The sequence below is a fragment of the Tamandua tetradactyla genome, chromosome 12, assembly GCF_023851605.1.
Source record: "Tamandua tetradactyla isolate mTamTet1 chromosome 12, mTamTet1.pri, whole genome shotgun sequence".
NCBI classification, from domain to species: Eukaryota; Metazoa; Chordata; class Mammalia; order Pilosa; family Myrmecophagidae; genus Tamandua; species Tamandua tetradactyla.
The window spans coordinates 59,920,587-59,992,675 of record NC_135338.1 but is presented as its reverse complement, the minus strand read 5'-3'; the positions used below and the strand labels follow the sequence as shown (position 1 = coordinate 59,992,675).

General features: G+C 38.0%; 1 long non-coding RNA gene and 1 pseudogene across 1 annotated transcript; both read left to right on the top strand.

Annotated features, from left to right (window-relative positions):
• Positions 1-38,225: 38,225 nt before the first annotated feature.
• Positions 38,226-66,550, top strand: LOC143651539 (uncharacterized). The gene is made up of 4 exons (XR_013160021.1): positions 38,226-38,344; positions 60,646-60,718; positions 65,783-65,934; positions 66,061-66,550. It is a non-coding gene; the product is annotated as an uncharacterized LOC143651539 (long non-coding RNA).
• LOC143652677 (F-actin-capping protein subunit alpha-1 pseudogene) lies at positions 62,868-64,102 on the top strand (annotated as a pseudogene).
• Positions 66,551-72,089: the final 5,539 nt, after the last annotated feature.

Sequence of the window (72,089 nt, the reverse complement as noted above, 5' to 3'; positions counted from 1 at the left end):
GCTATGGCAGAAGAAATCATGCATGTATTCAGTGATCTCTCTATATAGGATTTTTAGAAAATGTCGTTGTTCGCATCATTTCCATTTTATATAGAATAACAATGAGACGAAATGAAGTTGGAATTAGTATTCAAATTCTTATCTATGGTATGACATTGTTCTACTTAAAAAAGCTGCAGTCTCATTAAGCATTCATACATAAACCTTCAACTTATTGGTTCTGCAGGTAATTCCTAAGTATGAGACCCAGTTTTTATTTATGATATATTATTAAATAAGATAAGCCTATTTGCATAGTAATTATTTCAATACATTACCTCATACAATGTTTTAGTATCGCCTGATAGTGACGTTTATTGCTTGTGTAGTATCTGAGGTTATAAAGTCATGTTTAGGACTCTTTTATAATGTAGTATTTTTAAAAAATCAAGATTCCTCAACAAGTGCCCCAAAACACTCATTCTTGCACATCATCAGTCGTCCCATTAAAAAGGCTTTCATAATCCATGCATTTTGGAAATAGAAGACAGAACAAAGTTATGTCAGGGTCTTGATAGTAGGGCTTCTAGCAGCCTATTACATTTAAATGTGTATTTGAAATCTCCAAGAGGGTGCTACATTTGGTGCTTTTCCAAAATTATTTTACCCTATAATCTTTCTAACATGGACCATCTCATAGCACCAATATCTGCAGATCAGTAATATTCTAAATTTATCTCAATTTCTCTCATTGACTCTGAATCTGTGGGATTTATTACAATGTAAAAAACAAATAATGAATATTTCTTTATTTTTCACACCTTATGTTTTCCAAAGCATTTATCTTGCTTGGTTATAAAAAAATCCTGTGAGATAGATATGATTACTCACCATTTTACTCACAAAGTAATGAGAATTTCAGCTCAATCAAGATGGTGCAGAGAAAAACATTATAACCTCACTTCTCTGAACACATGGGAAGGATGGGGAAATGTTTGCAAGGTGTACCAAACACATAGTAGGGCTCTAAAAGTGGAATGGGAAATTCCATATAACAGAAACAAAATATTTGTTGAAAGGAGAGGAGTGTGTGTGTGTTTGTGTAATTGTTAGGAGGGTTTGAATCCTTTGACTCAAGGGGGTACTAGGAAAACAACCCAGCCCAAGCACCAAGGCTGGACTAAAGGTCCCAAGCCCAGGAAAGAACTGGAGGCCAGCTAAAGACTTCATTCAAGCAGCAAATTTGCAGTGAGGGCTGGAAATTTGCTACTTGCTCATTTTTAAAGTCTTCAGTGCTCTGTGTCTGCCCTGTTAGGGGTGTGGCTTAAAAAGAGCCAGTTGCCCTTGTCCTGGAGACACTGCAAGGATAGTGAGATCCATGGAGAACCTGCACTCAGAAACTCTGACCTGCACCCCATGCGTTTCCAAGGGTGCAAGGAAGAGAAATCCCCCAGGGCCAGGGTGGTGATGACCTCACAATCAAGAATTCCAGAACACTGGAGAAAGCCGTAGTCCATAGGAGAAAAACAAAAGTGTAGAGAGTGGAAGAATATACACCCAAACTATGGAAAAGATTGTAAAGATTGAAAAGATATTTAAAATATTTTTAATATGCTGAAAGAAATGAAGGAAGAAAAACAGCCATGGAAGGAGGAAAGAGATTATGAAGGAAAAGGACTATTGCATAATAAAAAAGGATTAGGACAATCAATTATAATTTGTGCATATAAAGATACAATTTAGAAAAAAAATCTTAAAAGATAAATTGAACAACACAAAGAAAGAGCAAGCTAGAAAAGTTAAGAAACATGGAAAATGGGAAGCCCTTGTATGTGTCCTTTGGGGAGTGAGTTGGATGAGAAAATAGAACAGAGCACTGGAGATGGACGAGATTATTTGAAGATTTTATGGACCTTCCATGAACTGAACTATGTCACTAGCCAAGCTCTAACATTACAGACAAAAAGAAAATCTTAAACATTATCAGAGGAAATTTTTTTAAAGTAGAAGAAAAGGATTTCTTGCAAATAAATGAAAATCACATTGACATCAGATTTTTCCTCAGTACTATTGTCTGTTGGAAGAATGACTGAGTAATATATTCAAAGAGAATTCTTTTACTACCCACACAAAATGGTTTTTTTAGAGTGAAGATAATAAAAAATCAAGACATTCTGAGATATATATGAGCCAGGAAATGTGCCACAGAATAAGACATACTAAGGAATGGTCAACAAACTGTGGCCCTTTGGCAAAATCTAGCCTACCATGCATTTTAAATAATCTATGGTCTTAAAAAGGATTACACATTTTGAAGGGTTGAAAAGAAATCAGAAGAAGAATAAAAATGTGTGATACATGAAAATTATATGAAATTCAAATTTCAATGTCAATAAGTAATGTTTTATTGGAACACAGCAATGTTCATCATTTACATGTCTATATCTGCTGTTATACTATAATGGCAATACTAAGTAGTTGCTATAGAGACCATATAGATGCAAAGCCTAAAATATTTACTTTCCAGCCTTTTACAAAAACGTTTGCCAAGCCTAAAGGATGTACTTTAGCTAGAAGAAATATGAACCTAAGAGAAAGGAATTGGAAGCAAGAAATGAAATTAAACTATACAATCAATATTTATTTTGAGGAATTTAAATGTTTTGATTATCAATTTATAGTAAAAATGCAATAATTATTTAATAAAATTAAAATGTAAAATTTTAAGCTAGAACTAAATTTCTGATGATTATGTGGGTGGGTTTATTTGGAAGGAGTAAACGCTCTCTGCAGATTGTGTCGAGTAGGATGGGGATACCAGATATATTTATGTCTTTAGAAAAAAAACAACACTTAAATACATGTCTTAAGACTTTTTGAGAGGCATTTAATAAAAGAAAGTAAGTAGAGTTTCCAAACCAGTAAAAATAATAAACAAAAAAAGCAAAGATCCTTAATTGTACAGCAGATGGAAAAAAGGGGAAAATTAATAAAACCAAAAAGTATAGTACATAGAAAACATAAAATAAGGTAGAAATAAGTCCAATAGTTTAATTCCAAAATAAAACAAATTAAACTTACCTAAAACTGACCTTTTAAAATGTGACAAATGCTGCTTTTACAAGAGACAGAGCTGAACAAATGATTCTAAAGATTGAAAATGGATGGAAAAAAAAATCTAGGCAAAAGTCTAACCTAAAGAAAGTCAGTGGATCAATATTAATATTGAAAGAAGGGAATTAAAAGGGAAGATGCCGGGGGGGGGGCAACGGTGGCTCAGTGGCAGAGTTTTCGCCTGCCATGCCCAGGACCCGGGTTTGATTCCTGGTGTCTGCCCATGTTAAAAAAAAAAAAGGACGATATTAGTTAGTGATAAAAGAACTAATTATAGTTTATGAGTTGGATGTACCCTTTAAGTGTGTCAGAACCATTTTTAGTTTGCAGGCCTTACATAAACAGGTCATGGGCTGGATTAGGTCAACTTCTGCTAAAGGTTACCTTAGGGATACAAGATGGTGGCTTTTTCAGTCGCGGCATCTTCCTTTCTAGACAGGCAGAAAAATGGGCAAGGGCAAAAGAAGTCCTGCCTGGAGGGAGGGTGTGGACCACATCCAGCCCCCTTCTGAGCACTCGTGACTTTTTTCTTTTTTTTGCATGGTCAGGCCCCGGGAATTGAACCCAGGTCTCCGGCATGGCAGGCAAAAATTCTACCACTGTGTCACCGTCACACCACCCACTGGTGACTTTTTGATATTCAATGTGGAGACCACTATTTTAGCTTGGTTCACAGATAACATGCTCCTTCAGCAACATCCCCAGGATCAAGATTCCCCCAACTGATGCTTTTAGATGTAAGTCTTCCTTTGTTGTTTATGGAAACGAGAACAAAATCAAAATACATATCTAGAGGTGGTCTCTCGGCTTGCCAGGCTGCTATGACAAATGCCACACCCTCGTGGACTTGACAACAAAAATTGTTCTGGTTCATGCTTTCAGAGGGTAGAAATCCAAAATCAAGGTGTGGGCAAGGCCTTGCCTTACCCCTAGACTGTAGTAATCTGGCACTGACGGCTGCCACTGCGTGGGATACCTTGACTTTCACCTCTGCCCCTCAGCACGTGGAGATCTCTCTCCTTCTCATTGTCTGCTGCCTTCTGTTTCCGGCTTCAGATGCATTTGAGTTTCCCTCTTTATAATTAGCCTTCAGGTCATGTGGATTAAGGCCTGCCCTCATTCAGTGTGGTGACATCTAAATAGGAGTTTAAAGGCTTCTATTCACAAATGAATCCACGCTTAACTGATAATACATCTTCAAAGGGCCTTGTCTACAAGTGGGTTCACTCCCACCGGATCACAGGTAAAGAGTAAGAACCTGTCTTTTGTGGGGTACATGAGTCAATCTATCACAGGTGGTCAAGGAATGAATTCTTCAACTGAAAGAGGCTGTGTGGGGCAGTGGGTATAGCCCCGGCTCTGGCGTCTCAACGGTGCCCATTCTGACCTTATGCCTATAGGCATGCCACTTTCTCACTCAGAAGCAAGTTTCCTTGCTTCTTGGTTACCTTTTGGTGTCCCATTTTTAATTGTACTGCAATCATGTATTACATGAGGTAGATTTGGGTGTAGGTAGGGGAGTAGACTTAATACATGATCAATTTTTATAACTGTCCCATGAATACTTTGCAAATAATATATATTCTTTGCTTGTTGGCTGTGCACATTTTATATATCCATAAATTTTATATATCTGTAGTGATACCACACACATACGTATTTATATGTGTGCAGTACATCTGCATTCAATGGTGATATTCAGCCCTTCCAAAGCTTTTACTTATGTTACATCTTTCCTATCATTTTTGAGCTAAGTGTCTTAGAGACGCTCATTTAGGATCGGGTGTTGTTCTTTTCTGTTTGTTTGTTTGGCTTCTCTGTCAAGCTTTTTTTTTTTCCCTGTATTTTAGGAGTTTTATTATAAGGTCCTGGGAAAGAAACCACTTTTCTCTTCCCAAGATCCACTCCCTGCTTCTTCCCAACTAACAGTACCTCTGAAGGGAAGGAATGTATCTGACTTAAAAATGATATTTCCAAGTATCTTTACAGATAGGATGGAGACAACAGGACTTGGATGGGGCTTCTGGAAAGCAACGGAAAAGGGAGAACGCAGCAGGCATTATTTAGCCCTTCCCCTCAGTTCTCCTTTTCTTTCCTTGTCCTGTGTGTGTCCTGCAGAGGGGGCTCTGCACGAGGGGCCGTAATACAGGACATCCCTGCTCCTGCCTCCTGGCAGGAAGGACAGATGGAGACTTGACTCAGCCTTGTCTTCTCTCTGTGGGAAACCCTTCATCATGCCCCAAGTTCATGATGTGATTCTACTGGAATCCAGCAGGAACAGCACCACATTGTAGAATTAATTATATCCAGCTTTAAGGCCTGCGATTAATCGATATGCAGCCCGACTGCCATGCCTGGCATGTCGGTCTCCCGGCATTGTGTGTGTGGGGCTGGACTGGCAGCCACTAATTCCGTCGATTCGTCTACCTTCTCCAGACCCTTCACCCCCACCTTCAACCTCCTCATCTCTGAGCCTTTCACAGGTGAGGACTCTGTAGCCCAGGGTAGTGGTGAATGGTCCCTGATAAAACACCTCAGGCCCCATCTGTCAGGCTTTGAATTTCGTTTTTTTCTAGTTCTGCAGCCCTCTTTCAAAGGAAAGCTCTCTTACACTCTTAGCATTCTGTTCCTCTTTTCCAAAGATTGCTCAGGAGTTTGGCTTCGTTAGGTAAAGGTAGGTTAAAGGGCTCACTGCATCTTTTCAGTGAGAACTCATACTCTGCTCAGAAGGTTCCCAGCTGATGGCTGTTGTGGGCTGGAGGGTCTCTGGATACTTTGAAAATCAACATGACTTCCTAATATCTGCCAGTTCTCTCACAGCCATTTCCAGAACCTACTGAGGAGCAGGAATATTTTGTCTGGAAGTTTCTGTGCCCCTCAAACAACATTGATCTTGTCTCTTTTCTTCTTTCTTTTTCTATTGTCCAGATGTGCATTGTCACTTAAAATTCTCTGACAATCTTCATATATCATGAAATAGGCATTTTTTTGAAAAAAATATATTTTGTTCAAAGCATTGTGCTATTTCCTGGAAATCCTGAGATAAAATAAGACAAAGTCTTGCTCTTCTTGCAACTTACATAGTAATAGAAAGTGTGACATACAAACAGACAGTGATCATTATTATTTATTTGAGACTTGTTATTATGTGCATTATATCATCTAGTCCTTTACATGCTATACACTCATTTAATCCTGAAAACAGCCCCGTGAGGAAGGTATTATATCAGTCCCATTTTAGGGATGTGGGAGTCGTGGATGAGAGAGGAGTAGGTAGAGGCAGACTTATTCTCAGCTGTGTGGATGGGAGTGCCCACCCTCTTGGATGGAGTGATAAGGCCACTTGCGTTCCAGAGTGCTCTCTGCCATGTTTCATGGGCAAGGATGATGCAACAGCCACAGAGGAGGTGGCATCAGGTCCACTGGTGATGTTTAGGGAAGGCTGCCTGGAGGAGCGCACAAACTAAACCACATTTTGAACTGGGAATCACTGTGCACCTGGAAGAGAGGGAAGAGGATTGAGGGGGAGAGGAGAAAAGAAGCAAAGACCCAGAACCTCAGAGCCACTTGACATGTTCACATACCTTGAATGCCTGCAAGTAATTTGGCATTACCAACATTTAAAACAAATTTTAAGGGTGAGTCGGGTGCAGGGAACAAAGGACAGGAGATGAGAGTAGAAATGATTGCAGCCAGGCCATGCAAATGATTGCAAGCTACACTAAGGGGCTTGGAGATGTTTTTGTAGGAAATAGGGAGGTGCTGGCGTACTTTAAGCAGTTAGATGTGATGGCTAACACATGCAAAGCTGTTCTGCAATTCCAGGCACATAGTAGGTGCTCAATACATGTCTGTTAAAAATCCTATTTGCTAAGGAGGCATCTCTGAGTTTTCAGTTCAGATTATTCATTAATACAAACAATGAAGCTGTAGTAAAAGCCAACAATGTGCCTATTCCATGCCCATGTCTGTTCTAAACCTTTCACTGAATAATTATTAGGGTGGCTAACAATGGATGATTTATTATAAATATCAGCTTTACTGCTTGTTAATTCAGAACCAAAATATTTGCCCATTTCCATCCCAAAGGGGGAATTCTAGTTAGTTTGTTCCCCATGTTATAACTATGAAATTAAATTAAATGAACTGAATGAATTGCATGGGGGTAAATAAACTCTTTAATTTAATTCACACAACAAAGAATAATACTGAATAAATCTATCGTTGGCTAAATAAACCAATTAACTATTTTCTTTTTAGACAGCATAAGCCAATACTACAGCCACGATAAAAGAAAAATAAAAGAATAACAGAAAAGAAATTCTCTTAATTACATGTAATCCAAATGGGTTTTGGCTACTGTCCCCTGGCTCATGGCTCTGTCACCTCCTTGGATGACCCTTAACATTGGCTTTGGGCTGTGTCTCTTTCTTCTTTTCCATGTTTTTATTACATATCGAGAGAAATATATCCACGTGATTAAAGAAAATGTGCTCTCCGTCCTCCCAGTGCAAATCTGGAAAACAGCGAGTTTATGGACCCTGTGAACACAACCTGATGGTTTTGTGCTGAGATGCAGTAGCACTTGGTTCAGGCCTTGAAGTCAAGTGGATTTAGATTTAAATTCTTGTTCCAATTTCAGAGCTGGGTGACCTCATTCACACACAACCCCCTTCAGCCTCAGTCTCCTCATCTCTAAAATGGGAGCATCAAGGGTGACTATTTCATTTTATGGTGGAGAGGATTAAATGACAGTGAGTGGAAGGGCAGAGTGCAGGTATGCAGCATCATTATTAGTGGTTCCTACTTGCTTGAGGCTCTAAGCTGCCTGGGAAGGTAGGGGATGCCCTGTTTTGACAATCAGGAGAAAAAAATTCTTTCAACTGCTATTTCCTGAGCATCTGTGGAGTGCTTAGCTTTGTATTCAAGGTGAAGGTGGTGGGGATACGAAGATGAGCGGCACCTCCAGGAATGCCCTCCTGCAGGCTACGGTCTAGTGGGCGAGACAAAGCTAGGTCATGCGCTCTAACAGAGGGAGAGTTTGACAAGAACCTGCTGGAAGGAGAGATCAGAGTTTAACCAGATGCTAAACTAGTGTCTTGGTCTTGAGAAGAGTTTGTCTGATAGCAAGAGTCTCTGGAAGCTGTGAACATATTCTCTGACTGCAACTTCAAGGCCAGATAAATAATACGATTCCTATTTCAAGGCCATTTTTATGAACTTGAAGCTGGTTCCCAGGAAGCTGTGGTTTTACTGAGTGCTGCTGCAGGTTGGCTCAGGGGGCGGTATCAGCAGTGGGGAAAGAGAGAGCCAAGTGCTGGGGGCTGGGGACAGTCCAGGCATGGCACGAGTGTTCAGACTGGTTTTGGGGCACTGGGGACAGTTTGAGAGGCACAAGAGCTTCCCCCTCTCTGGGTCTCAGTCTCCACTTATGTGAAGTGGGGTTGGGAAAATTTCCTATAAATTCTGAGTCTCCATATGGAGGGATTCTTGGGCTGTGGTTGTAGCTCTGCTTTGGGAGGAAAGGGAATTATTACATATTCATCGGACTCATCCTCTGTGAGTGTGGACAGTGGTGTGAACTGGAATTGATGCTATGGAGAGAGAGACCTGGTATAAAGAGCTCACCAGCGAGTGGTCCAATCGGTCATTCAGAGAAACATGACAGATAATGTGATAACAGGTGTGGGAGTTTCTGGAGTTTGGTCAGTAGGATGGGGAGCTGGAGCCTAACCCAGCCAGGGAGGTAGATGGTGTGAATGGACCTGGTGGGCGGCCTCAACTGGGGAATGCAAAGTCTTCGGTGTTGCTGGAGTTGAAAGCGTCAAAATCACAGAGAAAGGCACGGTTGCTATCAGGAAGGACATTCTACGTTTTATTAAGGAACAGGGACCAGGTACAAAAGGTGCAGAGAGACCCTAGAAAGGAGGAGGAGCTCGTATCAGGTATGTATAAGGCATATTTAACAGGGAGGGTGAATTTGAAAGAAAAGGACCTCCTGGGAGGTGGTGACCACAGTGCTGTTAGGAGATGATGAGAGAGTGAACAGTTTGTATGAGAATGCAGTAAAGGGAGAGGGTGAAATTTTTAGAATGGGAGAAATTCAGAAGAGGGAGGAGTGGTCTGAAGATTTTCTCCCTTGCATGAAGAGGTGCCTGGGGCCATCTTCAGAGACACGGATCACAGTGGACATACAGAAATGTTGTGCTGCTATTGTGAGGACCTTAGGCAGCCTCTAGCAAAGATGTAAGCTGTAGGGTCCAAGCTCAGAGAGAGGGTTCAGGGTGAGAGGTGTGGATTTGGAGGCCAAGATGGCATTGTGCTCCACTGGACAATGAACAGTGCCCCACTTCCTCTCCTGACCTTCCCCTTCCATCTGGCCATTCACATGTGAACCGTGTCCTCCCTGGCCACAGCAGGACCTTGGAGAGAAAGAGAAGCTTGGGTCTGTTCCCCTCACTCAGTTTAAATCTCCATCTTCAAACAGGGAGGAAAATAAAAAACACGTGATGATGCAGCATTTGACTAAAACCTGATAAATCACCCCTCCCAGCCCCAAATCCCATATGTATATGTTGTTCTTTCCACAAGCTCCCTAATTCCATGTGGTGATTAACAACAGATTGTCAAAGGATCTTCTCCAAAAGAGCCGGCCCTACAAACGTAGAAACACAACTTTGCTCAGTAGATTCCACGAATGGCCCAGAACCCCCCAGCCTGCTTCGTCTGTCTGTAGTTCTAAGGGGGAAGATAAGGAATTTTTTAAGTTTGGGGAAGTGCAAGAAAAGCGATAAATTCCGTTTCAACCAGCTACTCACCTCTGGAGCACCCCTAATACACTGCTTAGAATTTATTTTATTTTATTTTTTGCTTTCAGGCATACCTCATTTCATTGTGCTTCACTCTATTGCCCTTGCAGATAGTACTCTTTTTACAAATCAAAGGTTTGCGACCACTCTGCGTTGTGCAAGTCTATCAGCAACAGCATAGCCTCTCTTTGTGGCTCTGTGTCACATTTAAATTAAGGAATGTATCTATCTACCTGTCTATATATATATATAATATATATATATATATATATTTTGGCATGGGCAGGCTCTGGGAATCGAACCCAGGTCTCCAGCATGGCAGGCAAGAATTCTGCCACTAAGCCACCATCGCACCGCCCAGGAATGTATATATATATATATTATGTATATATATTAGACATAATGCTATTGCACACTTAATAGACCACAGTGCAGTGTAAACATAGCTTTTATATGCACTGGGAAACTAAAAAATTCGAGTGACTCATTTTATTGTAGTACTCACTTTATGAAGAGGGTCTGGAAACAAATCTGCAATAGCTTTAATGTATGGCTCTATTTGGCTCTATTTGCTTTTGTTTCAAATCAGGGTATGGCCAGATCGTGACCGCTTCCTACTCAGAAAAGTTCACGAGCATGCTAAACGATGCCTTCCTATAAGAAACTCTCTTAAATCCAATTTTCAAGACCTAACTTCTCCCAGTTCCCTCTGCCTTTAGTTCTTACCTGTCTTTTCACCCTCCTGCTAAGTGCTGGAAGGAACCTGTTAACTTGGCCCAGCAATCTGGGAAGGCACCCTTTCTTCCTTGTCTCCTTGTACCTCACACAAGGTTTTGCACTGGCAAGAGCTCAACAACTATCAGTTCTTATTTCTCTAGTATGAGGTCTCCTCATTGCTCATACCTGTTTCTCCGTCAAACCCCAGCTCCAGGGTGCCTGACTTTCTCTGGAAGTCTTTCCCAGGCCCTCTATAGTAGCAATCTCTATGTGTTTCTGGGTAGCTGGCTTCTCAGTGTATGCTCATTTCTAAATGAAGATCTACTATACCTGGGACCCAGATTAGAGCCTGTGTGGTTCTTGGGTGCTTCTGGAGACATATCTTGAGGCCTTAGTTTCACTCCCATGCTCCAGGCCTTGCAAATACACAAAGTCTCCTAGAAAACAGTCATTGCAGGGACCCCATTCACTCAAAGGGCCAATAATGGGTTTCTGATAAGAGGTACAGTCCTGTCGTATGACCTCCTTAATACCATCACCTTTCTGCAATCCTGCAGTGTTATATTTTCCTCCATTTATAGCCACTTTGCAGACAGCCTTCTCCCCAATATAGCATCTTGCTTGAAACTGTCAACTTGTTTCCACACTAAGATGAAGATCTCCTCCTTGTCCAAAAAATAAATTTCTTTAATCTAGTCAGGTGCCCCGTGGCATACACTAAGTGCACAATAAGTGCACTTTGGATGGCTTTGCATATCATATCAGTTCACATGTGGCTAGTGGCATAGTTGGTAGAACAGACAGAATTTGAATATTGGATTTATAGCTAATAGCTTAATGCCCTGGTGTATGTGTGGGTGCTGCCTTGAAGGTACAGAACTGGTCGAGACAAAAGGTGATCATTTAGAATTTAGACACTGTTGATAATTCATTTGGTTATCTATCATGCTCTTATGCTATGGTGCTCATATGCTACGGTGCCTATACTTGAGAGCTTGCTATGTTGTGTACCATGGCCTGAGCTAGCTTCTAGAAGCATAAGTATGGGTGACCTTTTCTCCTTGCTGTGGAGGAACTAAGTCTATTGGGAGAAACAATGTTCTAGGCAAGTAAATTACAATCCACTGCACATTGACTCAATGGGTTAACTCACTCTATGTCATAGAAGACAGGGGCAATGATTTTTCTAATCAATCAGTTGAAGTTGCTCCTTTTAACTGATTTCCATAAAAAGAGCATAAGCTGATAGAGGGAGGGGTCATGAAAGGCTCAAGACATTGGGCCTCACTACCTGGTCGACTCTGAATGTTACCCCACCCCTTTGAAACTAGGATTCCCTTCTGTGAGATGGGATCGACTATCCAGGATTATCCGGAGGATTGACGTGCATGTATATGAAGAACCTGGCTCAGGGTGTGCACACAGGAAGCTCACGATGACTGTGAGTCGTGACCCAATTATTCTCGCCCATAACTAAAGGGTCAACTTTTAGAGTGACATTAAGTAGGCATCCCCCACAGGAAATGCTTGCTGCAGCTAGTGTGTTCTGCATGGGACTAGATAAGTGGTTTTGTTTCTACCTTTTTGTATTTATTTCTAATGTGATGGTCACAGAATTCTTCATTATCTCTAAAAACTGCCACTTGGAGTCTCACTAAATTTCCATATTGTGTGTATCATCACATTCAAGAGAACAGAGAGAAAATGTGCTCGATGGAACCGGAAATCCTCTGCCAGTACTAGATGGTAGACCGATTGCTCTTTTAAGAATGTGCCACCATGTGCATTGCCATGTGACTGAAAAGCTAAGGAACCCCAAGGACCACTAGTAGCCAGCCTCAGAATTCCATAGCTTTCATGGAGAAAACATCGTTTGATGACTCCTTAATTTTACATTTCTCCTAACCTCAGAACTGTGGGCCAATACATTCCTGCCATTTAAGCCAACCCATTGTAGGGTCTTTGTTTTAGCAGCTGGAAAACTAAGATACCACTTTTTTCTTTGCTTCCCCTTCCAACATTTAAGGATCTCCTACGAGAGTGGTCTAAGTGGTCTAGGTTTGGCAGCCCTTTAGACATGCACATTGTAGAAACTGGGTATGTCTGAGCAGTGTTCACAAAGATGAGCTAAAAGAACATGTGATGGATAACCTTCCCCTTCTGATTTTCAGATAGTCCATCCAGAAAACAAAAGGATCTGACATAACGATATCAATGTTGCTTCTGAGGTGAAATGCCTCTGAATTGAAGAAGCTTATGAGGGAATGAACGAAGTCACTGGCTTTAGGTTGGCAAGCTAAATGATGACTCAGATGACAGCGATGAGACAGAAATGGAGGCCAATTGCTCAAATTAGCTGATCTTCCCACACACATGGAAAACAAAGATGAAAGCTCATGGTAGCTCTGCCTAATAGTGCTTCAGACATACTTGGAAACATGAGTTCTAATGAAAAGAAAGGGGCATGGCCTTTTTAAGTAGTAGATTTGGCAAGATCTGAAATGTGACTTTAGAATACGATTGAACTTATTACTTGGTGCAATGTAATTTTTATATCAGCTTGAATTTCAAAGGGAATTGCATTGAATAAGAATAGCTGGCAATCAAATCACTACTGGACAAAGGATGGTGACCCTGAAGCCAGGTAACCCACTGGCAGTTTCTTCTCCTTTGGAAAGCAAGGCTGAGTAAGGTCAGTATGAGCTCATATCCTCAACTAACCTTTCAAATGTAACCTTCCACCAGACCCTGGCTTATATCTTAAAGCAAATTTTTAATATACAGGGTTCACAGTAAGGTAAATGTTTATTATATTAATCTAATCGATACCAAAATGATCACATATCATTTATCAGTTATTCTTTAAATAAATTACATATCATGTTTGTTATTTATATAATAACCTGATCATGTTCAGTTCCAAACAATGAAATATGAAGCCTTCTGGAACTGAGATAATAAATTAATCATCTAGATCTACATCTTACTTATACCATCTTTGATACTTTACAGAATAAACTGAGGTACACATAAATCCACATCATAAATTTAATGTTTTCTCTCTCTATCACTATATCAAACAAATATGGCAGGAGGTATTTTGACACATTGGGTTCAGGTTGGTCAGCTATGAAACTTGGGCTGTGTGGCATAGGTAACACTCACTTGGGGACCTGATGGCCATTTCAAGAGAGAGGCGGGCAGCTCCGGAGCAACTGACTTTGAGGTTTGATGACAGCTGGCTTATCAGGCGAGCTAGACCACAGCATAACGAGGCAGTGGACAAAGAAGATGAATAGAGGTTCCCAGAATGAGCTCCTAGTCAGAAATCACAGGGCAAACATCTGAACTTCAGGTCTTACTTTGCAGATATGATGCTTCACATGTGGACAACTCTATACTCTGGAGTAGTATCAGGGATCAATTCATGTAATGATGGTTAATAATTCTTCTGAACACTGCAAGGAGAGAGAGAGAGAGTGAGAGAGAGACACACGATCACACATATGCAACAATATTTGTATATATGAAGCATGTCTGTTGCACCTATAGAGGTCTTTTTTACCTGCTATGTGGAAACAACTATAAATAACAACAATTTCATTGAAGGTGACTTGTTCTTTCAGTGCCATTTTTTTCCAGAAAAAAAAAAGACTAAATTAAAACAACTTTCAGGCATATTTGAACTACTCTTTATTAATGATACAGTAGGTTAAATCATAAGGAGCTAATGATAAAAACTATTAATGTGCCTAGTTCAGTGACTCAAATGAATCATGAAGAAAGTCAGTCACGTAAAGCTTGTCTTAGATGTCCACCAGGATGAGGCGGCCTAGCATCAGACCACTCTGGTTCAAAGTCCAGCTGGCCCATTAAGAGCTGTGTGTCTGTGAGCAAGTCATTGTCCCTTTCTGGTCCTGGATCACCTCCCTCTGAAGTAAGCCTGAAACCCCACACCTCGCAGAGCTGAGCTGAGGGCCACAGGAGATAAGGTGGTGACATCACGGCTGGGAGCTCAGCCTTCTTGAATCGCCACTTCTTTTTGGCCCAGTGATTAGGGATTAGTAATATTGAGTTCTTGGGTCCTCAGTTTCTCCATCTGTAAAATAACAGTGGTAGTAACTACTTTGCTGGGGTCAGTGGGAAACATTTTAAGTTAATTCAGGTAACTCAGTTTAGATAAAAGAGCTGCTTGCTAGCATCATTAGCAAATCCTGCAGAACTGTGAGCTAAAAGTCCTCATCAGATCCTGAGGATGGCAGTGGTCTCACAATCCTTTATCGGGCTTGTAGCAAGAGGGTGGTAGAAGCACAGAAGGGGATGGGGGGTGCAATTGCTTTTTCCTCCAAGGCCCTTCCAAAACTTCCCAAGTTGAACGAGCTCTGTGAAGGCTCTTGCTGTCTTTCTTCGCCGCGCCCCTGTCTTTGTGCCTTGACAGGTGGACATCATTATCTCTATCAGGACAGTTAAATTACCGAAGGAAAAAATTCACCCTGAAGCTATCACTTTTACTTTTGATCCTTCTCTTCACTTGAAGCTTCCTTCCAAATTCACTTATTTTTTTTAAACCTTTAAGTGGAGGTTTTATGCAACAATGTTCCCTATTTGAATTATTTCTTTTGAGCCTAGATAGCATTTCTACTGCCCACCATCCAATAAAACATTAATCAAGGAAATACTGAGCTTTAGAGAGTGTCTTCAGATCTCCAACCTGTCCATATCAAGCACCTGGGGGAATGGATATATTAGAAATCTGGAAAGGAATGCAGCTACAAAGTCCACTGCTTCCAATGTATTTGCTTCTAAGGCAGAGGGGTGAGGAGCTCATTCTCTCTTTGAGCTATGTGCTCCTTAGTGTGGGAAGAAGTCACACAAGGGAAGAAAGGAACTCAGTCCCTGATTTTAATCATGACATGGATCCTCAGGAGCTTTGTAGGTGTGCCCATGAGCTGTTGTCATGGGGCCTTGGATTGAGTCCCGGTTCTTCTCTTTGACACCTGGAGGATGTTGAGCAGATTATTTAACCTCTAAAAGACTCAGCCTTCTCATGTACCATTATGAGGATTGAATGGGCTAAGACTTTTATGGTTTGCACAATTAGTTAACAATTTTGAGAACTCCCTAAATTCTAGATCGTACACTGACTACTTTTACACATAATCTCTGTCAATCCTCATTTCATTCCATGTGGCAAACAATATCATCATTTCCATCTAGCAGCAGACATTGCTTTAACTGAAGACTCCAGGTGTCTGTGCTTATTGTCATAACTATGTACTGCTTCCTTCTCTTTGTATGTCATAGGTACATAGATGGCCAGAGCCTGGCATATCAGGGATGGTCAATAAATGTCACCTCCTTGTCTTCCTCTGCCCATTTGGCCATATCTGTGAGGGCTTTTACCCTTTCCTGACAGAAGGAGCACTTTTAGCCCACATATGTGGGGAGTCAAAAACCTGTAATACTTGATGCCTTTAGGAGCAGCTCTCCATCTGTGATGGTGAGTTGGTAGATCAATTTCCTAGATCCCTTATCTCTGGTTGGAATGATGGGTAATTTGGGGTCATGTTATATATTGCCTCTGAGATCCTCAGTGGGATAGGGACCAGTTGCCCTGCCAGGGTTTCCCCATTGTTCAATTTTTGCTTCAAGGTCTGCTTCTGTTGGAAACCCAAGTCAAATTTGAGATGCCAGAGGTATCTAGTCGTGTCTAGTTAATCTGGGTACCCTGGTAGTTGGCCCAATGCCTCACACAGCAAAGGCTCACAGTGATTGCTGCTTCCAGCAGCAGCACCATGTCTGTAGAGAGTGCATGGGTGCCCTAGAGTTCAAGTCTTGGACCAGACATGTACTAGCTGTGACCCTGGACAAGTTACAAGCCTCTTTTGAACCTCATCTTATTTTCATGGGGATGATAATCCTTATGGAGTTATTTCTGAGCTTGGATAAAAATTGCAGACAGCACCCAACACATAGTGAGCACTCCATCAATGGAGGCTACGGCAACACTAACTGGAGCATAGGCACCCACTTGCTTGCCAATTTGCCATGTCAAAGGCCTGTGATGCAATGGGGTCAACAGCAGTAGAATTAACTATTGACGATATCCCTCAAAAGGGCAATGGGAGCTTTTTGAGGCTTGAGCCAGATGCCTCTGTTGAATCAGGCCACTCTTGTTAGCCATGTCACCGATGGTCATCCTCAGCACAGGGACAAAGGAGGGTACGGGGGACAAAAACAAAACAGAGCAAAAACTCTGAATTCATTCTTAGAGAACAAGAAATGGGTTTCTTTCATCTTAATTTTAAGAATATGCTGTAGAGGTCAGCAGTTTTTTTTTTTTCCTTCAATGTCGGCAGCTTAGACAAAAGGCATTCGATTAGAAGAATAAACTGATGTAAATACTCCAGCTACAGGCCTGGCTCCCCTCCAAGGACAAAGGAGCACCCATCAAAGGTTGGACTTATTGGGCAAATGCCTCCCCTGTCCTCCACAATCTTTGTTTAACACCTCTCTCCACTGCCTCAACTAAATGTGTTACATTTGTAAAGGCAATTTCTGAAGCAGGGTCCAATCCAGGGAGAAGGGTGGGCTTCTCCAGAGGTGAGGGGCCTCATCCCTGGGCCACTGTGACTGTGTCTGGCTTGCCCTAAACTTTTATTCTGAGAGGTAGCAGTGAGAAGAGGCAACTTGCATTAATTTAACTTGATGAAAATTACTCAGAGAGCCATAGTGAGGTGAGTAGCCAGGCTTATTTATTTATTTTCTTTTAACTTTTTTTATTGTATAGTATAATATATATACAAAGCAAAGAAATAAAAAAGCAATAATTTTCAAAGCACTCTTCAGCAAGTGGTTATAGGATCCCAGAGTTTGTCATGGGCTATCATACGAATCTCTCAGATTCTTCCTTCTAGCTATTCCAGAATATAGGAAGCGAGAGGGCTTAAATATTTTTTTATCATCACAATTGACTTTTTTCCTTCATTTTTTTTGTGAAAATAACATATATACAAGAAAGCTATAAATTTCAAAGCACAGCACCACAATTGGTTGTAGAAACTATTTCAGAGTTTGACATGGGTTACAATTTTACAATTTTAGGTTTTTACTTTTAGCTGTTCTAAAATACTGGAGACTAAAAGAGATATCAATTTAATGATTCAGCATTCATATTTATTTGTTAAATCCTATCTTCTATGTATAACTCCACCATCACCTTTGATCTTTCCATTCCTCTCTTTAGGGGTGTTTGGGCTATGGCGATTCTAAATTTTTGATATTGGAAGGGTCTGTCACTAATATGGGGTAGAGAGATGCAACCATCTGATGTTCTGGAGCGGCTGGGCTAGGTTTCAGGATTTATCTGGACCACGGACCCATCTGGAAAGTTACCCTAGTGCATAGAACCTTTGTGGAATCATATATTGCCCTAGGTGTTCTTTAAGATTGGCTGGAATGGTCCTGGTTGGGGGTTGGTGGGTTATGATAGGTAACAAAGTCTAACTGAAGCTTGTATAAAAGCAACCTCCAGAGTAGCCTCTCGACTCTATTTGAACTTTCTCTGCCACTGATACTTTATTAGTTACATTTCTTTCCCCCCTTTTGGTCAGGATGGAATTGTTGATCCCACAGTTCCAGGTCAGGATTTATTCCTGGGAGTCATCTCCCACGTTGCCAGGGAGACTTTCACCCCCAGATGTCTTGTCCCACGTAGTGGGTAGGGCAATGATTTCACTTGCAGAGTTGGGCTGAGAGACTGAGGCCACATCTGAGCAACAAAAGAAGTCCCCCAGAAGTAACTCTTAGGCATGCCTGTAGATAGTCTAAGCTTCTCTGCTACCTACATAAGCTTCAAAAGAGTAAGGCTTATTTATTTTTATTGAGTTTGGGCAACATGATCTGCCTTCAGGAAAACTGAGCTACCAGGAGGTTTCATTGTGTCTGATTGAAGGGTATGGACAGAGTTGTTAATTTAAATGGCCCCTATCATGATGCATGTTGGACCCAAAAAAAATATTAATTGCATGCTAAATATTGGGACTTAAGTAGCACAGAGAGGAGAAGACTGCTTCCCAGAAGTAGGATACTATTTTCTCTTGACACTGGTAGCTGTGATTCTGGGAGTAGTGAGTTTGGGCTCCCCCCGTGTGGGCAGTGGTGAAGCACTGAGGTGGTATAGTAGGGAGCTGGGAAGAGCTGGGTCGTGGATTGATGGGTTTTACCTTAAGGTGTTTACATGGAGCTCCCAACAGTGAATGTTTCATTGTAACACCTGCTTGTTCCAATTGACTCCAGAGAGTTCCTCTTGGCTTGAAATATCTTTGGGACATTGTGACATTTATTGACCTCTACACTTGAAATATCCATATAAAGACATATGTAGAAAGTTGAACTTACCTTATTGGAGTTTCAGATGTGTGGAGATAAAGATTTTTCACACCAGGGAGAGTTATTGAATTCAAATATGTTATTATACAGTCTTTAGGAAGGGCTGATGGCAATTGATGTCTGATTTTCTGCCATGTGAGTTTTCAAGGAATGAATGCCCTTAATCACAACCAAGAGCCAAGGCAGGCAGGGACTACTGGTCCAACAAGAGAGCAGGGCATAGAATTTAAGGAGACATGTACTCGGCAGGAAGCCCCTCCTTGGTCTCACTTGCCTCACCTTATCCTGGTCCTGAAGAAGACAGTGGATCTTCACTGAGTTCTTGAAAGAAAAACTTGGCCTAGCAGTCAACACGTTCACCTGTGTGATGTGCCCCCAACCCTGCACAGTGTTTCCATGGTGTTTCCTAAGTAAGGGACGAGGCTTAGACACTCTAAGCAACTTGTCAAACTGCATCATAGAAATGCCACCAATTACAAAGTGCCCCATATTAGACCTTGAGCTTTTATGTCTCAGGATTTAAGCAAATAAATAGTCATTTCATCCATGGGATGCAGACATTCCACCCAGGCCCGGACCCTCTCAATCAGGTAAGTATTTTTTATGCTTTGGTGAGAACAGACAGCAGCCAAATTTGGTTGATGAAGAAGACATGTCGTGTTTTCTGAGCTCCCAATGGAGGACTAAATAATCACCTAGATTCTCACCTGTGTCTTGGTCCTGGTGTGGGGATGGGAGTAGCTATTCCCTGGGCCTTCTGACTTCCCAGACAGGGCAGGCCACCCATCACCCCAGCCCTGCAGACCCCTGAGGCCTCCTGGCCATTCTACAGCCTTCCTTCCATCAGGAGTTTCCCCTTGACACCTCTTTATTTCATGCTTGATTTCAGTTCCTCCCTTTAACAGAAAAAAAGTCTGATTGGGTAATTTATCTACGACAAATCTAACATACTTTTCCTTATACAGAGTTTAAAAATGTGACTTTTTTTTTTTAAAAAAAGAGCCATTTATTACTTTGTTCATTCACTCAATGTTTTCAGTTACTAAGAATTTTCTGGGCACTGACCATTTATGCTAGGTTTGGTCCTGGGTTCTGGGATGACAGAAATAGGTACAACCACAGCTATGCCTTCAAGAATCTCAGAGTCTAGTCAGCAATTCAGACACAGACATAGACAACTTCAGAGCAGTGTGGAAAATGTTGCACTGGAGGTTGTCAAGCCGGGCAGACTGCATGGAGGAAGTGTACTATTTTGGCACTGCAGGAGAGCAAGTCAAGGAAGGCTTCCCTGAGGAGGTGAGCTAGAGCTGAAACTTAATGGATGACTTGGGTTTCTTTGGGCAGGAGGGAGAGCCTGAGTGAGGACAGTAACCTGTATAAAAAGCTGGTTATGAATGGGAGTAAGGATGATGGGGGCAGAGGCAGCAGAGAAGAAGGCTTGGGAGGCAGGTCCGATGAGCAAGACTGGTTCCCATCCTGAATCTGCTGCTCTGTGCTGTGTGGACCCAGTGCAGTCCGGACCTCCCTGAGTCTCAGCCTTCCCAGCTGAACAATGAAGGGTTATGTTCCTGGTCTCCGAAGGCCCCTCCAGTGCAGGATTCGAGGACCGGGATGCTAGGAACAGCTGGGTGCCAGGTGGCCCTGGACCACAGGCCCCCGCGTTCCTGATAAATTCAGAACAGCTGAGCATCCCTGGCCTTTTCCTCCAGCCACGTTGTCCACACAGCCCTCTCTTTGGCAGAAAAATCAACTTAATTCTCTGGAGCTCTGGAGACTTGGAGCAGTTCACAAAGCCTGTCCCTTCCTCCCCTTCCATTCATTTATTATCCTGGTCAGAAACTTGCATTGATCCGATCCTGAGCACAGGTCTAGGGAAGAGACAGACCCATTTAGAGAGCCCAGGATCTGATACCATTGGAGGCCCAGATAAGTCACCGGCCACTGATGGTAGATAATTGGGAATGTGGGTTCTGCGTGTCACAGATGGTTGATAAACAACGCTAAGCATTATTATCTCCTCGACCAACTGAGCTAGTGGCCACCCCCCTGCCAAGATCTCCTCCTCCACCCACAGGAGGGAGGGCAGTTTCTCTGCATTGGGACCAAGAGGGAGCACAGTTAGCTTGATCTGAAAGCCTGTCTTCTCATCTCTTCTCGTCCACACACGGTTCTGATCGCCCCCGCTGTCAAAAGCAGAGTTCCACTGAGTCACACGTGCTTGAGGAGACCCGGAGGAAAGAGAATAGAGACACACAGCATCATCTGTAAAATGGGCGAGCCTGCAGAAACCCTGAAGGGTGATGTCTCAAAGTCATTCCCTCACTCTTTCTCTTTGGGGTCCTTGTGCCCTGAAATTGCCTGGAGACTCCCTTGGAGATCACAGAGAAAATTCTGTCTCTCACCACTTGTAGGGCCCATTCTGCAGGTCCTGAACTAGGAAGGCACCTCTGTTTGGGTTTCCAGCAGTTTAAAATCCTGTCCATGGTGGATTAGAAAAGGCCTGCATGCCACTGCCCATTCTGGCCCAGGAGAGAATTACTGCTGTGGGCCCTTTTAGGTATAGGCCCAGGGAGAATAAAATTGAGGAAAGAATGAGGCATATTTTGGGGCCTCATGAAATTTATGACTGCAGAATTGAGAAGGAAAAGGAGAAGTGAAGAGTGCTATTTTTTTTTCTCTTAGTCTTTCCAGAAATATTCCAGAAGTTGGATGCTAGCAGCTCCAAGGAAAATTAGAAAAGATAGTGATGAAAGTTTAGGTTTTTATTTGCTTGTTTATTTATTTATTTTGTTTATACAGGCCATGCACGAAGTCGTAGTTTTCGCCACCTCACAGGAGCAGAGTTAGGAGTCAAGGTCAATGGGTGTGACCTTTTCTGCCCTTGGCCAAATTGCTATCTCCAGAGGCTGAGGCTTACTGAAAGAGGGCTACCCCCAGAGGAAAGGGCATCCTTTTCTGCTCAGAGAAAACTCAGACACTGCTGCTTGGATGTATCTTGCTTCCTCCATGCCAGCAGCTAAGCTGTGAGCCTCCGGAAGACTTGCCACAACCCAGGAAGCAGTATTATTTTTATGGCCACTTTACAATTGAGGAAACTTGGGCTCAAAGAGGGGCAATCAATCACTCAGGGTCCAGGCATTTGTGAGTACAGCAGCCAGATCCAAAGCCAGAACTGCTGGCCCCATGCAGACACTCTTCCTAGGATCTGAGCCCGTGCTCACAAGCAGTTTGCCTTTTGAAGCCATCGTGCTGGGCATGGCATTCTTCTTCAACGATACCTGGCATCTCTGGAATAAAGTCCACCTCCTCCCATGGTATGCCAGGCCCTCAACCCCCATCTGTGCGTGCAGGTTCAGAGATTCCTCCCCATATGGTCCCCAAACCCTGCCCTCCTTAGGACCTGCTGTGTTTTCTCAGGCCCCACTCCTTTGTATACAGGTCCCCTCAGCCTGGAATCCATTATTGGTACAAAGAAAGAAATCAAGAGATTTTTGTCTCAGGTGAATGTCAAAACCCAAGTTACCTGGCCCAACCCAGGGTCCTTCCCTTTCCGCCACCAAACTGTTATTGGGCCTTCACGCCCCAAGCATTGGTGTCCACTTTAGTGACCCTGAACAGCCCTGCCCACGACCTGGAAATTGAGAAGTACAACTTGGGGGTCCCCATTACCCTTTCAACCAAACACTGTAAAGCAGGGCAGTTCTGTTTCTCACCAGGCTGTTGGCTCACTCATCTCAATGTTTCTGGCTCTTTGTTTCCTTCCTGGCACATGTCCTGCCTCAGTAGGCCCTTGCTGTTGGAACAACATGCAAATAGGGATGCTCAGAGTGTGTTTGCTGAATTATAGAACACCAAATCAATTTTTCATGTCTGCTTCCTCCATTTGTCTCTCATAAATACCCCCAAAGAGGCAGGGAAGTTGAGGACTTATCTCTATTTATCAAATTTAAAAACAGAGGTTCAGAGAAGTCAAGCCTCCTGCCTGAGGTTTAAGAGCTGGGGGCCTGGGGTTGTGGTTGGATTCCCAGGCCCCTGGCTCACACAAAGATATTGCAAAGGCTGTGAGCTTTAGGCTGAAGCTTGCTGCAAACTCAGCCTCTACTCCTGCCCAAGCTTGCCTTTCTTTTCCTCCATGCTGACCACTGTAGAATCTTGAATTTCATGCCAACATGGGGCCAAGCCGATCCCTAGCCTTCCTGGCTCTGCCTTACCCCATCTGTTCCCTCCTCCTCCAAGAGGCCCTCCCTTGGAATGACCATCTAGCCCTGAAACAGCTAGAGGAAAGAGGACTGTGCTCTTTTCTTTTCCTGCTTTTCAGGGAATGCTATGTATTTGGACCAGATGGGAGAGTCTCCTACCACCAGCTCAACTTGTGAGGTCACACGGGTTGTTTCTGGGCAGATGTTGGCCTGGGGCCACAAGGGTCCACCCTGCTGGGCCCCCAGGCATCTGCCCCAGCTGTATAAGAGCTTTATACTAATCCATAAGAATGTCCCTTTCAGCTCTGATTGGCTGCTGGTGACATCATAGGCCTTTGGGGGAAGCGATTTTGTTGCCTACTGTTATATATGTTTTTGATTCATAAACATTGGGCAATCAAATGAATTATGTCATCATAAATGCAGACTGGTCCACAAAATATTTTGAAAACATGGAGTTCGGTTAAGTAAGACCTGATTAGAGAGGTAACCCACTCACTGGGCAAATAAGGAGACTAAAAGCCAACATGAAAGTTTTTTGGTCTAAACTAATGTGAAAACTTAAATTTCCTGGCCCAACCTAGGGTGCTTCCATGGGAAGATTTTTCCAGAAGATGGCAGGTTTTTCTTTGTGTCAGCTTATATAAAGCAGCACATCACATGGGCATGTCTATGATGATTTTTTGTTTTTGGTTTTGTTTTATAGAAGACAAACATAGATTCTTAGCAAGGAAACTTCTAGTAAACTTTAGAACATCATAGAAAGAGCCTTGGTGGGTACACTTTCTAGACCTTTCACCTAGGACAAGTCAGCTTCCCTCATTGACCATGAATATCTTCATCTTCAAAGTGGAATTGATGATAATTATGTGAGGTGGGCATATATGCTTCCATTGGTCCAGCAAAATCATAAGAAGTGGACCAGACAGGGAGTAAGTGGCAATGCCTGGGTGAGCTGAGGTTTCCTGACACCTAACTGCTATTTCTACTTTATCAGCAAACCTCTCCATCTTTAGTATATATTCTCCACATTGAAGTATTTCCTTCCTCAGCATATAAACAAAGATAGCATAAAGGAAAAATTCCCTGAATTCAATACAAGGGAGCTGGACTCTAGAGTCAAATCTGCCTATTCACATGTATGGATTCAGGTTTAATATGCTTTTTATCAATCATTTATGACTCAGTACCTGTTATATGTCAAGAACTTCATTTACCTTATTAACAGGGGAATAGAGAACATGAGGATAGTTTATTCCCTGTCATGGTCAGGTTCATCTGTCAATTTGGCCAGGTGATGGTGCCCAGTTGTCTGTTGGGCAAGTGCTGGCCTGTCTGTTGCTGTGAGGACATGTCATGGACTTAAATCATGACCACACTGGCCACATCCAAAGCCGACTGCATTTGCAATCAGTTAAGAGGGGTGTCTTCTTCAATGAGTAATGCTTAATCTAATCACCAGAAGGCTTTTAGGGAGGTTTCAGAAGAGACAATCACTATTCCTACTTCAGTCAGCCAGCCTCTCCTGAGAGTTCATTGAGGACATTCATGGAGCTGCCAGCTTGTGGCCTGCCCTACAGACCTTGGATTCTTCCACCCCTATGTTTTCCCAGTCAACCTCTGCTGAGAATTCATTGAGGACCTTTTTTGGAGTTGCCAGGTTGCAGCCTGCCCTACAGACTTTGGACTCTACAACCCGGTGGTTACGTGAGACACTTTTATAAAGTTTTCTCCCGTGGATTCTGCTTCTCTAGAGAAACCTAGCTAATACCCCCCATACAAAATCTGTCTATGTCTTGTTTACAAGGTGTACATCTAAAAGTAATGAGGCAGTGTGTTCAAAAGGAAAAAAAAAAGGAAAAAGATATTCTAGACAAATGCTAATAAAGAAATTAGATATTTCAGTTTATAATAAAAAATATATTTCAATTCAACAATTGTTATTCAACATCTAAAAGGTTGATACTTAAAATAAAAGGCAATCTTTATCAGAATATATTATAATCATGTACCTGAATGCAACCAACAAAATAACTACAACATATATAAAGTGGAAGTGTTTACAAAGTTGCAAGAAGAAAATGACAAATCCATAATCAGAATAGAATATTTTAATAGATTTCTTTGTTATAAAAGGAAGACTAAAATTAGTAAAGTATAGGAACTTGACAACATACCTAAATGTTTAAGCTATACATAAAATCCTGAAAATCGCAAAGACCACGCATTCCACAATAATACCCATGTGGTGCTTATTAACATTGCGAAGGTATTAAGCTGTAGCAGAAGTCTCAACCAATACCAACCAATTTATATACAATAAACTATTGTCACTAAACATATTGTAAGAAAATTAGAGATTAATGAAAAAGAGACATATCTTAATCCTATCATGTGTTCAGAAATGCCCAAGAGTAAAAATTTTAAAAAGTCTCAATAATTCATGGAAAAAATAAGAAGGAATAATGTAAATAACAAATTATTTAAAACAATAAAATCAAAACCTATAAAAATCTATTGGATGCAATTAAAGTGCTATTTAGTTGGGGATTTGTGACTTTATAGGCATATATTAGGAATTATTAAAGTTTAAAAATTAATGAAGTAAGCACTCAACTCAGTAAAGTAGATACAGAACAATAGAGTAAGCCCAAAGATAGTAGAAGCTAAGATATAATAAAGGCAGATTACACACACACACACAAAAGAAAGAATCAATGAAACTAAAGCTAGTTCTTTAAAAGACTATTCAGACAAATCTCTGATAAAATTAATTGGGGTAAGAGGAAAAAATCACAAATAAAAATATTATGAAAGAAAAGGTTATGAACAACTTCATCACAGTGCATTGGAAAACATAGATAAAATAGAAATTTAGCTAAAATATCTGAATGAACCAATTATTTTAAAAATAATCTTATTGGAATATAGGTTGTGTATATAATGTAGCTCCTCTAAATAGATACTAGGCTGAGTTTGTCTTATTGATGGACTTTATCAAACAACCAAGGAACCAGTAAGAAGTCCTTTATAAATTGTTTCTGAGTAAAGAAAAAGAATGAAAGCCACCTGACTTATTTTATGATACTAGTATTAGTTTAATTCCAGAACCGGACAATGTCAGAGAAAGAGGAAAAAAATTACAGATCACTTTTACTGAGATAGGGATGAAAACCCTAAATAAAATAATAGTAAGTCAAATTCAGCTGTGTGTTGAAATAATACATGCTGGATTTATCTCAGAAATGAAATGTTTAATACCATAAATTCTATTAACATTCACCATGTTATCAACAAATTAAAGGAGAAAAATATATAATCATCTCCATTGATGCAGAAAAATTATTTCATGACGTTCAATACACCTTTATGATAAGAACTCTTGATAAGCTAATAAGAAAAACTAAGAAGAGAAGGGTCTCTATTAACAGGATAGACCATAAAAAAGGTCTCGATACATATAAAAGGTTTAAATAATACAGTTCTCAAACCATACCAAATTTAAACTAGATATCAATAATAGAAAATATTTAGAAAATTACTAAATATAGGAGGAATTAAGCAATATTCTTATAATGACTGAATCAAGAAAAGAAATTACAGTAAAAACTAAAAACTATCATGGATTGAATGAAAAATAAATCACAGTATATAAAAACTTGTGGGATACAGTTAACGCAATGTTTAGAGGGAAATGTTTAGCATTAAATGGTTATCACCAAAAAGAAAAAGTGTTTTCCATCAATGATCTAATGTTCAAAAAATAAAGAACAATTGTTGGGAGTTCTGGGAAGATGGTGGAATAGGATAGGTCAAGTTCACCCCCGTTCCAAGGAACTGCTAGAGAAGGGACGAGAAGGCAACCCGGATGGCGATTCCAGGGTGTAAGTGACCTGGGAGGATCTTCTACACCCCATAGGGAGGCCCTGGTTGCAAAAAACGAAGAACTGAGACTCAGAGAACTGGAGAAGTCCAGCTGGTGGGAACAGCCTAGTGCCCCATTTCCAAACAGAGGCCCTGAGTCCCCAGGAGTGCACGGATGGGGAGGCAGGGACTAGGAATTAAACCAAGCTGCATTCCTTCAATGCGCTACCCTCACGTGTGCTGTCCCCACCCCGCGACTCCCTCCACACCCCACGCACCTGAACCCCGAATCTGATCCCCCAACGCTGTGCTCCAGGCTCCTCCCACCCTGCACCCCTGCCCCAAGCACATCAAGGCTGTGGGTACTCACCTTCAAATCCAGGCTATACTGACTCCATGCCTATACAGTCGGGCAACCCTGTCTGGCCACCTCCCCCCGGCCCCCCGCCAGCTCTGTGCACGTGTACATCAGTTCACAGCCCTCCCAGATCCATGCATGCACATCTGTGCACCTGCTTCATGCCCCCAGCTGTGGGCAAGCCCTGACCTGCACAGCCGGGTCACACCCACCCCTAGCCCACTCAGGTGCAACCAAGCCAATAGCCCCTGAGCTCTGCACATGTGTACACCAGGGTTCCATTCCCCAGACTGGCACACGAACACATGTACATCCTCCCTGCCACTGGGTGCCCACACATTTGTGCACTGATCTCTTGACCCTGCACCCCATCCTCATGCCCCGCACACGACACAAGCACCCTCCTCTGACACCTGGCACGTGTTCACGTGCATGTCTGTATTACACAACTTCTGCACTGCATATGCGTGCACCCCTGCCCCAACCCCCCTCTCCACCCCACCCCACCTCCACACCTGCACACCCACACCAGGGTCTCACCCACTCAACATTACTCACCCCAGACCCATGTCCTGCAACCATGAACTTGCCCTGCCCCTACACACTCCCACATCTGCAACCAGAAGCCCCCTGGCCCTCTCCTCCTGTGTAAGGACACACCCATGCCCTGTCCTCCCTATGCCCCGACCTCTGTGCCACCTACCCTACACCCTAATACCTGTGACTCCCATGCTCCACATGCCCACCCACATCCTACCTGAGCACCAGCCCAATGCACCCACCCAGCCCCACCCATTCACCTCCCTCTGTACCCTACCTCTGTGTCCCTCATGCCACACCTTGCTCCTGAGCTCTAAGGCCTGCCTGAGCTGCATCCCAACCCTTTGGCCCTCACACCACACCTCCACAACCCCACACCCTGCACTCCATGCTCACAGGCATCAGTGTAGAGTCCCCAGCCTGTGCTTATACCTGCACTGCAACCCATCACCACATGGTTCTGCCCCACCCCATGTCCCGCATCCTGCTCCACATCCAACCAGCAAATACAAAGCTTTAGTCTACTGAAGGAAATCAACTTCTGATGCAATGCAATCAAGATATTTACATGCATCAAAGGCAACAGATCACTAGGCATATCAAGATCACTAAGCATATCAAGATTCAGGCAGATAGGCCCAGCTTAATGACCAAATTAAAACACCAGAGGAGACAGACTTTGGAACAACTAATCAAAAATGTTCATATAACTCTACTAAGTAAAATCAATGGAGGACATTGAGCCACAGTGGCTCAGCAGGCAGAGTTCTCTCTTGCCATACTGGAGTCCTGGGTTTGATTCCTGGTGCCTACCCCTGTGGAAAAAAACCAAAAAAACAAACAAAAAAAACATGGAATGGCTAATGATGTAAAGGAGATGAAGAAGATACCAGAAGAATATAAAGAGGAATTTGAAAGAATAAATAGAAAAATAGCAGATTTTAAAGATCAAAAATATATTAGACCAAATCAAAAATATACCACAGACACACAACAGCAGATTTTAAGAGGTGGAAGAAAGAATAAGTGAGTTAGAGGAAAGGGCAACTGATTTTGAACACACAAAAGAGCAAATGACAAAAAAAGATGGAAAAATTTGAATTGGATCTCAGGGAAATGAGGACAAAACAAAGTATGCAAATATAAGAACTCTTGGTGTTCCAGAAAGAGAAGAGAAGAGAAAAGGGCGAGGAAAATTAGTTGAGGGTATAATGGGGGAAAGCTTCCCAACCCTTATATAGGATGTAACTATGCAAGTCAAAGAAGCCCAATGAACTCCAAACAGAATAAATCCAAATAGGTCTACCACAAGACACATACTAATCAGCCTGTCAATTGTTGAAAAGGACCAGAAAATCCTGAAAGTGGCAAGAGAAAAACAATGTACTGTATACAAGGGAAACCACATAAGACTGAGTTTGGACTACTCAACTGGAACTATGGAGGTGAGAAGGCAGTGGCCTGGTATATTTAAAATCCTGAAAAAGAAAGACTTCCAACCAAGAATTTTATACTCAGCCAAATTTCTTCTAAAACTGAGGGAGAGATTAAAATTTTCACAGACAAACACATGCTGAAAAAATTTGTCAATGACAGACTGGCCTACAAGAAATACTAAAGGGAATTCTGCCAGCTGAAAAAAAAGACAGGAGAAGGAGGTCTGGAGGAAGCCACAGAATTGAAGAGTACCAGTACGGGCAACTTAGAGCATAAAAAGAGAAAGAGGGAAAAGAATATGTAGATCTGGCAAATGAGATCCAAAGGGTAAGACGGTGGACTCAAGAAATGCCTTTATAGTAATAACTTTGAATGTTAACAGACTAAACTTACCAATTAAAAGATATAGATTGGCAGAATGGATTAAGACATATAATCCAGATATATGCTTCTTACAAGAGACTCAGACACAAGGATACAAACAGATTGAAAGTGGAAGGATGGAAAAGGATACTCCATGTAAGCTGTAACCAAAAGAAAACAGGAGTAGCTATACTAATATCAGACAAAATAGACTTTAAATGTAAAGACAGCATAAGAGACAAAAAAGGATGCTATATATTAATAAAAGGGACAACTCACCAAGAATAAATAACAATCATAAATGTTTATGCCCCAATCAAGGAGCTCCAAGGTACATGTGACTAACATTGGTAATACTGAAGGGAGCGATAAACGTTTCAACAGTAATAGGAGACTTCAATACACCTCTCCTTCCCTATAGATAGAACAACCAGACAGAGTATCAACAAGGACATAGAAAGGTTAAACAGCTTAATAAATGAATTAGACCTGACAGACAAATATAAGTCATTACATCTCCAAAAACCAGAATATACATTCTTCTCTAGTGCTCATGGAACATTCTCCAGGATTGATCATTTGCTGGGACACAAAAACTGGTCTTTATAGATTTAAAAACACTGAAATTATTCAAAGCCGTTTCTCTGATCACAACAGAATGAAGCTGAAAATCAATAACCACCAAAGAATGAGAATTTTCACAAATGTATTGATATTAAATAATATGGTCTTAAACAATCAGTGGGGCAAAGAAGAAATTGCTAGAGAAATTGGTAGCTACCTATAGACGAATGAAAATGAGAATACAACATATCAGAAATTATGGTATGTGGGAAAGGCTGTGCTAAGAGGAAATTTATTGCCCTAAATGCCTATACTAAAAAATAAAAAAGAGCAAAAATAGAGGACTTAACTGCTCACCTGGAGGAACTTGAGAAAGAACAACAGGCTACTACCAAAGCAAATAGAAGAAGAGAAATAACAAAGATTAAAGCAAAGTTAAATGAATGGGAGAACAAAAGAACAATAGAAAAAAATCAAAAAACCAAAAGTTAGTTTTTTGAGAAAAAGCAATAAAATAGATGAACCACTAGCAAAGCTGACAAAGAGAAAAAGAGAGAGGACGCAAATAAACAAAATTAGAAATGAGAGGGGGGGGTCGTTACCACAGACCCTGAAGGAAAAAAACAAAGAACAAAGCAAATAGTTTCAGAAAAAAGGAAACAATGAAATAACCAAGAACCAATGAAATAAGAAACAGGAAAACAATAGAAAAAACCAGTGAATCAAAAAATCTGATTCTTTGTGAGTGTTAATAAAATAGATGAATTGCTTGACAAGCTTATCAATATAAAAATAAAGAAGGAAAAAATGGTCCTTATGAATGAAATAGGTGACATTCCTTCTAATGTTGCAAATATTAAAGCAACAATAATGAAATATTATGAACAACAACAACTTCATGCCAAACAATTCAGCAACTTAGACGAACTGGATAATCAATCACTACTATATGACATCAAACTTACGCAAAAAGTTAACCTCAAAATCTTTATATATATTAAAGAAATCAAATTTATAGTTAACAAACTTCACACAAAGAAGACTCCTGGCCCAGATAACTTCACTACTGAATTATCCAAAACATTCAAGAAGACATCTTACCGATTCTATGGGAACTCTTCCAGAGAAATGAGAGTGGGGATATTTCTCAACTTATTTTGTGTATTGAATTACCAGGGTCATAAAACCAGACAAAGATATTATACTTAAAGAAAACTACAGAGGAGCACCCCTCGATAACACTGATGCAAAAATACTTAAGATTTTTTTGCACATCAATTCCAACAGCAAACCACACAGAAATCATAATGCATCATAACCAAAAGGACTTTAACTCAACAATGCACGTTTGGTTTAACATTTGAAAATCAATCAATGTAATTTACCATATTAGCATGTTGAAAGAGAAAAGCACCTCAATAGCTGAGAAATGTATATACTAAATTCAATATCTATTCATCAGAAAAACTCTTTTCACACTAGGGACAGAAGGGAACTCCCACAACCTAATAAAAAGCATCTACAAAAACCTAGAGCTAACATCACACTTATTGATAAGAGACTGAATTCTCTGGGGGTTGAGGCATTGCTGTCTGCACTCACCAGTTGTGTCACCTACTGCACTAGAGGTTTAGCTTGTGCAATCAGATAAGAAAAAACCATAAAGACATCATGACTGGAAAGGAAAAAGCAAAACTGTCTCTATAGAAAAAACTGCCTTCATAGAAAATCATAAGGAGTTTAGCAAGTCCACAGAATAATGTCAGCATCCAAAAATCAAATGTATTTCCTATATCAGCAGTGAATAATTGGAAATGTAAATTTAAATAAAGAATACCACTTATCAGAACATCAAAATGAAATAAGAATATGCACAATAAAATATTTGTGAGCCCTGTATATTAAAACCTATAAAACACTGTTTAATCAAGTTGAAGAAACCTAGGTAAATGAAGAGACAAAAATATGTTATGGATTGGAAGAGTCTATATCACTAAATTGATTATCCCTAAATTCAACTATAGCTTCAATACAGATCCCAATCTAAATGCTAGCAGGATTTTTTTTTTTTTGGTAGAAATTGGCAAACTGTTGCTAAAATTTATATTGAAATGCAAAGTACTTAAAAACAGTTTGGAGGGAATTATAGTACCTGATTTGAAACTTAGTATAAAGCTACAGTAAGCAAGCCATTGTGTTATTGGCATAAAAGCAGATATAATAGATCAATGGAACAGAATAGAAAGCAAGAAAATAGACAATTACATACATGGTCAATTGTTTCAACAATGCTGCCAAAGTAATTCAAAAGAGAAAGAATGATCCTCTCAACAAATGGTGCCGAACAATTGGATGTCCATGTTAAAACAATGACACTCAACCTTAATCTCATACTACATAAGCAATAAGTTCAAAATGAATTGTGCACCTAAATTTAAGAGCAGCTAAAACTGTGAAACTCCTAGATAGATACATTGGAAAAATTCATTGTGACCTTGATCTAGGTAAAGATTTCTTAGAACCCAAGCAACTCGAATTATAAAAGAAAAAGTCAAAAGTCAAATTTTATAAAAATTTTAAAATTTTACTTTTCACAAGACAATGATGAAAAAATGAAAGGGCAAGCCATAGGTTGAGAAAAATGTTTGCAAAACAGAAATCTTACAAAAGATTTGTAATCAAAATGTATAAAGAAGTACTGAAACTCAACAATAAGAAGACATGCTTAATATTTAAAACTTGGGGGTATATGTCCCACAATTAAATATATCTTTTGTGAGGGGCATGATCAAATCCTCAACACAGTGTTGGGATTGTCTTTCAAGAGTGTTTATGCTATTTTTAAAAAATCATCTTTATTGATTTGTGAAAATGGATATAATTCATCAGTTTTAAATGTATAATCTAATGAATTTGGGAAATATACAGAATCATAATTATGAAATAGACCATTTCCATCATCCCCAAAATTTCCCTCATGCCCATCTGCAGTCATTCTTTGCCATGATCCCCTGGCAAACACGAATATTTTTCTTTCAGTATAACATTATGTTCTTTTGAAAGTTTCATGTAAATAGAATCATACAATATAGAATCTTTTGTGTCTGGATCTCCAATTTAGAATAATGGGTTTGAGGTCTGTTTTAGTTTGTTGAGCTGTCAAAATGCAATATACCAGAAATGGAATGGGTTTTAAAAGGGAAATTTATTAAGTTGCAAGTTTACAGTATACGGCTATAAAAATGTCCAAACCAAGGCATCCAGAAAAAGATACCTTGGTTCAAGAAATGCCAACGGGTCTGGAACACTGCTGTCAGCTGGGAAGGCATGTGGCTGGAATCTGCTGGGGTCTCTAGCTTCTCTTTTCAAACAGCTTCTCTGGGGACATTTCCCTTCTGCATTTCTAAAGGTCTCTGCCTGTGTCAGCTCTAAAGCTTTTTCCAAAATGGTTCCCTCTTAAAGGACTTCAGTAAGCAACCCCACCTTGGATATGTGGAGACACATCTCCATGCAAACCACCTAATCAAAAGATACCACCCACAATTGGGTGGGTCACATCTCCATGGAAACAATAAAAAAAGATCCTACTCAACAATATTGAATAAAGATTAAAAGACATGTCTTTTTTGGGGGTACACAACAGTTTCAAACTGCACAAGGTCCATTGATATTGGTGCATATAGTATGTTTCTTTTAGTTGCCATGTAGCATTCTATTGTATGACTATAACACAATTTGTTTTTGTTTATCCATTCACCAGTTGATGTATATTTAGGGTGCTTTCAGTTTTATGCAATTATGAATAAAGTTACTATGAATATTAAACTGCAAATTTTTGTGTGGACGTAAGTTTTTATTTCTCTTGGGTAACTCAAAATCCTACGAATAGTATTGATGCTATATATTATTTTAAGTATATGCCTAACTTTATCTTTAAAAAACAACAACTACTGAACTATTTTTCAAATGGCTGTACCATTTTGCACTCCCAGCAACGACGTACGAGACTTTCAGTTCCTCTACATCCTCACCAACGCTTGTTATTGTGAGTCATTTTAAATTTAGCCATACTGGTGAGAGTGTACTGTTTTTTTTCATTGACATTTTAAGTTTTTACTTCCCTACAAACAAATGATTTTGAGTGATGTTGTATGTGTTTATTTGCCTTCCCAATATCTTCTTTGGAGAATTGTCTGCTCAGCTCTTATACCCACAAGTTTTAAACATTAGATATATATTTTTCTTATTATTGAGTTTCAGTAGTTCCTGGGGGTGTGAACTATTTGTAAGCAGGACCTTTGAGGACATTATTATTAGTTAAGTTGTGAATTCACTTGTGAATATAATCTTCTAAGATTTTTTTTAGATGAGGCCAAATTGAATCCGGTTAGGCCTTCAATCAACGGAATTGAAAGCCTTATAAAGAGAGGAAACATGGCTGCGGTCAGTTGGGAGAACCCAGAAGTCGGAGAAAGTCAAGAAAGTAAATCACATGATGGAGGTGAAGCCAAAGACCCCCAAGGATGGTGGCAAGCCAACCCCAGAGTGCTGCAGATTCAGGGAGGTGGCGTGGCTGATTGAGACCTTGAGTTGGGTCTTTTAGCTTCTAAAGCAGTGAGACAATAAATTCCCGCTGTGGAAGCCAACCCATCATCATTTGTCATAGCAGCCCTGTCTAAATAAGAGAGGCTGGAAGAAGATATTTGCAACATAGTTACCTAACCAGGATTAGTACATTAGAATCAGAATATATAACTTGTTCCTGTGATGCACTAAGAAAGAGATAAGCAAAGCAGGAGAAAAGTAGGCAAAGATAATAAACAGTAAGTAGAAGAGGAAAGCCTGATGGATAGTGAATACATATTCAGTGTGGATCAGGAAAACAAATTGAAGCAACTTTGGACATCATTTCACTCTCATTGGGGTGATTAAAATTTAAAAGATGGCAATACCAAAACCCAATGTCCTTTCTTTTCACTAATAAATATTTTGTTGATTTCCACACACAGATGGGGGCTGGTAGATATTCCTTCTTCTGGTTTCCTAGCAGCCATAGCACCGATATAATCTGCCCTTGACCAGCCTCATGTTTCACCAGAGTTCTGCTGGGGGCTCTGAATCCTGAGCCACTATTACCTGTTATATAGAATCAGATGGAGGTGTAGATACACATGGGGTTGGCTTGCTTTATGTCTCTCCCTCTGGGGCGTGGGCCCTATGAGGGCAAATGCTTAGTCTTATGCAGTGCTCTGTTCTTGGGACCTGAAACAGAGAAACAAAAAGAAGGAACAGAACTACAGAATGAAGGGGGAGGTAGCAGCAGTCAGCCTTGGTGGCAGTGCCAGGGTCAGCACCCGCCACCCAGGGTCCAGAGCCAGCAGTGCTGGTTGTGCAGGTGGAATGGGGTCCTGTGCAGCCATGCTGTACCCAGCCACACATCCTTTGGTCAGATGGGACTGTGATTTTAGTGGCTTGCCCACTCCCCCTTGCTTCCCTTTTCTTGAGCCTGTTTCTTTAGACTTTCTGTCTGTTCCTTCTGTCAATTCCCCAATATCTTTCTAATTAAATCCTTTTTAGCCTAATTTAATGAGTCTGTTTCTGTTGTTTGCAACAAAGACCCCTGACAATTTTAGATGCACAGCTGTTAAAATGAATGGCCCAGATCTGTGCATATCAACATGGGTAAATCTTAAGAACAATTTTGAGTAAATAAAAGCAAGTTACAGAATATGAATGCTGTGATACATTCATGTAGTTTTTAAGCACACCAAACATTACTATTTATTAGTTATTAATAAAAAAAGATCTGTAGTGTTAAAACTATGGGAGGGAAAGATGTACAACTTCAAAAGCTGGTTCACTTTGGGAAAAAGAGAGAGGGGTGGTGTTTTAGGTTGTTAAATGCTGCTGAAATGCAATATACCAGAAATGGAATGGCTTTTAAAAGGGGAATTAAGTTACAAATTTACAAGTTCTAAAGCCTTAAAAATGTCCAAACTAAGGCATCCAGACAAAGATACCTTGACTCAAGAAAGGCTGATTTGGGAAGGCACATGACTGGAATCTGCTGATCCTTTGGCTCCTGATTTCAAACAGCTTCTTTGGAGTGTTTTCTTTCTGCCTCTCCAAATGTTATCTGTGTCAATTCTGAAGCTTTTTCCAAAATGGTTCTCCCTTAAAGACTTCAGTAAGTGACCCACATTGAATGGGTGGAGACACATATCCATGGAAACCTCCTAATCAAAAGACGCCACCCACAATTGGGTGAGTCACACTTCTATGGAAACAACTTAATAAAAAAGACCCCACCCACAATATTAAATCACGATTAAAGAACATGGCTTCCCTGGGGTACACAATAGTTTCAAACCAGCCAGATAGGAACAGAGAAAAGCACAAAAGGGAATTACATCTTTATTACAGATAAAGGATAAAGGAACACATTACAGATGTGTTCTTTAGTTTAAAGGGAATCAGAAGTGGATAGCACGTGCTTCGTTTCATTTGCTATATCTGGGTGTGGGCACATGGGCATGGTGAACTCATTCTCTTCACTTCTATGTATATTTGAAACTCTTCACAATTATTGAGGAGCACAGAGACAGTTTTGTCCCTTCTTGTTTAACCTCCTTACATTGCTCACCTTGACCCCAAGACCCAAGGATTCCCCAGAGCCCCATTTTGAAGCCCCTGTCCCAGGTTAAGGGACTTGTCATTTTGGAAAACGTAATTATAGCGGTTACAGTCACTGCTGACCCCTATGTCAAAGTAATTGAGTATTTCATCAGAATGTTAAATGGTGCTTAGTGATAGGAAATTTACCCCCCAGATGGAATTAAGGACATAATAAAATAGAATTTAATCTTTAATGTATAGTTTAAAAGTTATTTCATTGAAGCAGTCTAAGGAGGTCCTTATAAGTGTTATTAAATAATAGAATACAATGAATCTTTAATTTACTATTTAATAGTTGTTACATAATTGAAATAAAAAGGGACAGTCTTTGTATCTTATCATTTTTTTAATATTCCTTAGCAAAGTCTGTCTGTTAATTAAGGATATTTATTTTTTTGAGATTCATTGTGCTGTGTATGCAAAATGCTTAAAATGACCTAGTATCAACCATTTGGTGCTTTCAGGAAAGACTGAGGGTTTTGGGTTGGATTAGTGAATGCAAAACCATATGTACTGTCTATCCTTGCACTTCCGTCACACTCAACACTGCCATTTTTTTTCTCTTTTAAAATCCAAAGAGTTTCCAATCGGATAACGAGAGCAGGAATCACGGCCAGCCTTATGTAGAAGACTGAGGCTGAGAGAGAAGTGCCCAGCTAAGGCTTCTCAATGAAGGACAAAGGACAGAATGCTGATCCCTTGGCTGTTCTTTGTAAACCATTTTCACTTGGTGAGATTCGTCTAGCCCAGACCTGGCTCTTTGAACTCTGGCTTTATTAAGGTAACTTTGGAGGTTAATTGAACAGACATTTAAAGAACATTTTGTAGGTGAAAGATGCTATGCTTGGCATGGGAAAACCAAAGGCACAGAAAATGCTCTTTGTCCATAGCTTAATGGGTGAGATAAATCCAGAGAAAGAACATTTCAGTTAAATTTTCATAGCGTTGTGTTTACATATAAATACAAGGAATTGTGAGAAACTCACCCAGGTCAGAAAAACTCTCATGGAAAAGGTGACACATGAGCTAAAAGTCAGTGAATGGGTAGGCATTAGCCAAGGTGAGATGAGAGAATTGAGGACATTAAAAACAGAGGAAGCCATGTAAACTAAGGTGAAAATGGCGTGATATGAGCTGATTTTGACAAGCATTATTATTAGAGAGAAAAGCGCAGGGTGGAAATCAGGATGTGGAATTTAGTTGGGACCAAGATTCTGAAGGAGCATGGCTGTTGACTCCCTTCCTCAAGAATACACTAGAGGAAAAAAAAAAGAGACAACTGTAAGAGTCAGTAAGAAATACCCAAATAAAGGAAACACATGCCATGCTCATAGGTAAGAGACCTTGCTATGGTGAAGACATAAATTTTCCCCAAATCTCTCTCTCTATCCAATGTAATACCATATATGGCGCTTGATAAATAGTTTATAAAATACAGGCTAAAGATGAAAGCTCCAGGTTTAGCCAGTACACTTCCGAAGGAGAAGAACAGTGTGGGATGAATCCAGATGCTAGCATCTATTATGAAATTATAGACTTTAGAGGGGTGTGGAGATACAGCAGGGCAGACACATTGGCTGATGGAGTATAAGAGAGAATCCAGTTTACTTGTGCATGGGATTTTGGTATACATCTCAACAGAGTATGAGGTTAGTAAGGAAAGAACAAACATGAAAAAAAATTACTGGAAAATGGTGATTCATACGGGAAAATAGAAAATTGAAACCGTGCTTCTCGCCACATATAAGAAAATAATTCTAGATGGATTAAAGTTTCAATATAAAACAAAACATTAAAACTCTTAGTAGAAAATGTATGGGAACATGCTTTGGATCTCAAGGAATGATTTCAAACCAGATGCAAAAGAATTTTATATAAGAAAATATAACAAATTTCACTGCATTAAAATTAATAAAAAGACAATTTAAATAAAGTAAATATACAAGTTCTAAACTAGGAGAGGATACTTGAAATACATACCCGTGACAAAGAATTGGTATCAAAATTAAATAAATATTTTGTAAAGTGGGCAAAATCCATATGAACAATAAGGCAGATAAACATGTAAAGAGATATTTGTCACGATTGTTGACAGAGAATTTAAACCAAAACTGTAAAGGCATATTTTATACACTTCCAACTGGAAATATTTTAAAATTCTGAAAATTTCAAGTGATGGATAGAATAGAAGCCAAGGTCTCTTTTATATCATTGATGAGAGTGAAATTTATTATGAATACTTTGAAAAGAATTTTGGCAATAACTCCTAAAGTAATTTTGTTTCTAGGAATATTCTGAAAAGAAATTCTTGTACATATACAATGGAAAAGTTATGCAGACATGTGCTAGCTGCATTGTTTAGTTACAAAAACTCTAGAACAACAAAGTTGTCTATTAGTGGGAGAATGAGTGAATAAATTATAGCATATTCACAAAAATGAAATATTAGCCAGCAATCAAAACATTTGTGGCCTATAATTAACAATATAAGATTATATACGAAAAAGTCCCCAAATACATTCATTGACATACCCTCCTTTTTACACAATTTAAAATGAGTAAATTAAAAAACACTCTTAAGGAAGACACATAGATACAGACACAGTAAATATATATAAAAAGAAAGCAAATGTAAAGCTGCCTACAAAATGGTTGAAAATACTTTGGAAATTGTACATCTGATAGGGAATTACAATCCAGGCTATACAAAGAACTCCTACAACTAAACAACAAATAGACAAACAAGCCAATTAAAAATAGGTCAAGGGGCAGGTCATGGTGGCTCAGCAGGCAGAGTTCTCGCCTGCCATGCCAGACACCTGGGTTCGATTCCCATGTGCCTGCCCATGCAAAAAAAAAAAAAAAAAAAAATAGGCCAAGGGTTTGGATAGACATTTTTACAAAGAAGATACAGAGACAGCCACTACACATGAAAAGATGCTCAACACCATTAAGTCATTAGAGAAATTCAATGAGATACCACTTTACCACCACTAGGTTGGCTACAATGAAAGGAAAGAAAGTGTTGGTGAAGATGTAGAGAAATGGGAAACTGAGGGCAGTGTTGGTGGGAATTTGAAATGGTGCCATCACTATAGAAAACACTTTGACATTTCCTCCAAAAGTTGAACGTAAAATTACCATATGATGCAGCAATTCCATTCTAGGTGTGTACCCCAAAGAACTGAGAGCTGGTACTTGAACAGACACTTGTTCGTTACAGCATTATTTACAAGCCACATAGATGAATGGATAAACAAAATATTGTCTACCCACGCAATAGAATACCCTTCAGCTATAAGTAGATATGAAGTGTTGTACCCGCTATAACATGGATTAAACTTGGAGAAATCATGTTGAGTGAAATAAGCTATACACAAAGGGTCAATTATTGTATTATTTCTCTCATAAAAATGCTTAGAATAAGCAAATTTATAGGTACAGAAAGCAGAATAACAGTTACCAGGGGTTGGGGAGGAGGGGGGATGGGGAGTTATTGGTTAATAGATATGAGTTTTGGTTTGGGATGATGAAATACTTCAGAAACAGATACCGGTGAAAGTGATACACTATTGTCAATGTACTTAATGTCACAGAATTGTCCATTTGAAATGTTTATGTCATTTATATTTTACAGTTAAAATACATAAAATTAGTTTGTTAAAAAAGAAAAGCACATTGATGAACTGAGGATTGAGGATGATGAATTACCTTGAGTGGAAGGAAGCTGGTGTGGGGATGGTATGTGGGGACATATGACTAGATGTAGTTACTGTCCTGAGCCTAGCTTTTGTTTTGAAAGTTGGATTTTTATTTCTATTTTATTTTATTAGTAAAACTATCTAAGCTGATAAGTAAATAAATGAAAATGTGTCATGAACCAGAGTACAACTATTCCAGCTGGTGCACCTATGGCCAATAGAAAGGAAGAAAAGAAGGAAAGAAGGAAGGGATGGAGGTATGCAGGGAGGGAGAGAGGGGGAAGGAAGGAGGAAGGGGGAGGGAGGGAGGAAGGGGGAAAGAGGGAGGAAGAGACAGGGACGGAGGGAGGAAGAGAGGGAAGGAGGAAGGTGTAATGAGTGGCAGCAAAAGAAGCTTTAGAGGTGAACGGTTGTCAGGCCACGAAGTTTGGATTTCTCATGCAGTCTTTAACAAAAATTTCTTCTGGGTTACTATTGTATTAATGCCTCCATTTTACCAAATAATAGTAATTGGTGAACCCTTATATGTTTATAGAGATACGTGATAACCATCTGTTCTAAAATACATGTACAGTCCCACCTTTCGCTATTCTCCTATCATACCTTACAGCTTTGTATATCGTGTTTATTGCTTGCTGGCTTATTGTCCTTTTCTTCAACAGTAATAGAAGTCCCATGAAGGTAGGGGTTGTATCTGTCACGTTCATGGCTGTATATCCAAAGCCTGGCAAGGCCCAGAACATTTTTGTTCCAGACTATGAATGAATGATTGAGTGAAAGAATGGCCTCATAGAAACCCTACTAGGAGCTTTCATTGGCGCATCCATTTTATAAATGAAAAACTGAGGCATAGGAAGGTTCCGTAATTTTGCCAAAGTTGCATAGCCACTAAGATGCGGCGCCAAGGGCCAGATGTAAGCCTATCGGTTTGTAAATCCATGAACTTAACTTCTCTGGGGTGTTTCTTCCTGAACAGGCTAAGAATGTGTACTCTCAGAGGGACTATGTGGGAGACTGGTTTTAATGGGGAGAGAAAAACATAAGCAATTAAAATACGGCTTTATGCTTTAGAATCGACTGCCACAATTTGGATAAAATGTTTTAATTCTTTCTCTACCTTAATTCTCATTTACACATACGATTTGATTAGCCAACCCTTAAAAACAGAAACAATAATGTGAATATTTGAACTGCTTCAAATTATAAACACGTGGCTTTAAATCAATCAAGTTTTAGATAATTTGTTATTGCCTCAGAGATTGCAGCCCTGCAAAAGGTATTCATCACATGGTGAGATTATAGAGAAGATATTGGTTGGACAAGGTGTGTTACATAGACACAAAAATTGGGGATGAGAGACCATAATTCAATAAAAGCAACTGAGGTAACTTCTGATCATTGTATTAGTTGATAAAATGAATGCAAATATATCTTTGTCTGTTTATAAAAGTAACACGCTAATTTTTTTTTTTGCATGGGCAGGCACTGATAACATGTTAATTTTTTAAAAATTGAAAAGAAATGCAAAAAAGTATAGAGATGATAGCAGTAGTTTAGAGAGAAGCACCGAAAGCTGCCGGGGTGTGGCTGGATAGATTTTACCACACTGACATCATCATAACCATTTTCTGATATAAGTAAATTTAAGACTGTGATTTTTAATAGATACACGATAAAATGTCCCCAAATTTATTTACCTTTTGTCCAAATTGTGACAATTGAGGAACCTGTCTTATTTTGTTTATGTTTCTGTTTTTGGGATGACATTTCAAGGAACAGTCTTGTTTGTAAATCATGGCTTGCATTTCTGATTATTTCCTTTTACTGAAAGGTGATTTGAAGTGACTAAAAAGAGGCTTACAGAAATGAAGTCAGAACTATTTAAAAACTTGGATCATTGGTGTGAATGCTCTTTCTTCTTTTCTCCACATGAGGAAAAGGTGTTGAATGTTCTATAAATGCTTATCTTTAGAAATATATTTTCTAACTTGTCAAGAAATTGTCCAGGAGCTGGAGAAATTCTGGTGGCTGTTTCAGAATAAAACTATGAATCTATGGATTGCACACCTTTACCTTCTAATGATATTTTTTCAGTGGTCGATAAACACAGTTGATGCACCAGGAAAAAAAAAAAAGACAATTTGTCCACAATAAAATGAGAAAAATGAGGCCAACATAGTATATATTCCAAGGAACTGAATCTAATATCCTTTGGGTATGATGGTGATAAGAGGTGGTAAGTTGTGTGTTTCTTCAAGCCCTTCCCTGGCATTGCAAAAGATTGTCATCCCTATGGTGTCCCAAACACTTTTTATGAGACTTAAACTATGAAATCCTCAACTCTGGGAAGAACTGGCCGCATAGACTGAGCAGGAAGTGATTATACTGCCATCTGAGCTGCCGCTACTGCCTGGGGGATATTTGATGATGCTACACAGGCAGTGTCATCACATTGCTTGATGGTGGAATATGTTCCCAGCCTGGACCCCACACAGAAAATGACTCTTACTCTGAAAGGGATTTTCGATGCCCCCTTTTATCACCACAGCAACCAGAGTGTGTTGATGACAACAGAGACCATAGGTAGAGCAGCACATGCAGGTTACAGGATAATCTGTCCGATCAGGCATCAGATAAAAGCCACCTCTAATTTAAAGAGTTAAGCAGGCAGCCACTATTTTGCCAAGCATTATGGAAGGAAGCAGAACAAGCTAAATTTACACTGAGCTTTGAGCGTTTGCAGATGCAAGGAGTAAGAACTCAGAAGTGCTGGTCAAGAAACGAGAAAGCAGTGCCAGAGTTAGTAACACTGTGGGCTGAGAATGGTGGCGGGGGGGAGGGGAGGTGGGGAAATACAGAGAGCAAACTTGAACTTGAATTTGAACCTGAGCAGCAGCAAAGAGAAGGGTTCGTGCAGCTGCAGAGGAAGTAGAATAGGGGAGATGCTTCTGAAGCTCAGCACAGAATCCTGATGTTTGTTTATTTTATGCCTAAACTAATTGTGCAGGAAACTGAAGATAGCTCAATCTTGAGGGTCTGCTCATCCATGCCTTATATTTTTAAAATGTTATATCTATGAAAAATTTCTGGAGATCCACAATCCCTTATTAATCAACAATGCTAAAATCTGAAAAGCTCTGATTTGTTGTTGCATTTGTGGCCAAACCTTTTGGCAGCAGATCCTGATCTGACCCCAAGTGAGGCTATTTATAGTTATCATCATATCCTTTTTTCTGTGAAAATCCATACCTTTGGCAGCAGAAGCATCCATGTGTTTAATTATAGGCTGCCTCAGATCCTGCTGGGGCTAAGTCTTATACAGTATATGAATCATACTACTTTGCTAAAATTCAAAATTTTCTGAATTTTGAAATCATCTGTCTTAAGGGCTTCAGCTAAGGGATTCTGAATCTGTATATTAGTATACTTATCCTCTTTGCACACCCTCATACTCAACTAAATTCTCACAGTTTATACAAGAAACAAAATATTAGGGAAGTATTTTAAATCTCTTCTACACCAATCTACTATCCCACTGTTTTCCCTCCTTCCTCCTCAAAATCTCCATCTGGAGTATTGGTATTTATTGTTTCCATGCAAGTTTTTATACAAATACAACATAAGTTAATGTTAATAATCATTTATAGTCTGTATATGCAACATGCATAAGCAATACAGGCACATTCGCAGCCATGTATGCTTTTGTAGACATTTATGTGTCTCTATAAATCCATAAATAAAATTTTATATAGGGCATTCTTTACATATATTATGAAGACTATTACATATGTCAAACATTATGCATACAATCATTCTGTAATTACTTTTACTTTTTGTTGATATAATGTATATGCACACATCTTAAGTGTATAATTCAATCAATATTCATAAACTGAGCATGCAACTTGCATTTTTCACTCATCTTTCTTGAAGTATACAATATAGACAGTAAAATTTACCTGTTTTTAGTTTAAAGTTTGATGAGTTTGGGGAATCACATAGTCATTTAACCTCCACAACAACTGAGATAAAGAATATTTTTGTCTCCTAAAAAGTAAACCCTCTGCAGCTTAGCCCCACTTTTGACCCTTGGCTCCAACTGACCATAGATATGTTTTCAATCCCTATAGTTTTGTCTTTTCTGGAATTTCATATAAATGGCATTGTATGGTGTGTAGTCTATTGTATCTGACTTCTTTCACTTAGCATAATATTCTTGAGATTCATCCATGCTGTTATATATTGTAATATTTCATTTTATGCTGTTGAGTAATATCCCATAGAAGGAGTTTCACAATTCATTTACCCATTCACTTGTGGAAGAAAATTTGGGTTGTTTCCAGTGTGAGCATACTATAAATAAAGCTGCTGTGAACATTCACACAGAAGTGTGGACACAGGATTTCTGTTCTTGCGGGACATGTAAGGGTGAATTGGCATGCCGTAGAGCAGGTGGCTGCTTAGCCTTCTGCATTTTTTATTTTTTTTGGCATGAGCAGGCTCCGGCATGGCAGGCGAGCACTCTGCCTGCTGAGCCATTGCTGCCCTCCCCCACAGCCTTTTAAACTCTATTTTCCTGCCAGCAGTGCATGAGAGTTCCAGTTGCTCCACATCCTCACTAAGCTTGCTATTGTTATTATTTTTTTAAAATTTAAACCAGTTGGTGGCTACTGGTAACATTGCACAATGTGGTTTTAACTTCCCTTTCCCTCATTGTTAGTGGGATTGAGCTTCTTCTCATTGTGTTCATTGTTTGTGCATACATCTTATTTGGTAAAGTGTCTGTTGAAATGTTTTGCCAATTTTTTAATTAATTTGTCTTCTTATTAAGTGATAAAAATTCTTTATATATTCTGGATATAAGTTCTTGGTCAAATACATGATTGCAAAGATTTTCTTTCAGTGCGTGACATAATTTTTCATTTTCTTAATTCTTTGTTTCAAAATTCAATGTTTTTAATTTTTTAAGACCCCCCTTTTCTTTTCTTTCAAGGCCTCTGCTTTTACTGTCCTGTTTAAGAAATTGTTGCATAATCCATCATCATGAATATCTTCCCCTAAACTTTTTTCTAGATTCTTATTATTAGTTTATTTTTTGTACATAAGTTTATGATTCATATCAAGTCAATTTCTCTATGGTGTGAAATATGTCAGTGTTCTTTTTTTTTAATATACAGATAATTTAGTTGTTCCTGTGATTAAATTAATTATCAGTCCCTTATGGAGTAACTCATATTTGGTTGGAATCAATTAGCCAAATAAATATGAGTTTATTTTTGTACTTTCTCTTTCTGTTAAATTCATTTATATATCCATCCTGTCATCAATTACACACGGTCATTATTACTATAGTTTCATGGTCTGTGCTGAAATCAGGCAGTATAAAATTTTTATCCATTTTCTTATTTTTTGAAATTATTTTGGCCATTCTAGATCCTCTGCACTTTCATATAAATTTTAGAATTGGCTTAGCAATTTCTTCTTTTTTTTAATGCCAGGAAGGGTTCATATTAAAGTAGCATTGAATATTGCTGTGTTTACCTAGGTCTTCTTTAATTTTGTGTGTAATGTTTTATAGGTTTCACTGTACTGGCTAGCACATGTTTTGTTAAATGTATTTCCTGGCTTTTTTTTGAGACTTTTGAAAATGAAGCTCTTTATAAAATTTCATTTTCTTGTTGTTTATTCCTAGTGTATAGAAGTCTATTAGATTTATTTTATATTGATCCTATATTCTGCCACACTTCTGAATTCATTTATTTGTTCTAGGATTTTTTTTTTCTTTTGTAGATTCTTTAGGATTTCCTAGGTAAATGATTATATTATCTTCAGTAAAGAAAATTTTATTTCATCCTTTTCAATATAACTGCCTTTTTTCTTTTTTTGTTTTGCCTTATTGCAACATCTATGATGTTCAGTACAAAAGACGTGTAAAAGTGGAGAGAGAAGACATCCTTGCTTGTTTCTGATGAACATAGGTAGGACATATTGTCCTTTTACCACTAGGAATTATGTTAGGTGTAGGGTTTTCATAGATGCTATCAATCAGATCAGGGGAATTTTCTGCGATCTTAATATGCGGATGGTTTTAATCATTAATGCATTTTAAATTTTGTCAAAGACTATTTGCGTCTGTTAAAATGATCCTATAGCTTTTATTTTATAGTCTACATAATCTGGTAAAGTACATTGTTGGATTTTTGGTTATTAAATCAACCCAGCATTACAGGGGTAAAACCCATTTAGTCATGGTTATAATTTGTTTTATATATTGGATTCAGTTTGCTAAAATTTTGTAAAGTTTACAATGTTTGAGAGGGATACTGGTTTGCTATTTTTTTATTTGTGATATATTTCTTTGATTTTTGTCTGATAATCCTGGGTTCATAAAATGAGTTGGGAAGTATTCCCTCCTCTATTTCTAAGGGGGTTTATGTAGAATTGGTATTACTTCTGTTTCGCTTGATTGAATTCACCAGTGAAGCAATCTGGTCAAGCAATCTGGAGTTTTCTTTTGAGGAAAGCTTTTATTCAATGATTTCTTTAATATATATAAGGGTAGTTAGGTTTTTAATTTCTTTTGGGGGGGGCAATTTTGTTACTTTTGTCTGTCAAGGAATTTGACCATGTCATCTAAAGTGTAAAATTTATTAGCATAAAGGTGTCCATAATATTTCTTTATTGTCCTTAATGTCTGTAGGAATATAGCTATTCCTCTCTTTTCAACCCTATCATTAGAATTTATATCTTCTCTCTTTTTTCTTGAGCAATCCATCTAGACTCATCTGTTTTGTGGATCCTTTTAAGAATCAGCTTTTAGTTATGCTGTTTTTCTCTATTTTTACCATACCCTATATAGTTTATTTCTTTTCTTGCCATTACTTCCTTGTGCATAGTTATTTGTGTTTAATTCTTTCTTCTTTAAATACTTTCTTAAAGTGGGAACACAAAATTAATTTTAGGTCTTCTTTTGGAATATAACTATGTATTGGTAAAAATTTTCCCTTTTGTATGGCTTTAGCTGCATTTTACAAATTTTCAGATATTTTATTTTTATTATCATTCAGTTCTAAACATTTTCCAATTTCTTTTTCTTTTTCTTTTGTATGCTATATGGCAGGGGTCACATTTCATTCTTTTTCCATGTGTGTATCCCTTATTGCAGCACCATTTATTGATTTTGTGTTTGTTTGTTTTCTTGGGGGGGGGAAGTACACGGGTCTGGAATCGAACCCAGGTCTTCGAGAAATCTACTACTGAACTACCCTTGCACCCCACCCTCATTTCTTTTGTAAGATACTTTTAACCTTGATTATTTAGAAGCTTTATAAGTAAATTCCTAATATTTATAGTTTTCTTAGTTATCTTATTTGTAGTAATATTTTGATAGCTTTATTGAAATATAATTAGGCTATAAGTTGCATTTGTTTGAAGAGTATTATGTGATAATTTTTGGCACATTTAACTCCTGTAAAATTCTCACCACCATCAATAAAATGAGCATATCTGTCACTCCCCGAAGTTCCTGATGACCTGTGCTAATTCTTCCCTTCAGCCCCTGTTCCTCATACCCAGGAAACTACTGATAGGCTTTCTGTCAAAATAGATTAGCATTTTCTAGAGTTTTGAAAATATGAATGGCATCTTCCATTTATATGATCCTTTTTGTCTGGCTTCTTTTACTCATGATTATTTTGAGCATTTATCCATGTTTTTGAGTGTATAATAGCTCATTCTTTTTAATGCCAAGCAATATTTCTTTGTATAGATGTAATACAATTTGTTTATCCATCCATTTGCTAATAGACATTTGGGTTGTATACAGTGATCAGTTAGTACAAATAAAGTTACTTTGAACATTTGTACATTATTTCTTTATAAAGACATGCATTTATTTCTCATGAATAAATATCTGAGAGTGGAATGGTTTGCATTAATGGCAGGTGTATGTTTACATTTTTAAGTAACTTCCAAACTTTTTCTGAAATGATTGTATTGTTTAACATCCTACCAGCAGCACATGAGTAGTTCCAGTCACTCCCCTTTCTTGACATTTGCTATATTTAGGCTTCTTAATTTTAGACATTCTTGTAGGTGTGTACTAGCACCTCATTGTGGGTTTATTTTACCTTTTCCTGATGATTGATGATATTGAGCATCTGATTATATACAACTTTGGTGAAATGTCTGCTCAAATCCTTTGCCTTTTTAAAAATATTTTTATTGTTGTGTTTTGATAGTTCTTTACATATTTTGGTACAAGTCTTTTATCAGATACATTTTCCCCCAGTCAGAAGCATATCATTTTATTCTCATACATATTTTGAGGAGCAGATATGCAATCCAAATTATCAATTTTTTTCTCTGATGATATTCTTTTGGTGTTGACTATAAGAAATATTTGTTACTTCAGATTGTTTCACTATATTCTGCTCATTTTCCCCAATATTTTTCTCTATATATCTCATTTTAGTTTCTCTTGCTATGTCTTCAAATTTATAAATTGTTTCTTCTGCAATGTCTAATAAGCCATTAATTTAATACAGTGTATTTTTAATTTCAGATATTGCAGTTTTCAAACGTAGAAGTTTATTTGTCTTTAAAAAGTTTTTCTGTTTACCTAATGATATTGACCTATTTACACTAGCTTCCTGAACATAAGAAACACAATATTAATAATTGTTTTACTCCACTAATTCTATAATCTATGTCATCTTTGGGTCAATTTTTATTGATCATTTTTTCTTCTCAATATGTTTTATTTTCTTGTGTCTTTGCATATCCATTGATTTTTTTATTGGATAAATTTTATCCTGTTGGGAGCTAGATATTTTTGTCTTCTTAAAACTATTTTTCAGCTTTGTTCTGGGAAAATATTAAGTTATTTAGAAACAGTTTGATCCTTTTAGGTATTTCTTTTAGATTTCATTACATGGAAGGGAAGGAGGGTTAACTTTTCCCTGAATTAAAAGGCTTTTAACTCTGCCTGTTGGGGACAGCGGCTATTCCTGGACATGTGTGAGTCTCAGGCATTGATTCCGGAGGCTTTCAGGTGGCACTTTCTGTAGCCATTTTTGTTGTTGTTACAGATGGAATGGTAAATCCATTCCCTGTTACTTCATCTTGGCCAGAAGTAGAAGTCTTTGTAATTAACTTTTAATGTTGAGATCTGAAACAAACTCTGTATGAATTCAATCTTTTTAAATTAAGGAGACATTTGAAGACATATGCTCTATCTTGTCAAACATACCACACACACTTGAAGAGAATGTGTTCTGAAGTCATTGGGTGTAGTATTTTATAAATATCAGTTAAGTCAAGGTCGTTGATAGTGTTGTTCAGATCATCTATTTCTTTTCTGATACTTTGGTCTTGTCACTGGATCTACTGCTGGTGGAAGAATGTCAAAATATCCTACTATAATTTTGGGATTATCTCTTTCTCCCTTTAACTGTCACAGTTTTTGAATCATCTGTATTGAAGCTCTGTCATTAGCCTCATACACAGATATAATTATTATGGTTTCCTGATGAATTGGCCCTACTTCATTAAAAAGTCTGCCATTTAATTCTGAAAGTTGTCTTTGTTTTGAAATTTTAATATAATCACTCTTATCTTCTAACACTTAAAGTTAGGATTTTATATTTTTTGCTACTCAAATACTTTCCACCTTGCATTTCTACATGTCAAGTTCACCTCTTATACACAGCATATAGTTGGGTCTCAAGTATTGAACTATTCTGACAGTTTTTGCCTTTTTTGTCCATGGTGAATCATAAGATGATATGTTTTAACAGCTTTAGCAAAATATATTTCATATACCATGAAATCTACTCATTTATAAAATACAGTTCAGTAGTTTTTAATATATTCACAGAGTTGTACAACCATCACCACAGTCTGATTTTAGAACTTCTACAACATCCCCAAAGGAATCTTCAACAGATTAGCAGTGATTTCCCATTCCCACTTCCCCTTCCCTACTCAAGCCCCAGGAAAGATTAATCTGTGTATTATCTCTATGGACTTGCTTATTTCGGACTTCTCACATAATCAAATCATGTAATATGTGTTTTGTTGTTGACTGGCTTCTTTCACTCAGCACAATGTTTTCAAGGTTCAACCATTTTGTACCAAGCATCAGTTCTTCACTCTTTTACATTGTCAAATTGTGTTCCATTGTGCAGACAAGCCATTATTGTGGCTATGTTCACTCACTGATGACCATTTGATTTATATTCACTTTTTGGCTATTATGAGTAATATTTATGTGAACATTCATATGCAGATTTCTGCATGGACATATGTTTTCATTTATATTCGGTATTATAGCTAAGCATTAAATTGCTGGATCATATGGTAGCTCTATGTTTAGTATTTGAGGAACTGCCAAGTTGTTTTCCAAAGTGACTTCACTATTTTACAATCCAAGCAGTAATATGTTAGGGTTTCAATTATTCCATATCTTTGTCAACACTTGTTATTATCTGTCTTTAAGATTATAGCCATCCTAGGAGGGATAAAATGGTATCATTTGGTTTTGATTTGCATTTTGCTAATGGATAATGATGATGAGCATACTTTCATGTGCTTATTGGTCATTTGTAAATTTTATTTAGAGAAATATTTATTCAATTCATTTGCTCACTTTAAATGTATGGATTCTTTTTACATTCTAGGTAAGTAATTTATTTGATATGTAATTTATAAATATTTTCTCTTATTCTGCAGCCTGTGCTTTTAGTTTCTTGATGTCCTTTGACACGCAAAAGTTTTTAATTCTGATGAGGTTCAATTTTTCTATATTTTCTTTTATTGCTTAAATTTGCTTTTGGGGTCATATCTCAGAAATCATTGCCCAACCCAAGGCCATAAAGAATTATTTCCATGTTTTCTTAGAGGAGTTTTATCTTTAAAATGGGAATTCAGGTAATTAATTTTAGATTCTTTTGGGGGGAATATAAATATGTATTGGTATGTATTTCGCAACACATATGGCTTCAGTTGCATCTCATGAATTTACAGCTATTTCATTATTAATCATTTCAAAATATTTTATAATTTCTATTGTAAGATACTTTTAACCTGGATTATTTAGAAGCATGATTTGTATTTGCCAAATTTTTATAGTTTCCTCAGTTATCTTATTTTTAATATTTTGATAGTTTTATTGAAATGTAATTAACAGGCTAGAAATTGCCCTCATTTAAAATATACAATGTGGTAATTTTTGAGACATTTATATATACTCCTGTTAAACTATCACCACCATCAAGAAAATGAACATAAACATCATCCCTAAAATTCATAATGCCCCTTGGTAATTTTTTCCTTTAGTTTCTCTTCCCCATAGCCAGTGTTCTAGTTTGCTAGCTTACAGAATGCAATATACCAGAAATAGAGTGACTTTTAAAAGAGGGAATTTATTAAGTCGTGAGTTTACAGTTCTAAGGCTGTAAAAATGTCCCAATCAAAATAAATCTATAAAAATGTCCAAATGAAGGTACCAATAAGAGGTTACTTCCACTCAAAAAAGGCCAATGAAGTTCAGGGTTTCTTTCTCAACTGGAAAGGCACATGGTGAACATGGCGACGTCTGCTAGCTTTCTCTCCAGGCTTCTTGTTTCATGAAGCTCCCCAGGGGGTGTTTTCCTTCTTCAGCTCCAAAGGTCTTTGGCTGTGTGGCTCTCTCGTGGTTCTTGTGATTCTGAAGTGTTTTCCAAAATGTTTTTTCTTTTAAAGGATTCCAGTAAACTAATTCCAGTTACTGGAATTAATTCCAGTAAACTCAAATGGGTGGAGTCACATCTCCCTCTAATCAAAGGTTAATACCCACAATCGGGTGTATCACAGCTCTGTGGAAATAATTTAATCAAGCTTCCAAACTTCAGTACTGAATAGGGGTTAGAAGAAACGGCTGCCTTCACAAGGTGGATCAGGATTAAAATGTGGCTTTTCTAGGCTATATAATCCTTTCAAACAAGTACTCCCAGGAAACGGTTGATAGATTTTCTGTGACTATAGATTAGTTTGCATTTTCTAGATTTTTAAAAATATAATGGAATCATACTTTACATGATCCTTTCTGTCTGGCTTCTTTTACTCACAATTATTTTGAGCTTTATCATTTTAGCTCTTACATTTTGATTTATGACCCATTTTGGATTTTCTTGTGTTATGTGCATAGTGTAAGATAGGGGTCCAAATTCATTCTCTAGTGTGTGAAAGTCCTTTCCTCCTTGCACCATTTGTTGATGACATTCAATATTAACACTGAATTTCTTAACTACCCTTGTCAAAATTCAACTGACCATAAACCTGAGGAATTATCTGGTTTCTGAATTCTATACAGTTTATACATTTTATCTGTATGTCTATTCTTATGCCAATACCACACTGGCTTGGTTGCTGTGTGAGGTGGTTTGGAATTGTATATACCCTAGAAAAATATGTTCTTAAATTTAATCCATTTCTGTGGGTGTGAACCCATTGTAAGTAGGGCCGCTTTATCAGGTTACTTCAGTTGAAGTATGATCCACCACATTCGGGATGGGTCTTAATTCTCTTACTGATGTCCTCTATAAATGGAATGAATACCCAGAGAGAAAGCCATGGAAGCAAGAAGCTGATATCAACAAAACCCGGAAGTGATATGAGAGACCATCTGTGTGGCGGAGGAACTCAGGCTGTCCAGCAGCAGGTGTTCGGAAAGGAAGCGTCCCCTTGAATATGCCTTGATTTGGACATTTTCATGCTCTCTAAACTGTAAACTAATGAATTCTTATTGTTTAAACCCAACCCATTTCACGATATTTGCTGGAGCAGCCTGGGAAACTAATAGCCGTATTCGTATATTAGTGTATTAAGTTTTGATATCAGGAAGTGTGTTGTTCGGCTTTATTATTTTTCAGAAATGTTTGTCTATTCTTGGTGTGGGGGTTTGGAGGTATGTACCCCAGAAAAAACATGAAACATGTTCTTAAACGTAATCGATTCCTTTGAATGTGAACCCATTGTAAACAGGACCTTTTGATGAGGTCACTTTAGTTAAGGTATGGCAGAGGAAGGGTATTAAGCCTATTCCTGGAGTCCTCTATAAGAGAATGAATTCAGACAGAGAGAAAGCCAGAGGGAGCAGAAAGAAGCTGAACGTGACCGAAACCCAGAACAGAGGGGAGAGACCAGGAAATGCCACCATGGGCCTTGCCATATGACAAACTAAGGACCAAGAAACGATGGCAGTCAGACCCAGAACTCTGCGGTCTTTGGGGAACAGGCATAACCATCATGATTCCTTGATTTGGACACTCTCTGATCCCCAAAACCGTGAGCCAATAAATTCCCATTGTTTAAACTGAACCATTACATGGTATTTGCTCTAACACCTAGGAAACAAAACACTTGGTTTCATCAATTTTTATAAAAAAATTAGTTTGGATTTTGATAGGGGCTGCATTACATCTGTGTATTAATTTGAGAAGTATTCCCATGTTAGCAATATTGTCATTATCCCATACCCATGGGATGTCTTTTTATTTATTTAGATCTTCTGTAATTTTTTTCAGCAATGTTTTGTAGTTTTCTGAGTATGCTTTTGCACGTGTTTCATTAAATTTATTTCTAAATATTTAAATTTGATGCTATTGTAAGTGGAATTATTTTCTTATTTCATTTTTGTATTGTTTATTGAAAGTATAAAGAAATACGATTTATTTTTGTATGCTGATCTTTATCCTGCCACATTGATGAACTCATTTATTAGTTCTAATATATTTTTAGTGGATTCCTTAGGAATTTCTACATATAAGTCCTAGATGGCATTTTCTTCCAATAGAGGGCCATTTCAACTATAACGAAAATCTGTTGTTTAGAGTAGCCAACTTCATCAGTTATCTTAGATTTTCTGGATAGCTTGCTGCTGAAACTTCTATAACAGCACTAGCTGTTTCACCTTGTGCTTTTATCTTATGGAGTCAGCTTCATTCCTCAAGCCTCATGAACCAACCTCTGCTAGTTTCAAACTTTTCTTCTGCAGATTCTTCACTGCTCTCATCCTTCATAAAATTGAAGAGAATCAGGGCCTTATTCCCAATTAGGCTTTGGCTTAAGGGAATGCTGTGGCTGGTTTGATCTTCTATCCTGGCCAATAAAACTTTCTCTACTTAGAGAAAGTTATAAATAAAATAGCAATAAAGCTATTTTACTTTCTTACCATTCATGTGTTCACTGGAGTAGCACTACTAATTTCCTTCAAGAATTATCCCCCTGCATTCACAACTTGACTAACTATTTGATGCAAGAGGCCTAGCTTCCAGCCAATCTTGCTTTCAATATGCCTTACTCACTAGGTTTAAGAGTTTCTAATTTTTATTTAAAGTGAAAGAACAGAATGCACAACTCTTCCACTCATTTGAACGCTTAGAGCCCATTGTAGAGATAGTAATTGGCCTATTTTCAGTATGGTTGTGTCATGAGTGATAGGGAGGCTTGAGGAGAGGGAGAGAGATGGAAAGCGGCCAGTTTGTGGAGTAGTTAGAACACACACAACAACATTTATCAATTGAGTTTGCCGTCTTATATGGATGTCGTTCATGGTACCTCAAAATACTTATAGGAGTAACATTAAAGATCGCTGATCACAGATTATCATAGCAGCTATAGTAATAATGAAAAAGTTAGAAGAATTAGCAAAATGTCACATAGAAACATTAACTGAGCACACATTATTGGAAAAAATGGTGCCAATATTCTTGTTCAACACAGGGTTGCTTGAAGCTTTAAATTTGTGAAAAATGCAATATCTGTAAAGTGCAATGAAGTAAAATAAAATGATGTATGCCTGTATTTACATTATATTAAACATTACATTAATATTCTGTTACATAATTTATTATAATCTTCTATCACATTGATTGATTTTCAGATATTAAAACAATCTTGGATTCCTGGAATTTATCCCACTTGGTCATGCTGTATAATCCTTTATATACGTTGCTGCACTGGTTTTGCTAGTATTTTGTTGAAGATATTTTGTGTTTATTTTCATAAGGGTCACTGGTCTGCAGTTTCCTTTTCTTGCAATGTCTTTGCTTAATTTTGGTATCAGGATATTATTCACTTTATACAATGAGTTAAAATCTGCTTTTTATTGGACTGCCATTAAAAAAAGGCAATTATTGATGTGTTTGAGTTTGGCTCTGCCATGCTGTTATTTGTTAATCACTTAACCTCTCTGTTTATGGTTCCTGTGCTCCTCCTTTTCTATCCTGGCTTGTAAAAATTTATTTGAGCTTTTTTCCCCCTTGTTTCCATTTTTATTTTTCTATTAGCTCTTTAGATCTAGTTCTTTGCATGATATTTTCAGTGGTTGCTCCAAGAGTTACAATTACTTCTTTAAAGTTCACATTTTATTTACAGTTGTTAGTATGCCACTCATGTAAAATGTACACACCTTGCAATTGTATAGGATTATACTCCCAACCCTGGGTGTTATGCTTTACTTGTTCTATATGTTACATCTGCATATATTATAAATTCACCAGAAATTATTATGCATTTTACTTTAAGCATTTATGAGCACTATAAGGAGATTATGAGGAAAAAAGCAAAAAATTGTCTTTTGGAATTGCACATATATTTATTTGTAATGTCTAATCTTTTTTTCTTTCTTAAGATATGAGTTCTCATCTAGTTTCATTCCCTTCAGCCCAAAGAATTTATTCCAGCATTTCTTGTAGTGCAGATCTGCTGATGGAAACCTTCTTAGCTTACTTTCATTTGAAAATGTATTTATTTCACCTTCATTCTTGAAGGATATTTTTGCTGAAAACGATTTTGTGCTAATAATTACTTTTTCTTTCATCAGTTTATAATCTTCCATGGTCTTCTGACCACTATTGTTTCTGAAATGTGTTGACTTTGTTCTCCTGTATGTGATGTGTTAATCTCTCGATGTTTTCAATATTTTCTCTGTACCTTTTGCTTTCAACAGTCTAATTGTGTTATTCGCTTGTATTTATTCTGCTTCATGTCCACTGAGTGTCTTAAACCTGTTAATTTCTGTCATCTAATTTGGGAAATTTCAGTCTTTTTTTTTCTTAAGTATCATTTCTGCATCACTGTTCCTTTCCTTGCCTTCTGGAACTCCAATTAGATACATGAAGGGTTACTTGATATTATTCAACAGGTCCCAGAGGTCCTGTTAAAAGTTTTAAACAACTTTTCTTTTTGGTTGTTCAGATTAGATAATTCTTATCAGTTTATGTTCCAGTTCACAGAATCTTTCCTTTGTTATCTCCATTCCAGTGACGTTTTAATTTCGGATAATGTGTATTTTTCAGTTCTGGATCTAGTCCCCTCTCTCTTTTGTTAAATATTTATCTTCCTTTGTTATGTTTTCTCACTCTTTTTTCTGGGGAGTGTATTTTGTTTTAATTCATTAGTCATCATAATAGCTATTTTTTTTAATAGTGGCTTGTTAGTTCCCACATTGGATCATTTCAGTGATGGCCTCACTTTATCTTTTTCTTTCCTGGGAATGTGTGCTTAATTCCTGATTCTTCATGTGTCTGGTATGTTGGATTGTAACCTCCATATAATGAATATTAAATTCTGGATGTTCTGCATTCTGTTACTTTTCTCTCATGAAAAGTGTTTCCTTTGCTTTACAGGCAATTATGTCACATACTGCAAGCTGTTTTTTGTGTGATAGTTTCTGTCTCAAGTCAGATCTTTTGTCTTAAACTGATTTGATCAATGCATATGTCATCCAGGGCTTGCTCAGAGTTATAGCTAGGACAATTTCAGGAATCCTTCCTCTGAACCTTTCATTTCCAGGATTCCCCCACTCTATTCAGCAGCCATAGTTTTCCTGGATTTTTTTTTTTTGTCAAGCCAGAAAGACAGTACTTTGCTCACCAGCACCCTTGCCACCTTGAGTGTTCTCCTGAATGCATTTATCCCAGGCTAAAAATCATGAAAAAGGAACTTGCTTTGTAAGCTGTCTTCCTTTGTGTATGTACTTCCCACCAGTAGGTATATCTACCTCCTTCTGTTCACTCCCCAGTGCTTTCAGATGACTGTTTTTAATATTATGTACATATTCTATAGTTGTTTTCTGTGGGGTCATCTGTCCAGTAGGCTCTTACTCCATTATTACCAGAAGTGCCTCTTGAAACTTGCTTCTTATTCAAAAGACTAAACGTTTTATAGAATCATGCATGTTGATATGCATAGTTACAATTCATTTTCATTACAGAATAGTGTTCTCATTGAAGGAATACAACATTTTAAATCCATTTCCCACTTGATGGATACTTAGCACTCCAATTTTTATTTCTTGTGGCAATGCTGAAATGTACATTTTTGTACACATCTTTTTGCATACTTGGGTGAGTTTCTTTTGGATGTGTCCTTAGAAGTTACATTTCTGAGTTGAAGAGCATTAAAGCGTTCAACTTAATTACACCATGCCAAATTGTTCTCCAGATTCATTGCACTATCCTCCCATCCCACTAATAGTATACAAGGGTCCCTGTTTCTCCAAATCTTCATCAGAATTTGATATTATCAGACATTTGTGTTTTTGACAATGTGATGGGTATAAAATGACATCTTATTGCTATTTTTATTTGTATATCTCAGATTTTCATAAGATGAATGCATTTTATCTACTTTTTATCATAAAATATCCTCTTGTAGTTTATTTTATAAATATTTTGCTAATATTTTTATAAAGTTGATTTCATTAAAAAATCAATTATAGAAGTTGATTATTTTTGTTAATTATATTTACTTTATAAACATCTCTCAGTCTGATCTTGTCTTTTATTATTAATAATTTCTTTCTTATGCAGCAATGTTTACTTATATTGGAGGCAAATTTTCCAGTCAGTTTCCTTAAATTTGGTTTCTTGTTTAATAAATTCTTCACTGCCTTTATATCAGCAAGATATTTTCTTATATGTTTTAGAGTTTTCATTTTTATATATAAGTACAAGCAGGTAGCTCTCTGATATTTTATTTTCGATTTTGATAAGCAATTGACCCTGGAAAATGACTCATGTTTCCCCCCATACTACTGTCTGTAATGCTGGACCATGTCAAATTTCTATATTAGCATAGGTCAATTTTTGGGCTCTCTGTTTTGATGTATTAGTGTGTTTTCTACCCTTTGCACTGACAATATTATTTTAATTACTAGAAGTTCAAAGTATAACTTGATATCTGGTAGAACAAGTATCAGATCTCATTTTTTCAAAATTGTGTTTTGGTTTTTACTGGCTCTGTTTTTTTCATGTTAATTTTGTGACTTCAAAGCAAGTTTTCTGAGAATCAAAACAGTTTGGACTGTAACAGCATTGAATTTATAGAATAATTTGGGGAAAATTAGGTCAAGTACTTATAGGAGTATTTTTTATTGCCTACCTAGCCATTTACCCATCTTTTGACAAGTTTATCACCATACATAATAGAACTGTGGCTATTTTGAATACATATTTTCCATTATTTATTTAAATATATATATTTATATATATTTTTTTTTTTTTTTTTTTTTTTTTTTTTTTTGCATAGACAGGCACTAGGAATCAAACCCAGGTCTTTGGCATGGCAGGTGAGAACTCTACCTGCTGAGCCACTGTGACCCACTCCCATTATATATTTTTTAGTAGTCAATTATAATTGAAAAGAATGCAGTTTTCTAGGGTGGGTCAGAATGGCTCAGCAGGCAGACTTCTAGCCTGCCATGCCAGAGACCCAGGTTCGATTGCTGTTGCCTGCCCACGCCAAAAAAAAGAATGCAATTTTCTTACACATTTATCTCATATCCAGCAAATTTGCTAAAATTTCTTATTAATTTAATTAGGCTGTTTATACATTTTTAAATTTTAAATTCATTTAAAATTTGAATTGTTTTAAGTAAATTCGGTTAAAGCTGTACATTTGACTGTATTGATTCAGCTTCATTACATGAGTTGAGATATGCGACACATTTATTTCCAATTAGTTGTAGTATACACTCACTTTTTTTTTTTTTTTTTGCATAGTCAGGCACCAGGAATTGAACCTGGGTCTCCAGCACAGGAGACGAGAACTCTGCCACTGAACCACCGCTGCCCACCCAATATACACTCAGTTTTTAAAATTTTAATTGTAGTTCCCTTTTTTTTTTTTTTTTTTTTTCTTTTTTTTTTCAAGGGAGGAAGGGAAGGAAAGACAGAGAGAAGGAAGGAAGGATGGAAGAAAGGGAAACATCTTTAAACATTTTCTTGTTTTATTATATTTTGTTTGTTTGTTTGTTTTTTACATGGGCTGGGGCCGGGAATCGAACCGGGGTCCTCCGGCATAGCAGGCAAGCACTCTTGCCCGCTGAGCCACCGCGGCCCTGTAGTTCCCTTTTTAACGCATCATGTTTCTAAGCATATTAGCATGTTAGGAGAAGTGGGAATTGACTATACTTTACTGTTGATTTTTAAAATTTAATTGCATTGTAGTCAGAGAACATGGATGTATTCTATTGATTCTTTGGAATGTTTTTTAACACACTTAATTGACTTATACATAATGGTATTCTCTATACTTTTGAAAAGAATGGAGATTCTGCTCATAAGAGTATTTGTGTATATGCAACACACAAGAGACTTGCATCCATATCTATATAGCTGTATCTATACATATATCGTCTTTATCTCTATCTATGTCTATCTATATATACATATGCACACTCATTTAAATAGATTACGTTTTGTCCTAATCATCTTGTTTTGTCCTCTTGGAATATATTATTTTCTGGTTGAGTCATGTGAAATATACTTTTCTAATTTGGATTTTAAAATTTATCTGTATAATCATGCAATTGGAATTCATTTTTTTGTGTGTTTATGGTTAATTCTGCTCTTCATAATTCTAATTTATCTCTTTTTTTTCTTTTTAAGGAATTTGGTATAAATCCCACTTTTCCTCAATTAATACTTTGTACCAGGTGACCTGATGGTGGGTGTCTTGAAGGTAGGATTATCTGATTTATCTCTGGGGTCTCAGTGCCCAGATCCTAGATCAGTGTCTGGAGCACAGGAAACAGCCATGTGATGAGTTATTGTCAAACTGAGTAGCCTAGAAAGTTCATCTAAACTAGAGAGAATGAAAATGCAATCATAATATCTGTTAATATGTTTTCACTATGTGTTCTGCCCTTTACACCGTCATTTTGTGACCATTTCTCTATATCAGGGTTGGAAATTTTCTGTAGAGTCACATAGTAGGTATTTCAGCTTCTTGGACCATTTGGATTGTGTCACAGCTACTCAACTCTGCCACTAGTGGAGAAAGCAGCTATAAATCAATGATTATGGCTGTGTTCCAATAAAAGTTTTACACAAAACAAATGGCAGGACAGATTTGGCCCATGGTCCATAGTTTGATGACCACTGTTCTGTATCATTAGATATTCCTTAACAATGACCATGTGATATTCCAATCTGTCAATGTTTTCCGATTTATTGTGCATTTAGATAGCTTAACTTTTCTATTAACATAAATAACATTGTAATGAAAGTTCCTGGATACAAAATGTGTCTGCGTGCTGTATTACTTTATCATAAATTGTGATTCACCAGGCACATGGTAAATGCTCAATAAATAATTGTTGAATAACTTAATTGATTAATTTCCATTATGGCAAAAACATTACACTGCACACAGTGGATGTACATTGAAATGAAGAAGGTCAAGTCTGCCTTGTAAAATTCACATTCTAGAGGAACAGAATTATAAACCAGATATGTTGCTTTCTAGCTGTGTGATCTTGGTCAAGTGGTTTAACCTACCTGGGCCTAGGTTTCCACAGTTTAAAAATAGAAAATGATGGCTTTCTAGTGGTTTGCTGTGAAGCTTGGATGACATTAAATATGAATGTGCCTGGCACTGTGTTTTGGAAAGAGTCTTTTTAAGGAGTCAACATTACAGAGCTCACACCATGCAACTCCATCACATTTTCTGTTTTTATTCAAAATTCTGCTTGGCCACAGCAGTTATGCTTTGAGACCATGGCCTGTAGGCCACTGGAAATTTACATTAGTTTGCATAAATTTGCATAAGAAGATTAATGCTTGTAGGATCATTACTGTTAAATTACTTAGATCTCAGTTTTACATGGTGTACATAAAAAAACACAGCTCCAAATTCCTGGGTCATCTCCCGGGCATAACCCAGAAATGTCAGGTCAGGGATTGGCACATTTGGGATGAAACACAACACTTTAAACCTAGAATCGCGTGTTCCAAATACCAGTAAGAAAACACTCACACACTAACACAGCATAGAGTATGGGTCTGAAGTGCTTAATATCACTTTTAAGGAAGAAATTTGGATATTTTAGGTATCTTCATAATCAGGCCCAACTTGTTTTCTACTCATTTCACATACAACTGACCTTAGAACAATTTGTTTTATTTTTACAAGAATGAAACTAAACATGTATCGTTGATGTAAAAAGATAGATGTCATACCAGACCTGCAATTCAAACATACTTCAGAAAAAAATGCATTCTTTCAATTATTTGTAGAAAAACCTGATGTGAATATTCCAATTATCAAGGAGTTATTCAATTATTTTTGGGCAGCAACGCAAAAGTGAAGTATAGACAACATATACAATGAAAGTGAGCTTCTGAGTCCTTAATAACAAAACCCCAGATTTGTACATCTTTCCCCAGCAGTTATAAATATGTTATCTCAAATTTCACAGGAACATCCTGAAATAAGTATAGTTTCTTTATTTACTCAAGAAACAATTATTGTGAGAGTACTTAAGGCTTGCAGAGAAATTAAACAACTGGCCTGATTAATGAGAAGCTAAATGACTGGCCTATTGATAAGATATGGGCCTGGAACCTTGTGGTATATTTGCAAAAATGCCCCAAAGACACCCCAGTGTCCCTGTACCCGTTACCTTGATCGTCGTCTCCCATGATGGCGCTCAGCTTGATCATGTGACTTGCCCTGTTCAATAGAGCAAAAGCAAATGTGACACAGGCAGATTCTTGGAAAATGCTTGCACCTTGGTGCTTACCTTCCCGCCTGCTGCACCTGAGGGCATGTGGGAATGATTCTCAGCTGGCTGGCTGGATGAAAGGAGGTCACCTTGAGGAGAACAAAGATGCCCAGCCAACAACCTGCCATCCATAGACGTGAACCAGCCTATCCGAGATCACCCGGTCACCAACCAAACTGCCAGCTGGCCAGAGATGCAGGAGAGATGTCAGCAAGCCATTATCGCCTAAAGGAACCACCTGGCTGACCCACACCCTTGTGAACTAAGTTAATATAGGTATTGTTTTAAGCCACGAAGTTTGTAGTTTGTTTGTTACACAGGGAAAGCTAGCAGATAGAGATAAAAGGCCTTCCTTCTTACTCAAATCCTATGTAACTAGAACAACATTGAAGATGTAATAGGTGATCAATAAATATTTGTATCAATGACAGCATGGGCTTGGCTTCCTTCCTGTCCTGTATCATAGAGGTGGATGGGCTGAGTCAGAACAGTCCAAGACAGCTGACTTTGAGGATTGGGTGTTGGATAAGAAGGTACACATAGCTGTTAAATTCATCACTCATGCACCCTGAGGGGAATGTAATGAAGTGTTTAATGATGTCTGGCTACTACTTATTGGCAATCTTCTCAGGGAAGGGGCAGCACATACATTTTTATAACATGGATCAGTTCACACCTGTGAGGACAGAATGATATGACAACCAGGTCTGGACCACAGAACATGGTGATCTGGGTAACAGCAGATTTTTAGATCCGAGAAACAAAATTTCATTTAAGTTTGATCCCTTATGGAAAGAAGCAAGTGACCCCCAACAGAGGAAGTAGTGGAGGTCTGAAGTCGTGGAGAGACTCTCCTAACAGTACATTCAGGGCCATGTGAGAAAGTGTTATTCCAACAGCTTCTGTACTGTTTATGCTAAAACTATAGATGGGTAACAGACTGTTACTGCATGTATTGAAAACCATCAGCCTCAGCCTAAAATCTTCTGGAATGGTCAGTGGAGACCAGACTGGAAATTCGCCATCACACACCTACAGCCCAGGTGGGTGCGGTGCTTAAGGGGCAGTTCACTGTTATGAAGATGACAACGTTCGGTTGTTTACTCATAATATGTACAGGATTCATTATCTGTTTCAGAGAAGCCCAAACTGCTGAGGAGTTTATTAAAATCATAGAGCATGCAGAAAACGTGCATCAGACAGCAATTAGTGGAAACTATCAAACAACGTCAGACACCACATTCAGGGCATTGAGCTGGCAGCTTCCAGGTACCCGCACCACAAGTGCCTGGAACAAGATGCTCAGCTACCAGACTAGCAAAGAAATGCAGGCCGCTTAAAAGGCTGAATGTAGGATTCTTCAGTACTTGGGGGGAAATGGAGTCGGTCAACGTGTGGGCATGTGATGAACAGGTGGTTTACAAACGAGAGTGATGTTTGCTAGGGCTTTCAGAGTTAACCTGCTTTCTAGCCTTGTGGAATTCTGCTGAAGCTCTAGCATTGTCTTGATTTTTTTGTGTTCTTTGCCTTGTAATTTCCTGTTCTACTATATCAACTTGTACATCCTTTTTTTTTTTTTTTTTGCCACATTTGATGTTGGGAGAGAGCTCTATTCAGGAGTCATTTCACTGCTTAGAAAACTTTCCTAGCCATGGAGCCCTGTTACCCATACAGACAGGGAATATGTTCAGTACTTTTCTACCCCATCCTTCGAAGCACCTCTGGGACTTCGCTGGTTTTTACTTATCCACCATCAGCCAAAGAGGCTGTTCTCCACTAGAGCTAAATGGCAGACGCTGTCATCCTCTCCCTCCAACTGCTCTCATCATCATTTACGGCATCTCATAACTGCAGTTTTCAAAATTTTGGATTAGGGCTTTCAGGTTCTTTTTAGGGGCAAAGGAAGTTTTCTGGAAATTCCATTAGAGCCAGCTTCTCTGGGGAAATTGTTTTTAAATCCAAAGACTTGAACCATATTCTGTGCATGTGAACATGTGGGCTTTTTTTTTTCCTTCCCATTTAGTACCGTTATAGTTATATGCATCTGCATTTTAGGAGAGAGTTTTATCCATTTAATATTTCTTTTAATATCCAAGAACTGCTGACATATTGTGGATGTAGTAGAGTAAATATAAAGCTTGAAAAATACAAATGTTGAATGAATAATAGGTATCTTGTGCTTTAATCCTTTGTGACAGGATTGTACTATAAGCAAATGAATTAAACAACTATGTAAATCATGAATAAAAAGTAAAAGTAAAGGTGAACCAAAGTGAGAACGGGTAACTCCAAGTCAGTATCTTTCTATTGTAACCTGTCATTTAAGGGAATACTAGTGATTTGTTCTTAATAAGATGTAAAACTTTCTCCTAATTATTCTTCTTCAGTTCTACCTATGAAGAACACAAACCTAACTGATATCGCAACCCTTCCCAGGTATATCGGCAGGTATATGTTTGATCTCAGAGTACACAAGTGACTCAGATATGATGTGGCAGCTGGTAATGATGAATTGGTTTACATTGTTTATACTTCTATGATCAGGTCTTAAGGGAAGGTCAGTTTTTAACAAAACAATTAGTGTCTTCCTACTTATCTCCTAATATATGTCAACAAAGAAGGGTGATGTGCTTCAGCTTTGTCTTTGCTCAGTACACAGTCAAGCAAGTATACAGTCAAGTCAATTCATTGCACTGTATAAGCACTTTTATTTCAAATAAAATATATATGCATTATTTGTCATTCATACTATCCATCTATACCACACTAGCCTCTGGTAGCCCACTAGATGTATACCTGTTTTCTTCTAAAAAAAGAAAAGGCAGCATAGCTTTGTATTTAAGAGATTTTTTGGTGATAAAATTGTGCTTCAGTTTTCTCATCCACTAATAACACCATCTCACTGGATTGTTTTGAGGATTAAATGAGTCAACATATGTGCACCACAATGCCCAGCACATAGTAATTACTTAATCTATTTTAGCTCTGATTATTATATGATGCTTACATTTATATTACAGGACATCTTACCTTGAAGTTGATGAAGACCCAAATAAAGACATCACAACCAGCATCAAGGAACATCATTTATTGAGCATCTATTATATTCCAGGCTTTGTGCTATACTTTTGGCCTGCATGTCTTAACTTACATACCACAATACTCTTCTGAGGTACCATCTCTCCCTTTCACAGATACTCAGCTGGGGACTGGGAGATTGTAAGTCATTTGCCTTGGGAAACACAGATAATAAGTGGCAGAGCTTGAATTTTAACTTGGTATTTCTGTGCTATTTCAGGAAAACGAAACAGAACAAAACAAAACGACATGGACACACAGACAGCCCTGCATGGAGCCATGCTACTGGAGCTACCTGATGGCCTCAGTGTCCTGCCCATCCCCAACTGCTGTGACTGCAATTCCATGGAAATATGGCTCTTTCATGCCCAAGAAATTCAATGATGGGATCTAATGCATGTCGAAGTCGATCTTTTTGAAAAGTTCAATTAAATAACTGTCTTGAACATCATTATTTAGCTTGATGGAACAAAAATCATTGCCATAATCCTATTTGAAGTCAACCCCCCTGACAGAACAGTCAACTGGACAGTCCTGGGGAGGGACCTGGAATGTGGGTTGAAATGGGAACATCCCCAGGCTGGAGTTCCAGTATCTGCAGTCCTCCAAGGAGGTAGAGGACGAGGCTTAAGAGTGAGGGCTCTGGGTTCTGAGCTGTTCCCGCACACCAGGGCAAGTACCTGTAAGTCTCTCATGGTAAAGATGAAACTGCATAAATGTACAGCTGATGGTGATCCTATTTATAAGGTCAAGGTATTACATTATTTATTACATTTTTATCTTTCTTGATTTTTAATAATTTGTTCCCTCGATTTGGGGCATAGAGTGGTTATTTTTAGAAACTGACACAACAGTGTTATTTGTTTTGTTTTTGTTTTAAAATTGCTCTTTTTTTTTTTTTTTTAACTTTTTAATGAGTGCCAACTGTACTCCTAGCCCAGAGCTTGGGATGTAAGATACAGAAATGCATAAGGTACAATCCTTACCCTCAAAGGTCTCCCAGTCCAAGTATCAATATAAGTGTGCATATTTTTAAAAATTTAGTAAGCACTATATTCCAAGCCCGGCTGTAAGCCGTTTTCAAGTGTTAAAAGATTAATTTAATCTCCATAATAACCCAGTGAGGCTGGCACTGTTAGCCTTGTTCCCAGGTGCTGACCTGCAGAGAGCCATTAGGTAATGTGCAGAAGTCCTGGGGTTGGCAAATGATGGAGCCAGGGTTTGAACCTGTGCAGTCTAGCTCCTGAGTCCAGGTAAGCAGGTCATTTCTATGTTTAACCATTATGTTAGCTTACCTTAAAATCTGACATGTATTGCACAAGATTTGGAAACCAAATGTCTTATAAACACACGGGTGAGGGCAACACATTTTCCTGTTAAAGAAAAGATTCTCAGAGCACACATATCCTTTTAGCTGAGCTGATCAGAATGAATAGAATTTCCCAGGTGGACTAATGGGCAGATATGTTTTCAGTTAGAGGTGAGATTTTCTGCAAAGGAAGAGGGATGGGATATAACACAAGGAGTTCTTAAGGGTTGCATATGTCAATTTTCCTTGGCTGGATGAAGAGAAGTGGCAGATCACGAGTCTAGAAAGATTAGGAATATCTTAATATTCTTACTTGGGGTCTGCAAATTCTGAACTCTCTTCCTGTATTTGAACTTTAAATTGATGCTGAAAAGCCATGCAATTGTGTCATTCAGGAAACTCCCCATATGGATTAAAAGACTAGTTCATCTGGAGTATGACATTCCTGATGTGAGATATAAATACCCTGTTTTATGGGAGTGGGAAATTGTGAAGAGGTGAAACTTTTGATGTTGATTTTTTTCCTACTTATTAGAGTTATAAGTAATACAAATTTTAGCAGAAAATAGGTCAGCCCATCAGTGATTAGGATACAGATGTTTCCCAGTTGGAGAGATGAACATAAAAGAATAACAGATCATTGATTCAAGTGCACCAGTGTTGGGAGTGAGAGCAAGAGCATAGCACCTGAACATAATTTTACATATTTTAAGGACTATGGTATTATTTCTACATTTGCAAGAAGATCTGTGATAACTGTATATGAAAAAATCAATGAGGGACTAATGCATCAAGTGGGAGAGCTTATGATAATAATTGGTGATCATCTCACAGAGGATAGAATTATGTCAAGAGAGCTTTCGTAGTTCTACATCTGTCTGTCTATCTAATTTATCATCCTATTTACTTTATCTATCTATATCTATCTCTCTATCATCTATTTCTTTAACCTATGGTTTTATCCATCTACCTTTAACACTTATTACACAATATTTCAAATATTCAGAAAAATATAAGGATCTCTTACTATTGCCAATAATAATAATAGTAACGATAGCAGATGTGTCCTAAATACTAAGTGGGTTGATTCTAAGAAACAGTCTCAACACAGGAATTCTTAAGATAAATTCTCTGACTGGCATCTGTTTTCCTAACCAGGATGCACAGAAGTTGTAGCAAGAACCCATCATTATCCAACAGTCTCTAACAGAATATGCAAGGTCCCTAGCCATTATGTCTTCCCAACTCTGATGATAACTTTGCACTGGCATTGTCTTCCTATGGCAGTACCCTAGTGATTCTTTTCTCCTGCTTAAGAAATAAAACTTCGGCTTCTCCTTGTTGTTATCCAGATAAAGTTTATTACTTGTGGCTTTGAAAGTCCATTCCTTTCATACCTTAATCTCTAAGCACAATGAACTTCCAGCCACTCCCTCTACTGTTCAATAGCCTCTATGTTCATGGAGCGCCTAACAATGGAAGAGATAGAAAATCAATTAATTACTCTTTTGAATTTGAAATGTGAAGGACAAGTAGGAGTTTTCTCAGAAGTATAGAGAATCATGTCTTCGAGGAAAAGGAAACAGAGAGGTCTTTCCTAAACGTCCTTCTAAGGTGGCACTGAGCAATAGAAATACAACGAAAACCATGTAGGTAATTTTTTAGCAGCTGCATTAAAAAGAGTAGAAAAGAAACAGTTAAAATTCCTTTTAATAATACACTTCATTTAACTCAATATAAATATAAAATATCAGCATTTCAACATATAATCAACATAAACATGACTAATGAGATATTTTGCATTCCTTTTTGTCATACTGAGCCTTTGAAATCTCAATTCAGACTAGTCATTTTTCATGTGCCCAATTGCATATATAGCAAATGGATACTGTATTGGACAGGGTAGCTCTAACTCTAAATTACCTGCTTTTAATTTCTTGTTGCATTTAAGGCTACTTGAAATTATTGTATTTGTTTATTTACATTGTTTTCTGTTTCCCTCCACCAGGATGTGTGTTTCATGAGACCAAAACCCTTTTTTGGCTGTTCAGTTTCGAGTGGAGATAAAAGCGCTTGGCTCATGTTACATATTTACTAAGTAGTGAATAAGCAGTGAGCGGGAGGGCCTGGAAGTGAGCAGGGTCTTGGCATCTCGGATGCCTGCAGCATAGTGAGCCATGGGGAATGGAGTGTGAAGGTATTTAGAGGAGTCAGAAAGGGATCAGGCACCCTTAGGGATAACTGATGTCTTTCCATGCTGCTTTGCACATAGGCTGCCTTCACTGACAAGCTTCCTGTTCTGGGCTGGGCAGTGGCCTCATAAGATAGGTCCACCCAGAACCTATGAATGTTACTTTATTTTGTAAAAACAGAAAGCATTTGCAGATATGATTAAGTGAAGGATCTCTAAATGTGGTCATCTTGGATGATCTGGAAGGGCCCTAATTCCAATGAGAAGTGTCCTGCAGAAAGAGGAGAAGTCCATGTGAAGGTGGAGCAGAGTTTGGAGTGGTGCTTGCACAAGTGAGCTGAGGAGCACCTGAAGCCACCAGATGCTGGAAGAGGCAAGGGAAGAGTCTCCCATAGAGCCTTCAGAAAGGTGTGTGTCTGTCAACACTTTGGTTTCAGACTTCTGTTCTCCAGAACTGTGAGAGAATAAATTTATGGTGTTTTAAGTCAATTAGTTTGTGGTAATTTTTTAGGAAAGCCCTAGGAAATGAATATAATTTTCTAATCTTCAATGCCTAAATTAGATGTCAGGTCACATCAGTAGCTTTCTCATGTATGATCCTCAAACAAGATGTATTTAAATTTCAGTGCTCATGATATTGGTCTGTCATTCTATCTGTTTACAAGTTGTTGCATATTCCTAGAGCTCAATCTCCATGAGAGCACAGCCTAGATCTTTTCTACCTCTCTGAGACTCTTCAGTGCTGACTATAGAGTAGGTATTCAGTGAATATCATTTTTGTGCATAAATGTAAAGAGATGAATGAAAGGATAACATGTGTTAATATCCCAGAAGCTAAATGGAATGGAGTCTTACACCTTTGAACAGTTTCTGACATTCGCTATGAATTAACTTCACAGTTTCTTTTCTTTTGCCTATTCTGTCTTCTTTTTTTTTCACTGTCTTACTATGAGATCTTAGAACTCAGTTTTCTTCTTTTTTAATATACGTATTTGGTGCTATGATTTTTCCGCTAAAAACATATTTTGCTGCATCCCCCAATTTTTGATATGTGGTGTTTCGTTTTCATTTACTGGAAAACATTTTGAATCTTTTCTAATTATTATTGTGATTTCTTTTGTGACTTAAGTTATTCAGAAGTATTTTGTTTAATTTTCAACTATTCAAGTTGTTTTAGTATAATTTCTTAAGTTGTAATGTTTGTAATTCAATTTAATTTTGATCAAAAAGCATATTGTAAATTTATGAAGACCCTTAATTTCACCCAGCATATGGTCTATGTTGTAAGTGTCTCTTGTGCACTTGAAAAGATGTATTTTACTATTGTTGAGAGGGTTGTTCTACAGTTAGTTTGCAGTTGTATTCAGGTCTTTTATACATTTATTGATTCATTGTTTACTTTTTCAGTCTACTACTGAGAGATGAATATTAAATATTCCAACTATAATTGTGGTTTAATGTCGTTCAGTGTTCAATTTTCTGAGATTTTGATGTATGTATTCTCAGGTATTTTTAAAAGGTGAATGTATAAGGAAATGAAGAATCATATATTTTTAATTGAAATTAAACCTAATGAATCCTATGCTGTCATTGATATCTAAAGCCCTGCAAAGTTCCTAGGAACAAATATATTTATAGCAAATATGGCAGACAAATGTCAGCATTACATAAAGATTTCATGAAACTTAAGTAACTAAAACTATGAAATGCCAATACATAAATATGCAAAAACATTACAAACCCATTCACCAATGAGGAAATTAAACTGCTAAATAAATAAATAGATAACTGCTAACCTTTCTAGTAATGAAGAAATACAAAGCAAAGCAATATTGCATCTTTTTTGCCTATTAATTGACCAATTCTTAAAAGTGTTATAATAGCCAAGTATGGGAAGAGTAGAATATGATACTCTCACACAACGCTAGCAAACATTGTTAAGAAATTACAATATATAAATAAATGTAATATAAAGGCAACTGAACTGTATTAATTAAGAGCAATAAAAATCTCGTTGTTAAAAGCATTCAACATATTTTTAAATATCTATCACATATTATGTACTATGATAAATGGTGGAGATTCAATTCTGACTACAGACCCAGTTCCTAGTCTCATGAAATGTAATCTTACTGTTGGTATTTATCTTAAGGAAATGGCACCCAAGTGGCTTATATTATGAGTGGAGACATTTTTCGTGTCATATAACTATCAAATTGGTTAGAAATAAATCAGCTGTTCATTGGCTAAGTGAACTATGGTTTATCTTGTTTATCTTAAAATAGCCATGCACTAAAATCATTGTATTTATTTATTTGTTAGCTAAGTTGATGGTTATTTATCGCCTGATAATTGCTAGTAATTATGCATAGAATGGTGCACAAAACAGACAAACTCCTTGCCCTCATAGGGCTTATACTCTAAAGCAAAATTGAATTGCAATGTCCTAAGATCTAATATTATGTAAAAAAGGCAGTATATAAAATAGATTCTGGTACTATAATTCCAGTTTTTGTATGGAAATATGAATGAGACCAAATAACCAAATGCATTCATTTTCAATAGCTGTTTAAAAAATTACCATAAACTTAGCAGCTTAAAACAATTTATATGCACTTCCAGGGAAGATGGCAGAGGACAGAGCCCCAGGGCTTAATCCTTCCAGCCAAACAATTATTAAGCGGGCAGGAAGTATATGAAAAAAACGGTTTTGAAACTCCAAAGGCCAGAAGAACACTGTACAGCATCC